The sequence below is a fragment of the Polypterus senegalus genome, chromosome 10 (genome assembly GCF_016835505.1).
Source record: "Polypterus senegalus isolate Bchr_013 chromosome 10, ASM1683550v1, whole genome shotgun sequence".
NCBI classification, from domain to species: Eukaryota; Metazoa; Chordata; class Cladistia; order Polypteriformes; family Polypteridae; genus Polypterus; species Polypterus senegalus.
In genome coordinates, this window is record NC_053163.1 from 170,809,550 (window position 1) to 170,872,064 (window position 62,515).

The window sequence follows — 62,515 nt, forward strand, 5'->3', positions numbered from 1 at the left end:
AATTGGCAAACCCTTCTGAAAATATGTTGTCATTTTTATCATTATGGGTTGTTGAGTGTAGATTGAGAATTAAAAATGGCAAATGTATCCATTTAAATTTACAATGGTGTCTGTCATTTTTTTTTGTTTGGTCCAGCAGTGGAGCCAAATTCATGTTAAAATGCACAGGTGGAGTTTTGGGACATGTGACATTGCACACATTTGATTGGTTGTCTTGTCCTGAAGACGCATTACTCAAAGAGTTTGATCCTTTTAAGTATCTCCGCACACTTCTTCCTTCCCCAGGCTGTGAACTAATTCTGTAATCCCTAGTCCTAAAGCAGCCATCCGTTGTCAGGTTATAAATTAATTCAAACAGTTTCTGCGGTATGTGCTTATTTCCCATTCCAGGTCATAAACTTAATTAAAGAAGAAACCCACTGGAACAAAGTCATAAATTACTGATACACTACAAAAGAATGCTTGCAATAAATTCAGCCCATTGTGGATCATTTGAGCAAAACAATTCAAATTTAATATAATGATGAGTCTGCAGTTCTGCTCCGGGACGATCATCAACTTAACAATTGATTTATTGTTATTTCTTTTGCTATTTGCCTCCCAGGTAACAGTGTCAAAATCGCGGTAGGAGTGTTGAGTGCCATCATCATCATCGTCTGCATCATTGGAGTCACCATATGGTATTTCCGCAAGAAAGCTAAGGGTGAGCCAAGCATTCATTTTTAATAGTATTTTCAAAAATTTGAATGAATTTTTTTACTGAATATTTACATGAAGTCTTCCTCCTCACACAATATCAAATGTGGCCGTAGGTAATTATTTAATAAACATTGCAGCATCAGGTGCTTAAATATACAACAGTCTGTGCTATCTAGAGCATAATTTGTGAAACGTTCAACAACATGTCAGACACATATAGGTGTCGATGTTCTCATCTCCATGCTCCACAGAGTCTTTTCCTACTTGGATAGGATCAGGGTCTTTGACGTTTCCAGTGCCTTTATCAACATTCTGCCTCATCGACTGGGGAAAAAGCTCAAGGCCATGAATCTTGATGCCCCCATGACCTTCTGGATGATAGACTACCTGACCAACCGACAGCAGTTTGCGAGGCTGAGGGACTGTGTGTCAGAAATGGTGGTGTGCAATACTGGAAACACCTCAGGGAGCTGTCCTGTCCGCCTTCCTGTTGACCCCTCCACATAACAGGCTTGCAGCACAATACCAGCACTTACCATCTACAGAAATTTTCAGATGACTCCTCCATCATAGGCTGCAATAATAATGGAGACGAGTCAGAGTACAGGAAGGCTGTTTGTCATGTGGTGAAGGGACAACGACCTGCGACTCAACATCAGGAAGACAAAAGAGCGGGTGGTGGACTTCCAATATGCCAAGAAGACTCTGAGACCACCAGTCACCGTTCAGGGGGAGGACGTGGAAGTAGAGCAGGGCTAAAAGTACCAGCAAAGTGAACTGGTCTGATAACAAAAGAAGGGCTGGAGCAGACTGCACTTCCTAAGGAGACTTTCAAGTATTTTGATTCATTCAGTAAGCTGCTGGAAATGTTCTACCAGTCCAGAGTAGCCTGTGTGGTGCTCTATGCTGTGGTCTCCTGGGGAAGGAACCTGAGCTCAAAAGAAAACCAGTGCCTGAACAGACATATCTGGAGACCAGTGAACCCTGGAAACACTGGAGGCTGTTGTGGAAAAGAGGACGGTGGCAAAATTAGACTCCATAATGAAAATTTCCCTCCATCTCCTCCAGGAGGCGCTCTCTCTCTTGAAGCACTTTTAGCCACAGGCTCATTCCACCACCGTGTACTAAGAAGCTCCTCTGGGGGTCTTTTTAGTCAAGCAGGCAATTCAATGCTTCCCCCGGGGTACTCATTAAATTAGTTTTGAAATATCTATCTATCTATCTATCTATCTATCTATCTATCTATCTATCTATCTATCTATCTATCTATCTATCTATCTATCTATCTATCTATCAATTTTCTGCCTGGTGTTATCAGGTAATTCAGTGCTTCCACCTGATGTTCTGTTCAATTTAATTTATTTATTTACTTATCGATTAATTAATTGATTGATCGGCTGTATCATTTGTTTTGTGAGTCTGTATCCTTGAATTTCCCCATTGAAGTCTCTGATCTAATAACAATATTTCATTGCTTGACTTTACGGTGAAGACATCTGAACTTTTGTCTACACCAGACGAATGTGGTTCTCCAAGTGACTGCCACCTTCCTGTTTGCATTTTGCGGTGTTCTCGTATCACAAAGAATTCACATTGCATTGGCTCTGCGGTTCTGAATCGGGATGTAAAAACATGGATGAAGGAGTAAATGCCCTTTGATCATTGATTAGACAGAACAAGTAACCCAAGGAAGAGGCCTATCATATTGCGACACAAACAATCATCAAAGAAGGTGGTGTAGCTACAGAAGTGTGGGGACAACCCACAAATTGTTGGCTTCAGGTGTTTTGTTGTTGTCAAACCAAGCACATAGCCATGCAATCTCCATTGACCAGCATTGGGTCATGCTGAAAAGCTTAGAGACTTTAAATGTGACACCGTCATAAGATGCCACCTTTTGTTACACGTCCGTTTGTGAAATTTCTTCTTTTCTAGATCTGCCAACCATGAAGTGAAAGTGTCGAGGAGCATTAGCAGCTCAACCATGAAGTGGTAGACCGTACAAACTCACAGAAGTTTGTTAAAAACGCCCGTCTTCTGTGGCATCATGCACAGTGGAGTTCCCAGCTGCCTGTGGAAGCAACATCCACACAAGAACTGTGCGTTGAGAACTTCATGAATGGGTTTCCATGGCTTGAGGAGCTGCATGCAAGCCTAAGAACAGAATGCACACAATGCCAAGGGTTTATCTGGAGTGGTGTAAAGCGCACCAACTTGGGACTCTGGAGCAGGTGGAGAGTGTTCTCTGGTGTGACGAATCACGCTTCATTATCCGACCTGGATTTGGCAGATGTCAGAATAAACGCTACCTTTTGGACTGCGAGTGCCTAAAAAGTTTTGATAGAGGAGGGATTATGGCAGGGTCCTGTAGTGGTTACTGTGAGGGGTCCTGTCAGTTCTACAGCATACAAAGATATACAAGTGGCCCCTTTCTGTTCCAGCTTGACTGTGGTCCTCTGGTCCAATAAAGATATGTAGGATGTCAGGGGAGCCCTGGTCATCAACCCTACTGAACACTTTTGGGATGAATTGGAACATTCACTGGGAGACGGGTCTTCTCCTCCAACATCAATGCCTGATGTCATCAATGCTGGTCCGGTTGAAGACGTCTCTCAAAACCTAGTGGAAAGAAGAGTGGAGGGTGTTACGGATGAAAAGTGGGGCCCAACTTCATGCCTATAGTTTTGGAATGGGATGTCCGACAAGCTCATATAGATGCGATGGTCAGAAGTCCACAAACCTTTGGCCTTTTAGTGTAGGAGGAAAGAGTTAGCAAATAGAAGTTAAGAGGAGACCTGATAGAATTCTTCAAAATTATGAGGGGAATTATTTTAAAGCAGGGGTGTGCAACTCCAGTCCTGGTGGGCCGCAGTGGCTGCAGGTTTTCATTCTAACCCTTTTCCTTTCATTTTAATAGTCCTGTTTTTAAGGATTTAGGACTCTGAATTGACTCATTTCTTCATTAAATGGCAGCCAAACAGAAATGAGATGTGAAACGAGCCGACAGATGACCAGCTAAACTGGAACGTCAAACTCCAGCCAATTTCACTGAATTTCTTAATGAGAAGCCAGTTCTAGCTGTTAATTAAAGCTGTTATTGAATATCATGACTAGTTGCTGCTCTCATTCTGCCACAGCAGACTGTTGATTTTCTGTTTTTTCTAAGACCACCGTTGAGATGTTTTGGTGACCTGAGCAGACCTTCACCTTTCTTTATTTTCAGATGGTCTTGTGGCGACTTGTTTTGTTGTCTCATTATTGTTTGGCTGCTCATTAAGGAAAAAGAAACAACTAAGGGGTCCGAGTCACGTCAATTAAAACTAAGGCAAAACAAGTTAATCCTAGTTAAACCTGCAGCCACTGCGGACCACCAGGACCAGAGTTGGACACCCCGCCTTTAAAATGAGTTCACTAGTAAGAACATGGGGACACGCTGGTTTGGGGGGAAAAGACTGAGTTCGAGACCCACCACCATAAAGGTGGAGATTTGGTGTTTGTTTTCTGTAATTCTCTAAGTCTCCTCTAGAGGAGCAAGAAAAGATTTCCACTAAATTTTTTCCACTTTTCTTTTTTTAGGAAAAGGCACCCTCTCCAAAAGCAGGTAAATGTTGACTTTGATTTGTTTTCCAAACTTGTCACTTCACCATGTCTGTGGAGTTTATATATTGGATTGTCCATGCAGCTTCCAATTTATACCCTCATGTTATGATTTTTTTCCCTTTTCTATGGAGTAAATTTGTTGATTATACATGTTGAGTGACATATTTCCATTTTTGTGCATCTCCGTTTGTAATTTCCCTGGATGCTTGCTATTCTGTCGATCAAGGGATTGCAATTTATTTGGTCTTTCTTAAGCATGAGTCTTGTGAGTAGTTGTGTGAAAACGTAAGTACAACCCATGGAAAGTGTTGACTTTCTCAACATATTTGAACAGGCAAACGGTAGATCTTCATGGAGACAGTGCCTACATATATCTGAACAAATGATACATCAAACTGACATGGTGTATCCATTCTCCTAATCTTAATTAACAACAATTTAGATTTGTGGCATGGAAAAGTAAGCCCATTCCTACATTTATGACCATTTCAGATCCATCATATTAGAAGCAGATGATCCAGATGAGGTTCTCAATAATGAGATACTCTTTATGGAGTATGCTGGTCTTACTTAAACTGTAGATATTGAGGGGCTGGTGTTCTCTTTGCTATTGACTTGTGTGGTGTCATCATGCCAAGATCAAAAGAGCTCTCTTAAGGGCTTCAGATAAAAGGTTGTGGATGCCAAGGTATCTATCAAGGGGTTATCAAAGATCCCCAATCATTCCACTGTAAAGAAAATCATCTTCAAGTGGTGGAGATTTCAAAATACTGGTAATTTTTCCAGGACTGGCCAGTCCAGCAAATTCAGCCCAAGAGCTGAAGTGCAGGCATCTCCAATCAGAAGGAGATTCCAAAAATTTGGCCAGTATGTGAGTTGTACCAGGAGAAAGCCTCTGCTGTCCAAAAAGAGCAAGACTAAATTATGCCTTTGAATGTCTAGGCAAAGACCAGACCTTCTGAACCAATGTGTTCTGGACAGAGGAATCAAAGATAGAGTTGTTTGGCCACAGCAACAGTAGAAATGTTCGGTGCAAACTGAAGACAGCATTTCAAGAGAAGGACCTCATACCAGCTATGAAGCACAGTGGTGGACTGTGGTCTGGTTTGGGTTTGCTTTGCCGCCCTGAGGGCCTGGGCTTAAGAAGAATGAAAGGCCAACTCTCTGAATCTTGAATTTGAACCAGATTGAACACACACCAGCAAATCCACCAAGGAATGGCTCAAAAAGAAGAAATGGAGGGTTACGGACCAGCCTAGTCAATGCCGTAATTTAAATCCACCCCACTGAACTGTGGTAGGAGGACTTGAAACAGGCAGGACGTGCAAGAAAACCCACAAACATCTTGCAACTGAAGAAATTTTGAATGGAGAAGTGGTCAAGAATGTCAGTGTCAAGAGTCTGGTGGGCATTTATGCAAAACACCTACAAGAAGTTATTTCAGCTAAAGGCAGAAGCACCAGATTTTGAGGCCAAGGGTGGACTTGCTGCTTCCCCTGGCAGATCTTTATATCAATAGATATTTTTGTTGCATAAACTTTCCTTCTGCTTTTATTCAAGTATACCACCTTTATCTGTAGGCAATGTTTACTGTTTGAATTTTGAAATATGTTGATAAAGTCAACAAGTTACATAGGGTATACTTACTTTTTTCCCATGACTGGGCGTGTTGTCTTATGTTGGGATGCCGCTGGTGTAAATTATGGCAGCTGGCATCCAAGTGTTTGGACAGTTTACATTCTTTCCCTTGTGATTTAAGTGCTTTCTGCCTGTTTGCGATGGACTATTGCGATTACTCACAAGAATTGGCCAAAGTGTTGTGAGGCCTCCAGAACTAAGCTAGAAAACAGTCTGGAATGTCTACTAGCCTGGCCAGAAAAGGTGCACACAGAGGCAGCCAAAGCTACAACTATAGTGGCTGGTCTCGGCCTACAGCAGTATAAAATGTGCTTCAGCTTCAAAAACTCAGAATTATGCTTCAAAATCTCAATAGTGTAAACTTTCTCAAGCGGGAAAAGGGTAAAAAAAAAACATAAAAAAAACTTGTAGCTTGCACTCAAAACAGTCCACAGGAATCTTTATAAATAAAAATACTTTTATAACAAGAAAAAAAGAATTCCAAAGCTCAAAAAGGGGAGGCAAAAAGAGTTACTAAGAAGTCCAAAATCACAATCCTGAAATGAGTATGGAAAATAGACAGAATCTCAACAAAAATACAAACAACTCACATGGAGCGAGCACATTCAAATGAAATGCCAAGGGACTTCACTTCCCAGCCTGCCTTTATAGAGCTAGGGGGTGGTGCCTTAACAATGACGAAAGCATGGCCCCGCCCTTTGGGGGATCCACCCACAAATATATGTGGAACATCAGAGAACAGGATAGAAACTACACAATAACTACTGTGTATACTCACATTTAAGTTCTCCCACGAATAAGTCGGGGCTTAATTTCACTGTATAATGTTCGGTATTTTATAATGTCGAATGCGGAAAACTGATGTTATTGGTCCAAGAGATTATGATATGCTAACACCCACTAACTACGGAGCACACGTATTGTGCCCACGTGACTACACGGTAATACCCAAATTATTCCGAAGTGACGTTTGCACTGTTTTGTGTTTTTTGTATCTCACACCCTCATACACTTTTATCGTAAGAGCATCCCTTCAATGGAGTGCTCGATCAAAAGAAAATATGAAGCTGGTTTTAAATTAAAAGTCGTTGATGTAGCGAAAGAAATCGGTAACTGCACTGCTGCAACAAAATTTGATGCGTCTGAGAAACTGGTGAGAGATTAGAGGAGGCAAGAAGATGAAAAATAAAAAAAAAAATTAAGTGTCACATGTTTGAACGGGTGTATAAGTCGGGGTCTGATTTTATGATCAATTTTTCAAGTTTCAAGACCCGACTTATACGCGAGTATAGACGGTAAATGAAATGAAATTAGCACATATTACGAAATTAGACAAATAATATAAGAAAAGAGAAATAATACCAGAAACAATAGAAAACAGAAAGTTTGAATTTGCGTAAGATGTCCTAGTTTATAAGAAGTATAATGATTTACTTCATGAGGTACAAGTGCATAATAAATGAGAACAGTTGCAAATATTTGAACTATTAAAATGTGTGCTTTAATTTAATTATGTAACGTCCGCTTGTAATAGAAATGTGTCGTGTTACACCTTCTCGTTGATGTGCACAGAGGGCGACGTCCCCAGTATGGGATCAAAAATCAAAAATAACAACATATTTGTATCACTGATCTTTAAATAATCTAAATCGGTGCCCCACATGCTTACGTTTGGAATTTGTCACTTTTTAACCTTCTGGCTCTTAGAGGGTCTAGGACCAGCAGGAAGGACTCAAATATCAGAAATATGATTGTATTTGTGATCAGCAACCTCAAAATAGCAAAAACAACACTCCACATTCCTATATTTCTGATCCCCATGTTTTTAGAAGTTTTATGACAAGGAGTAACGTTAACTCCTCGTGTCCCATTAGGAGTTGAACTTCAGAGGTCGGTTGATGTGGCCTACACGACTTCAAATCCTTCCGATCATATTTGCTAAAGACACCTATTGGTTTACTCTTAGTCATAAGGGAATAATTTCCTGCAGAAGATATGGTCCAAAAAGTGTCTAAAAAATTGCATCTAAATGGGCAAAAAGAGGGAGGAAAAGGTGCACTGATGGGCACAATTCATATTGAGGCACAGGTTTTTTTGTTGGGGATGGAGGTTCCCCTTGGAAGTGAAAATGGACTTATTGGTGTTATGAATAGAAGTCCTCAAATGTAATCCAAATGGTCCATATGCAAACATAAGCCACCTGTACTCATATGGCAAGAATGGGGAAATAGTGGTATAGAGTCCTGGCCCGCTTCAAGTACTAACTTTACCCCAAATGTTATAGTAAAACTAATCCTGTCCAAATAGGGCTTACAAATTACTGAGGTCATTTGGTAATAATTACTTTACCTCACCTCCTGGTGTAAACTAATCCTGTTCAAAAATTGTGAACACATGCAATAGTCCATGTTGTTCTTGGTCACTTCTCATTACAAGGTCCTTCTGCCAGTTTGCTTAGTTTGGCTGGTCAGCCACCTCCAAGTAATAAATTATTATAGAGGCACCTGGGCTTTTGAGACCCTTCAATGCTGTAGGATGTTTGTGCAGCCCACCCCAGATCTGCGTCTTGACATCTTCCTGCCTCTAAGTTCTGCGGGCAGGTCCTTCAACTTCATGGCTTGGTTTTTGGTCAGCTATGGGGCCTTCTATAGACCGGGGAGCTGCCTTTTTCAACTGAATTGACCACAGGTGGTCTCTAAACAAGGTGTAGAAACATCTCAGTGATGATCAGTAGAATAGGATGCACCTGAGCCAAGTGTTTTAGCAAAGGGTCTGAATACTTTTATCAATGGGGTGTTTCAGTTTTTCATTTTTAATAAAATGACATATGGCTGCAGCATAAAAAAGTGAAGGGGTCGGGATACTTTCTAAAAGTATCGTCTTTTAGTTAACAGTCTTTGTGACGTATTCTGTCTCTAAAATTGTCCCATTTCATGTGGCAACACAACAGATAAAAATGCTGTGTTATGTAAGAGATGCTCACTTTGATGTCTGCGGTGACTTGTTTTCCTTCTTTCTTACAGCTCTTCTAGTGATGGATCAGCATCTCCTCCTGTTGTAAGTCAACTCCCTCTTATGGTACCATTGCCAGTTTGCCATTCTTTTTTCTTGGCACTTGGTAACATTTCCATGAATTCATTTTTAGAATTCCAAAGATGTGGAGGTCACTTATGCAGAACTGGATTCTAAGAATTTTCAAAGCAGACAGAAAAGACCCAAAGAAAATGAAGAAGAACAATTATCAACTCCTGAAATGTCAGAGTCAGTCATCTACGCCAGCCTGCAACCAAATAAAGACACATCAAAATCAGCACGGAAAACCAAAAGAGCACAGGAGGCGACGCTATATTATTGAGCAGCGTGGCCCCCTAGTGGACTGAACACCTCAAGGTACCCAGAACTGCCCCCTCAAGAGATTACCAAAGTGTCCCCAAGTGAGCCATTCACTTCATGACATTCCAGATTTAATCATTAGGGAGCACATGTAGACTTGGATGATTATGAGAGGCGTTAGATCAAAGCATAAAATAAACTTAAAAATGTAAATGAAGAGAGCTGCTGGCAGTGATTCACCCTGCAAAGTATCTATTATATAGTGCCTTTTCTCTATCTATCTATCTATCTATCTATCTATCTATCTATCTATCTATCTATCTATCTATCTATCTATCTATCTATTATATAGTGCCTTTCATCTATCTGTCTATCATATAGTGCCTTTCATCCATCTATCTATCCATTATATAGTGCCTTTCATCTATCTATCTATCTATCTATCTATCTATCTATTATATAGTGCCTTTCATCTATCTGTCTATCATATAGTGCCTTTCATCCATCTATCTATCCATTATATAGTGCCTTTCATCTATCTATCTATCTATCTATCTATCTATCTATTTAATTTACCCATCTATTTAACATTACCCAGTTTCAGTGTAGTCTTTTTCATTTTCCTCTATGGCTTATATTGGTCACTTTGAAAAACATTACATATAATACAAATAAATAATGAATATTATGTTAACATGATGTCATTCCGGATTTTTCTCTATCAGCTTTTTCTCTGAATCACTGCCGTTTATTTTACCTAAACTCGCACCTTGAGCTCTGTTCTGAAGCCTGAGTACCACTAAGCATTGCCAGTATGTGTATATTGTAGTAAACGTTACATGTGTAGTTAATGCAATACACAAAGTTAAATAATACTTTTGTGATCAGTTAATGTTATGTATAGAATGTTTATAAAGTTTTTGAACTATTTTTCTGATTTTGATTGTAATATACGGTTACACTTAATTACTGCATATTAAAGCGGCTCTGCCTGTTTGTCTGCTGTGATTACTTCATGGCCCTCACCAAATGAAATGTGAGGCTTCCTCCCTGCCATCTGCGATGAGGTGTGTGGAGTTTGCTTCTGGTGTCATGACAGGTCAGCGCTGTGGATGGCCTCTGAAGGTGAACTTCTCTGCTCCTTGGGTGCCGTTTTTGTAATAAAGAAGCACCACCGTGACCTCGGTGACAGATCCGTTACTCAGATGTGAGTATTCCGATTGAAAATTGCTTCCTTTTTTCAGTGTCTACACTCCTTCTTGAATTCCAGAAGAGGTTGCACAAAGTGTTTCTACTGCAAAGCTAAATGACATGACTCCAGTGAAAAGCAAAACGCAGATGGATTGCCAGTCAGTCACTTTCATCCAAGGTGACATGTAACATTGCTGATACAGTTGCTTTTGTTTTTCCTGTTGGAGCAGCGGCTGATGAAGATGACTTGATCACAGTCACGTGGCATCAGCAGTGGGATGTGAACACACACCCTATGGGTTTGAAGAGCCAAGCCTTAACCACTACACCACATTATGTACTGCACATCCCTAAAATGTATTACATCACAAGAATAGAAAAATGAAAGCGTTGGCTCCATATTTCCAAAAGTAATTTCACCTCATCTTGTAGTGCACAGAGTGGCAATACCTTCAAAACCCAAGTTCTGACACATAACAACTTTGATTATTCAAATCCTTTAACTTGACCACATTTGATTATAGATATGTGTCTACTGGAGTCCCCAAAGGAGCCATTTCTCACTTTCCTCTATGGCAAGTGGCAGAGGAGTTTAGACAACCTGGTGCTAACTCATTTCCTGGCTTCTTTGGGGGCTCCTACCATGGAGGAAAGTGAAAAAATGGCTCCTTTGGGGACTCCAGTAGACACGTTTCGAAATAAATGTTGTCAAGTAGTGCTTGGTATCCCAGGCCGCCACTTCCAGCTCATTTCCTGGCTTCATTTTTTTAAGTCTGAGTATTGGCCGAAGACCTTGTAAGCAAGCCAATGACCCAAAAAGTGTCCCAAAGGTTACTGTGAATGATGAGAAGTGACAATGTAAATGCCCGATCCTTGCCAGAGCATTATGAGCATTAAAGTCGAAAGTGAGGAGAGGGCATGCGGTAAAACAATCCAACAATGTCTGACTTTAGTTTGAAGGAAAGTGAAGGCCCTCGTTAACACTTACCGTACATCTTTGAAGTCATATTTGCACAGATATGACAGTTCATGACCCATGAACGTGAGATAACAAAGACATCGTTCTGTGTAAGGAGAGAAGAGAGGAGGTGCGTCCAAGCAAAAACAGAATGATGATAAGGTGTTAATAGGGGGTCAACCCTGAAATAAAGGCAACACACGTGTAAAAGCAGCACCTTACATTGAGGTGAGGAACTCACAGGGGACTGGAATGGGGACACGGCAGCCAAATACCAATTTGGGCACCAGAGAGCAGCACTGGTTATGTTGAATTACAGCTGAAGTTTACATACACCTTAGGATGAATTGTTTAAACTCACTTTATAACTCCTCCACAGATTTTTATACTAGCAAACTATCATTTTGGCATATTGTTTAAGACGTCTAATTTGTGCAGAGCAAAATCTTCTTCTAAAGCTTTTCCCATTTTAATATGGGGCCGTTATGCTGGACCAGCCTCTTCCATTTTTGTTTGCTGTACACATACTCATCTGATATTCCTTAGATCCTGTAGCTCCCTCTTCTCACAGTCCATCTACTTTCTCTTGGGGAAATGGAGGAGTCTTGCCCAGTGTAGTGGCCCCAAATTAAAATGGAAGAAGAAGAAGAAGAGGAGAAGAAGGAGGAGGAGGAGCAGGAGAAGAAAGAGGGGGAGGAAAGGAGAAGAAGAAAGAGAAGGAGGATAAAAGGAGAAGAAGGAGGAGGAGAAGAAGGCAGAGGAACAGGAGAAGAAGAAGGAGGAGGAGGAAGAGGAGGAGAAGAAGGAGAAAAGGAGAAGAAGGAGAAGGAGGAGGAGAAAAAGACGAAGAAGAAGTCATTGACCTGTACACATTAGTGTAGAGTGCTGTTCTCTGGTGCCTACATTGGTATTTGGTGCTCCATCCCCATTTCATGATCAGCCAATGAGGCACTGATGTAGGCTGCTAGTTTTACCTGCATGTTGTCCTTATTTCTGGCTTGACCCCTATTGACGTATTATCGTCATTCCATTTTTGTGTTTGGCACACCTCCGCTCTTCTCTCCATGTGGAAAATGATTTTATCATCATCTCACCTTCATGGTCACCTTCTTTGTGTTATGTCCTCTTCTCCACCGTCCCAACACCTCCATGATTCTTCTCATGACGTACCCGTACCCCATTAACCTTCTTTCCAGTATTTTCCGAGATATCTTCCCAACGTTCCCTCTTATCCGTCTTTATTACTCCACACCTCCAGCTCAATGTCCTCATTTCTGTAGCTTCCATTTTCCTTTCATGACCCTTTCTGAACTGTCCAGGTGTCTGATCCACACATCAATGCTGGTTTGACCACTTTTCAGCACACACACGTTTTTTGTTTTTCTTTCTTCTTCCTGTGGGGAAACGCCTTCCCCTGCACAGTCACAGCACTAAACACTCGTCTTTCTCATTCTTTCTCTCGCTTTCTTCCACCTCCACTCCTCCTGGCAATCTTTGTCTTCTCCCACCCAACTCTGGTTTCTTGAGCAGTGGCTGCTGGCTCCTTTTATAAGGCACCCGGAGGAGCTCCAAGTGCTCGTTGATCTACTTCCTTCTGCACTTTATAAGGTGTGGTAGAAGTGCTGCACTCCAGGACTTAGCAGCAGTCACGGCATCCCCTGGCGGTGCCCACACAACCCAACATGCTACACCAAACTCCAGCTCCCATAGAGCACTGCTAGAGTCATACGCACCGCTGCAACCCAGGGGGGCTGCCACCTAGCTCTCCGGTGGGGGTAATGCTCTGGATTTCCTCCTTCCACCAGACCTTCCAGCGTAGAGGCATCCCGGCCAGGCAAATGCCCCAGCCATACACCACAGCAGACACAGGGAGAAGAAGCAAACTCCACACAGGACAAGAACCCCAAGTATATTTAACATCACACAAAGCAAGCACATCTGGCCTTTCACTGCCATATTTTACATTATTAATAATGGACCAGCATTCTTGAAGCAACACTTTAAAAAGACCAGCTAATGAAATAACATCCATTAGAGGTAAAATCACTCACTTATTGAGATACTGGCTATGACAAAAACCTGCAGCCACAGGATGTCCCCAGGATAGGGACTGGAAACCACAGCTGTTGCCCTAAAGCCTTCTGAGGGCACGTGACAAGCACCAGTGAAGAATAACCTCACTGATTTAAGTAATACGTGGACCAGTAGATGGTGCTGTGGTTCCACCAACACATTTACTTAAGCAATGACAAACTCAGGAAGTTCATTTACTTTCCAAATGACTGAGCTGAAGTGATTGGTCTCAGAAATGAGTGCCTAATGACCCGTCTCCAGACTCGCACCGAGTTCCTTATTTTATTTGATGTTCAACGAATCAAAAAAGAACTGCTGGTCTCCAACAAACGGTGGTCCCTTCTATATAAATAATGGCAAAAGAACATCGAGTTTCCAATTTCTGTATCCATAGGGGAAACTCATCAATCACCAGTGGTTCAAACTGTCAGCCGCTGGGTCTAATAGGATGATAAGTCTAATGGGAAGATTCAAAAGACGACATGAAGCTATCAGATTAACCTTCCTCTTTCTCTCTAAGCATTAAGTCTAATGCAGACATTGGCAATCATGTTGTGCCACCCGTCTCTTTACTCTTGCTATATAAAACAATTGCACTGCAACTCCTGCTGTTCTGAAACCATCTCACAGCATTTCCACTGATGGTGTTTCTCTGCCTTCCTGTTGCTCTCCATCCATTGATTTTGCCCTGGAGTACAACACTTCCTGTGCCTTCAGCTCTGATGGTGTGTCCCAGATATTTTAATGGTCTGTTCTCTATCTCGGCAGCACGGTGGCACAGTGGTAGCCCGGGTCCTCCCTGTGTGGAGTCTGCATGTTCTCTCCGTGTCTGCGTGGGTTTCCTTCCACAGTCCAAAAACATGCAGGTTAGGTGCATTGGCAATCCTAAATTGACCCTAGTGTGTGTGTGTGTGTGTGTGTGTATGTGTGCCCTGTGGTGGGCTGGCGCACTGCCCGGGTTTGTTCCTGCCTTGCGCCCTGTGCTGGCTGGGATTGGCTACAGCAGACCCCTGTGTTAGGAAAAAGCAGGTTGGAAAATAACTGACTTTGTCTATCCAGAACATTTTTATCATTCTTCTCATAAACCACATTTCACAGCTTTCTAGTTTAACTTCCATTGTTTGGCTCACAGTCCATATTTCAAAACCACACTTTAAGAGCGACCAGATGTGACACCTTAAAATGTTCATCTTTGTTTTCAATGTTATGTGTTTGTTTATAGGTATCCACATGAATAGTAGGGTCAGTCTCTGTGTGTCTGTGTATGCCAAATGGCATATAACAAAGATGGGTGTATTGTATTTGTCCTTCCAACAGATGGCACATCATAGACGTTAACACCGCTTTTTACAAATCCTGTACCAAATGGAAAATGACAGAGATATATGCATTGCATTTGTCATTCCAGCAGATGGCATCCAAACATCCATCTATTTTCTAAATTCTGAGGAGGGTTGCAGGGAAGCTGGAGCCTATCCCAGTAAGCACTGGGCACAAGGCGGGAATACATCCAATACATACTCTAAAATAAATACTTCCAGAAAATTTAGAGAGGTGCGCACACGGGAAATGCATCCATACAGGAAGGCATCTTGAGCAGTTAACAAAGGAGAGAGGCGGCCCTTCATTTGAAAAGCTTGATCCCGTGTGGATGTGTTTACTGCACAGATTTATATTGTTAAAATATTTATTTAAGAGTATTTCAGCTAAATATGCATATGTATTTTGCACACAACAACGTGGCATATGGATAACACAACATGAGATGTTTAATATCATCAAATATCTATCTGTTAGATAGATAGATAGATAATGAAAGGTACTATACATCTATCTATCTATCTATCTATCTATCTATCTATCTATCTATCTATCTATCTATCTATCTATCTATCTATCTATCTATCTATCTATCTATCTATCTATTATATTGTACTTTTTTGTTATCTATCTATCTATCTATCTATCTATCTATCTATCTATCTATCTATCTATCTATCTATCTATCTATCATATAGTGCCATACATCTATCTGTCAATTATATAGTGCCTTTCATATCTATCTAGTTTTACATAAGACGTCAATTCAAATATTACAGCGTCAATTCAAATATTACAGGAACTTATAATCAATTAATAATTTAGAATAAAAGTAACCTTCACATATTAGTAATACATTAGAGTAAAGTTAAGAGATCTGCACCTTTATTCCATTGTTGGTTAAGAGAGTGTGACAACTGTACCTTAAAAGCTGGTGAAGCAAACAATTAAAGTAATAATCATTAACACATAATTAATTAAAGCATAAATAAATAGCCAGCTAAAACGTCCTACATGGCAATCCACTCACAAAATGCAAGCAGGAGAAGAGAACAGGAAGACACACATACAGTAGATACTAATCAATCAATCACCAAACAGAATAGAAATTGCAAATAATAAATGAACAAAATGTTATTAAAACAATTGAAAACAATGAACAATAATGACAAGTAAACAGAATATTAAATAGAAAGCCGAACATGTATAGAGTAGGCCAGGGGAGCAGCTCTGGCGTATCCAGTAGCCCACCGACTGCTGAAATGCCACCAGGGTGCAGACACCTAAGGTCTGCCATTTCAGTGCATCACAATGAAGGATTTCATTTTCAGATGGGGCTGTCATTGTCACACTTGTGTATGTGCAGCTTTAATACTCCAGTGATTTTTTGTTCTTTGGATGTGCTGCATCACATTGATTTATAAGATGTTTCATTTCTCAAACTGCAGAACATTATATAATGTAATACAAATCCCAGTCAAAATGGCTGGCTCGCCTACTGTAGGTCCATGTACATTTCACAGTGGAAACAGTAAGGAAGTGATTGAATTGTAACAACTGATGAATTAAACCTGGGAACACCTCCACGGTGTCAAATGGGCTTCCAGTTTTTTTATTACCTGGAAAAAACTGTGTATTTGAGAGAATCCATAGTGAGCTAAAGAGATGATTCATTGTTCAAATACATGACGAGGTCAGTGGGTCACCATTCTAAATACACCAATAAGCGTAGGAGTTACGGATGTGTCCATTACTGGAGGTCCAATGTTTCATTTGAAAGTACAGCCTTGCCTTGATATCCAGAGAATGACCGGCATGCTGGAGTGGACAGTTTTTTTCTCACTCTTCAGTTGTATTTGCATATATATTGTCTAAAGATGACAAAGAATCGGTTTCCTTTTTTAATGTACGAAATTCCAGACTGTCAAAAATGGGCTCTTCATATTCTTCATATTCTTCCTCACGTTCGTTTTGAACACCCCTGAGGTTATAGTGCACGTATTGCATTGAGGGGTGCGCAGTGTCATCTGCAGTTTTGGATTCCTGTGTTTCCGGAGTTGAAAAAGACAAGAGGAAAAAAGTTAAGAAATGGTTTATTAGTTTTGCAGATGCACCCACTTAGGTGGACGTAGCCATTGACTGCCAGATCACAGTTGCAAAACACCACACAAACACGTAGGACATGACGAAAAGATGGAGTCCTGATAGCTACCACAGAGAAGATAAGCAACACAAGAACACCAACATGTGCCTCACTCTTTAGCAAAAAAATAATAAGACTTGGGTGAAGAGGAACCACCAGATCACACAAACATCTCTGCTGCCATCCTGGGTACGCCTCTGATGTTATCTTAGGACTTAATCTATGGACGGGGTACATCTGGCCTGGTCTCATCAGAGTGATTTGCAATTAGAGTTCAGAGCTGAGTTGACATGAACAAAATGGGGCAAAGAGCAATGAAGTGTTCAGATGGGAAAGTAGACAATTTACTGCAGTAGTCGATTTAGTCGGACTGCCAATACTGATGCTCTGTGCAAGAGAGGACAGAGCCGACTATACTTCCTTAGAAGACTGGCATCCTTCAGCAACTTCAATAAGATGCTGCAGATGTTCTGATGGTTGTGGCGACCGCCTTCTTCTACGCGGAGGTGTGCTGGGGAGGCAGCATGAAGAAGAGGGACGCCTCACGCCTGGACAAACTGGTGAGGAAGGCAGGCTCTATTGTAGGCATGGAGCTGGACAGTTTGACATCTGTGGCAGAGTGACGGGCGCTGAGCAGACTCCTGTCAATCATGGAGAATCCACTGCATCCACTGAACAGGATCATCTCCAGACAGAGGAGCAGCTTCAGTGACAGACTGCTGTCACCATCCTGCTCCACTGACAGACTGAGGAGACCCCACACTATGCGACTCTTCAATTCCACCCGAGGGGGGAAAACGTTAACACTACACAAGATTATTATAGACTGTTACACCTGCCTCACACTCTCCACCTTGCATTTTTAACTTGCCCTGCATTATCACCACTCTTTAATTAATATTGTTTTCATTAGTATGCTACTGCTGGAGTATGTGAATTTCCCCTTGGGGATTAATAAAGTATCTATCTATCTATCTATCTATCTATCTATCTATCTATCTATCTATCTATCTATCTATCTATCTATCTATCTATCTATCTATCTATCTATCTATTTAGGAAGACATTTTGTAAATCTGCTTAATTTCATTTTATTGGCATGGGATAATGGGAAGGAATAACACCAGTCTACCACTGGGAACACTCACTTGCAGCATTTAAACTAACATTTGCATCTATTAATGTTTTACGCTGCTTTCCTTGTCCGTGTTCAGCTGTAAAGGTTGGCAATCTTAATTTAATCACTCTACCTAATAACTCAGTGTGACGTTATGGTGGGTCCCCAGGACTTCAGCATTAGTTTAGTGGATAATAATATGTGAGCACTAGGGGGATTTGTGCCCTGCTCGCTTTGCCCAACCACCCCCACTCCCACTCTCCCCCCCTTACACCCCAACCAGGACGCGCTTCTCGCCTGCCACTTCACATCTCTGCCACTAGCATTGTGAAGATGGGGGGTGGGGGGCTGAACACACGCTAAGGAGATACGGTCGGATCAGCTAATGGCTTGCTGTTGCTGCCGAGCTGCGTGTTCTGCTTGTCGCGCTGCGTTTCGATCTTTAAAAGCTTCTACTGCAGCTGTCCTTTTGTCTCACTGCCTTGTCTCGCGGGACGTTAAAAGTGTCTCCGAGAAAATCACGCATCGCCTCCTTCCAAGCCTTCCAAGATTTTTCTTTTATAATAGAGAGATGTAATGAAAGATATGGATACTCGCCATAAATAAATTAATAAATAGAGGGAGGTGTTGGGCTGCAGTGGCTTTGCAGCAGTTTCACAGATATGAACAATAAGGATTCAGATTGAGCTGGTTTCCAATTAATTTAAATCAAGTTGTTTATGCTTTTCAGTTACAAATCAGGCAAATTTGCTTTGATGTAAAGTACTTGCTACGTGTTGTCGAATGTCCTTGACAGCAGCCGTGCAGTAAGTAAGTCATGATGTCTTCACATGTGAGGAAGTGGATCACCTTTCAGCAGTAACAGTGACTACTAAGGAGGTACTGAGTGATCCGGAAATTGTAGAGAGAGAAGAGCTGCTCTGATTAAATAGGCTGAAATCAAACAAATCACCAGGACCAGATCTTATGGTAGTGAGTACATATATAATATTTTAAACAAGTCAAATTCTGAAGGGATAGAAAATGGCAAATATTGTATAATCCTGTTTTATGAAAAGGTTGACCGAGAAGATCCAAGCAACTATAGGCTAGTAAGCTTAATGTGCGTCACAGGGAAATTAATGGAAGGAATTATTCAGATTGAGCAACACCTTGCAAGGACAGGAGTTTAACTGAACAGTCAGCATGGGGTCAGCCATGCTAGAATTCTATGAGAAGGTAACAAAAGGATACTATCAGAGTGGAGCAGATGAGATTATTTATCTGGACTTTCAGAAAGTCTTTGATAAGGTGCCACATGAGATGTTGGACACCAAACATAAAGAAGTGGCAGTTTAGGGTGTTTCGTGTAGATGGATGAAGAATTGACTCAGACACAGGAAGCAGAGGGTGATGGTGTGAGGAACCTCATCAGAATTTGGTGATGTTAAGCGTGGTGACCAGCAGAGGTCATTGTGGGGCGCTGTTATTTTTAATACATATAAATTATTTAGATAGGAATATAAGTAACAAGCTGGTTCAGTTTGCAGATGAAACCAAGATAGGTGGAGTTGAAATTTACAGAGATGTGTTACAAAGACACGTGAGAAAAGTGTTAACATGATTAAAAACGCTACACTAGAATGAGAAAAGATGACAGCGAGAAGCAGTCTTGTGATTTTCAAGAAGGAAAGAGCTTTGTGAGATTAATCATACAACTTACATGTGTTGTGGTGTGTGCATAGCAGACATCCCTAAAAAAACAAAAGCACAGAACACAATATGTATTGAAACAAAGAAACCAAATTTCTCGTGAGAATCCTGCAGGGCTGTGAGACTAATTCTGCAGGTCTTAGAAACAAACGAACGATATACTTTAAGAAACACGTAAATAAATACATAGAAACCCACACACACACATACACGTGCAGTCACACCTCTGCTCTAACCGCTCCTGCTAAAGGCGGCTCGTGAATTGTCATTCATGCCTCTTTCTTGCACCAAGTCAGTAATTGTGGTTGTTTTGCTGCCTTATTTGTTGCATTTGATAATATATTATTGAGAGATAAAGTACGTGTGAAACGCTTCCTTTACAAACCCCTTGAAGAAAAATGGCTTCTGTGCTTTGAAAAGGCATATTCTCTACTTTCTCACAATTCTGTAATCTGCTCTAAGGTGCCTCTCTATTTCATTCTTTGGTTAAGTGATCCCTTAATAAAGTGATTTAGATAATGAGAGAGAGGATCAGCAGTAGAGATTAATGGGGATTGTGGATGAGAAGTGAAGAAGAGAGTGCAGGTAGGGTGGAGTGTGTGGAGAAGAGTGTCAGGAGTGATTTGTGACAGACGGGTATCAGCAAGAGTGAAAGGGAAGGTCTACAGGATGGTAGTGAGACCAGCTATGTTATATGGGCTGGAGACGGTGGCACAGGAGACAGAGCTGGTGGTGGCAGAGTTAAAGATGCTAAGATTTGCATTGGGTGTGACGAGGATGGACAGGATTAGAAATGAGGACATCAGGGGGTCAGCTCAGGTTGGAGTTTTGGGAAACAAAATGTCAGAGACAGCGTTGGTCTGGACACATGCAGAGGAGAGATGAGGGGTATACTGGGAGAAGGGTGCTAAGGATAGAGCTGCCAGGAAATAGGAGAAGGTTTACGGAGCTGATGAGGGAGGACGTGAAGGTGGTGGGTGTGACAGAGCAAGATGACGAGGACAGGAAGAGATGGAAACAGATGATCCACTGTGGTGACCCCTAACGGGAGCAGCTGAAAGAAGAAGAAGAAGATAATGAGAAGGGGGGCCCCCAGCGGCACACCACCCGCACCGTGTGTCTATGCCAGGTACCTTTTCATTGTCATCAGGTTCCTTCCTATTGAGAAACAGACAGAGAAAAGAGTTTTAATACAGCGTATCATCAGTAACAAAACTTAAAAACAATTTGAGTATCAGTGACACAAAAATAAATTTCAAACCCCGCCAACAACAACAGCGTTAATAAAAATAATGGTGTGAAGTTGCAGGAAATTTATTTTTGAACATCTTTTATCAGCAGTCAGAAATATGAGAAAAATTGAGCAGAGGGTGGCACGGTGGTGAGCGTTACCTCTCAAGTTCCAAGTCAGTCACTGCTTAGGGGCAGTTTGCATGTTCACCTGGTCACGGATTGGGTGCACCTGCTTTCATCCTCATGACTTTAGTCAAATCCATCCACAACCGAGTGTGCCACGTGATGGGTGGCCATCATGCCTGGTGCCCAGTGCTGCTGTGATAGACTAGATTGGGTTTTAACTCAAGACCTCATTGGAACTGAAAGAGATCAACTCTAAACACTGTGCCACCATGCTGCCCACAAGTTAAAGTGTCCTGCTTTAAACTAACGTGAGTGTGTGCACCCTGCGGTGGGCTGGTGCCCTGCCCGGGGTTTGTTTCCTGCCTTGCACCCTGTTTTGGCTGGGATTGGCTTCAACTGACCCCCGTGACCCTGTAGTTAGGATATAGCGGGTTGGATAATGGATGGATGGAATCAATGCTAGGGAAAGTCTACCTGCTTCACTCATATGCTTATATTGAAAATGACCATCAGTTCAATTTAATCACATTAAGGATTTAGGAGTCGTGGTGGACATGTCGCGATCAATTCCCAGACAGCGTTCAGAAGCCATTAAGAAGGCTAACAGAATGTCAGGTTATATAGCACCTTGATGTGTTGAGTACAAGTCACAGGAAGTTGAGACCTCATCTGAAGTTCTGGGTGGAGTTTTGGTCTACAGGCTACAAAAAGGACATAGCAGCCCTAGAAAAGGTCCAGAGAAGAGCAACAGGGCTGAGTCCAGGGCTGCAAAGGTTGAGTTATGAGGAAAGATTCAAAGAGCTGAGCCTTTACAGAGATTAAGAGGTGACACGATTGAAGTGTTTGAAATTATTAAGGGAATTAGTCCAGTGGATCAAGACTGTGACTTTAAAATGAGTTCATCAAGAACACGGGGACAGAGTTGGGAACTTGTGAAGGGTAAATTTCACACAAACATTAGGACATTTTTCTTCACATAGAGAACCACAGACACTTGAAATAAGTGACCAAGTAGTGTGGCGGACAGGAGGACTTTTGGGACTTTCAAAACTGGACTTGATGTTATTTTGGATGAATTCAGTGGAAAGGACAAGTGAGCTGTGTTGGTTCTTATCTAGATTGTTCTAAGGTTCTGAAGTCCTAAAGAAACAATTGAGAGGGTCTGCGTCATTCAGAGCAAGTCAGTAACATCCCTGCAGGCGTTTAGATAGTAAAAGTGTAAAGTAACCACTGACATTGCCTGCTGTTGAGCAGATCTCTCTACTAACTAGAACTCCAAATGACGATTTCCAAGTTTTTCAGCTGACCACATGGATGCCACTAAGTCATGAAATAGGGACATGTAGTTAACGAATACAAAAGAAAGAAAACAAACATAGAGGGCCTGCAGCAGATAGAGCATTTCTAAATGAAAAAGCACCTCACCCTTTGCTTTTCTGTAGAGAAAAAACCCAAGCCCGGAAAGTAAGATGACAAGTGCAAATCCACACGTTAAGCCCACCGCCAGAGAAGTGGAGCCTGTTGGGAGAGAGACATCAGGATCTGAAAATAAATAAAATAATTAGAAGGTGCATGTACAAAGCAGAGCAATGAAATATATGGAGAGTCGGCTGAGAAAAGAGTTTAAACAATCGTGAGTGGTCTCCCCTTGACTTTCTAGTATAATCAGATATGGGGATGGATATTTGAGGAGTAAACCGCAAGACAACGATTATATTCTGTACATCAAAAAATTAATAACAACAAAAATCAAATCAAATCAATAATATATTGAACATTTATTATAAAAGTAATTTGAATAAATCAGACTGTGCAGCTGCATGAATAAAAGGTAAAGTAGCACTTCTGGGTAACGGAAAACACCCAAAAGTTGATAGAAATCTACGTTTTGTACCTAATACTTGTGAAAGCGTACTTAGGTTATCATGTTTACATACACAAACACAGACATAATTCCAAAAATGGTATTTTTGGACTCATGGAGGTTTAAAACATTGAGATTTAACAAAATTTGATAAATCTCGAGGTCAAATTTTTGGATGATTACAATATTTTCCCTACGAGAAAGTAAATCGGTCTCAAGGACATCTAAAATATTGAAATTCATCAAAAATCTTGAGGTCGGTATTTTTGGACTATTACAATATTTTCCCTATACTTCGTATAGAAGAAAATAAAAAATATAACGTCTGGAGCAGTTGTGCAAACGAAATAGCACTTTGCTTCATGATGGCGCACTGACAAACACCATGTTATCCATCAAAGACGTTTTGAGCCAAAACAATGTGGCTGATGCTTTACCAGATCTCACTCCCTAGAACTTTTGTTCTTTGTTCCTGAAATTAAAATTGAGAGTGAGGGGAAGAAGATTTGCTGACATGGAAGAAATCCAGTAAATACACACACACACACAGACACACACACACAGACATAATTCCAAAAATGGCATTTTCGTATTCAGGGACATCTAAAACATCGAGATGCATCAAAATCTCAACATCAAACTTTTGGATGATTACAATACTTTCCCTATACCTTGTATACGAGGAAGTAAAAAGCCTTCAACTCGATAATCATTTTTTATTTTTAAGGTCCTCACAAACATGAAGCTATGCAAATACAAAGAGCGTCTAGAACGTGGATTTACCAAGGCTCCACTCTGCCAGGCCACTTGAACGTGACATGGACTCAAAAGCACGCAAGCGTTACTGCGCCATTTTGCCGCTCAGATCTTTCTTTTATCCGCTAAGCCTCTGCCTACTTTGATTTGATTATATTGTTTTATTTGATGTCTCTTTGTATGCATTTTTATCGCCTTCTGACTCTGTAGGCAGTTCTGCACTTGCCAGATATCCCATATTGTTCACACTCTCTAATACTTTCTTGTGTGGGTTTGTAATTTATCGTATATACTCACGTTTAAGTTCCCCCATGGATAAGTCGGGGCTTGATTTTACCATATCATTTCATCACGCTATTGGTCCAGGAGATTACAATATGCTAACGCCCACCTGAGAGAGTAACCACTGCCTTTGTTGTTTATGTATTGTGCCTATGTGACCACACGGCAATACCCAAGCTATTTCGAAGTGACATTTGCACTGTTTTGTGTTTTTTATATCTCACACTATTATACACCTTTATCGTAAGTACAATGGAGTGTTTGATCAGAAGAAAATATGAAGCTGGTTTTAAATTGAAGTGGTGAAAGATACTGGTAACAAAATTCAATGTGTCTGAGAAACTGGTGTGAGATTGGAGGAAGTAAGAAGATGTAAAAAAAAAAATTAAGTGTCTAATTTTTGAACGGGCGTATAAGTCGGGGTGATTTTATGATCGATTTTTCGGGTTACATGCGAGTATACAGCATATGGTAGTTGAATGGTTTGATTAGTGGTTTTGATTTTGTCGTAGAAGATTACGCGTCGTAATCCTTGGCTCTCGTGTCTATGACAGTTATTGGTCAATGAGATGCTCACAATGTCCAACAACGGTGAAGAACAATGGCGGCTGAAAGGAAAGAAGGAGTGATTTGGACTGTGCATATGGAGGAGACACACTTGTCAAACTCTGTTGCCATCAAGTGTGTCTCTTCAATGTTTCCTTTTTGTCTCACTTTGACTATTTGATTGGTGGCCAAAATGAGGTCCTCACGCAGCACAATATGGGATTCATAGCCGTGATAAGTTGGGTTTCGGCACACAGAGACAGAAATGCACAGTGATAATCGAATCGAGGAGATCATCAAATACTCAGAAGCTTTGCTTTCACATCCCTCCATCGCTAACAATTTACAAAACATAACAAGTATGAACCACTGTTTTTCTTTAACTTGATGAGTATCTGCTTCTTATTTTAGGACTGTAGGTCCGCGTATTTCACTACTTTCCTGTATTTTGCTTTAAATGTTTGGTACAGAAGCCGCCCTATTGTACTTGATTTCTTTTGATGTTCATATACGTCGTTGTTTGCTCTCACTTTGAATTACCACATTGCAGAGCTCTTCACTCCACTTTCTACTGTCTGCTTATTGCTACTAAAACACATTTTCAAAATGTACAATGAATTAGAGCTTCCTTTGATGCTCGTAGTTATTGAACTGAAACGTTTCTTGACAAAAACAGGTTTGATTTTCAGGGGTTTTAAGGAAGAAACTCACCATTAAGCATTTGCAAATTTTCTGTTGTGTCTTCTTCCATTTCGTTCTTGGCATGCTGTAATGCTAGAAGATATTCAGAGATAAAGAATACCGCCGTCGTGTACATATTATTGCATTCTATTAATTATAATTTAGATCATATGTAACTATTAGAATCTTCTTCTTTAGGAGAGCTTGGAGTATTCTACTATCAAGGAGAATACAGGAATTACTCAACTAAATTATCCAGAATTCTCCGGGGCTCCAATGTATAATTTATGTATACACTGAGATACGAGGGGGGACCCAAAAATTGACAGAATCGGTCAACAGTGCGGGAGTAGAGTGTAGGTATCGACTATGCCGTTACGAATTTAACGTGCATCATTGTGCTGCACTGAACGAGATGAATATTTTGTGACATTTATTCTATGATTGTGCATGTGACTTCGGCGATTTTTTTCCCTGCAAGCAGAAAAAAGCATGTCAGGTCATGTTGAACATCTTGACAACGAGGATCAGGTTTTTTGATGGGCTTGATGATAAAGTATTAATTTCCCCATGAAGAGACTGTGGATATGAAACATTGCACTGAACTGCTGAAGCATCTGTGGGAAAGCAATAGAAAAAAAAATTGTGAGTGGTCTCCCCTCGACTCTCTCGTATACTCAGATGTGCGGATGATGATTTGAGGAGTAAACCGCAAAATAATGATTATATTTTTATATTATGTGCATTAAAGAACCATCAACAACAAATCAAACCAAATCAATAATATATTGAATAATTATTATAAAAGTAAAGTGGATTAAATCGGACTCTGTAGCTGCATGAATAAAAAAGTACCACTTCCGGCTAGTGGAAATAGTCCAAAAGTTGAAATCTACCTTTTGTACCTAAAACCTGTGTGCAGACTTTGGTTGACCTAAGTGAAAGTATACTCAGGTTATCATGTTTACATACACACATATAGACATAAATCCAAAATGGTATTTTCAGACTCAGGGAGGTCTAAAATATCGAGATTATTCAAAATCCCGAGGTCAAATTGTTTAGACGATTGCAATATTTACTCTACGAGAAAGTAAATTGGACTCAGGGAGGTCTAAAATGTTGAGATTGATCAAAAGTCTCAGGTTGGTATTTTTGGACATTTACAATACTTTCAGGAGACGGAACTGGAGGTGGCAGAGTTAAAGATGTTAAGATTTGCTTTGGGTGTGAAGAGGTTGGACAGGATTGGAAATGAGGACATTAGAGGGTCAGCTCAGGTTGGGTGGTTGGGAGACAAAGTCAAAAGGGCAAGATTGCATTGGTTTGGATGTGTACAGAGTAGAGATGCTGGGTATACTGGGAGAAGGGTACTAAGGATAGAGCTGCCAGGCAAGAGGAGAAGAGGAAGTGGATGTGGTGGGAGAGGACATGCAGGTGATGGGTGTGACAGAACAAGATGATTAGGTCAGGAAGATATGGAAGGAGATGATCCGCTGTGGCAACCTCTAACGGGACCCACCAAAAGAAGAAGAAGAAGACAATACTTTCCCTATACTTTGTATACGAGAAAGTAAAAATATAACGTCCAGAGTAGTTGTGTATACGAAACTGCATTTTATACCCCAATGGCGCACTGACACACGCCACGTTATCCATCAAAGACGTTTTAAACAAAAACAATGTGGCTGTTACTTTACCAGATCTTACTCCCTGGGACTTTTGTTTTTTGTTCCTGAAATAAAAATTGAGACTGAGGGGAAAAAGATTTGCTGTTGTGGAAGAAATCCAGCAAAAAAGTAATTGCAGGACACGGTAACAAAAGGTGAGTGCAGGAAACGTTAACGGGAATGGAAGACACACTGGGACAAGTGTATTGCATCTATTGTTATTATTTTGACTCTGACTAAAAGGGAATTGCTGTATTTGTATAATAAAGATTTTATTTTAACAATTCCAGGAATTTTTGGGTCCTCCTTCATATTGATATTGTTTGTAGAACCATGAACAGCTTAAGTTAACTTCACTGTCTTGTGATCATAAAAGGAAACTGTCAAACAAATAAATATTACGTGTTGAAATTTCAGTTATAATAAAATTTCTCTGAATTAGGCTAACGGTGTACTGTGTTTCTCATGTGTGTCGGAGGATCTTCTCACGGGCTTGATCGACGTATGTAATAACCTACCGGGGCCACAGGGGATGCCATCGCTAACATTGTCTTCTCCTTCTCTCCCCACAGTATCGAGAAACCGCCCAATGAGGGCATGTAGCCCCGCCCCTTCTCGTTCCCCAACCATAAGAATCCCAGCTGCCCAGAAGGAGGCGTCTTTTCGGCCAGAGTGACCTGCTAGATGGACAGACCCTAAACCTTACAGCTAAAGCCAAAGCTTTTCTTTTGTTTTTACTCAGCCTCAAAAATTAAGAACACCTCAAAGTGTTATTTTGTTGCCGAATTAAAACAGGATGACCCAGTTGGCCTCCCAAATTTTTATTTTTTACCATCCTGTCATTCCTGCTGTCAGACACACCTGAAACTCCCTTTCTATTCTGTTCACTGAGGCACCTATTCTGCTACTATGTTCACATGAGGAACCACCTAGGCCAGCATCACACTACAGAACTCAACAGGACTTGACGTCGGTCAGCATCTAAAGTTTAGTTACTGCAGTTGCTTAACCTCACACCACCACCATTTGACCAAGAAAAGCGAAGGGTAGCAGTTTGCACAGTCCACTTGCAACTTTCAATTGTGAATCCAAATCTTTTGTTGAACCTCGAACCTACCACAATGTCATCTAATTTTAACAGCAATTCAAAGCATCAGAATGCATGATCTCTTGGCCCATAATTTATCTAATTCCACCCTATAGTGGTACGACAAACACAAAAATTCAAACAGATACCTGCATTGGTCCTAAATTTCAAGGAGCCTGTACTCTGTTTGCACAGTCAAAAATACTCACTTTCCTTCTTTCCTTGTCAATGTTCCATACTAAACGTGGGCACGGCTGGACTACTGGCTAGAGGTTGCTGCAAAATGAATCAATACGTATAAAAATATTTGGTCTTTATTTCTCAAATGAATATTCATGCCACCTGACCGGCCGATCCAATCCTCTTTAACGCCCTTCCCATAATACTTGAGAAACCTCGTCGGCTGCTAGCTGCCTGAGGAGTGTGGCTGTTGGAATCGTTATAACCACGGCCTGTCAGAACGTAAACTGTGAGATGTTCTTCAGCAGAGACTAGCGAGAGCATTGTGGATTCAAGGTCTAGTGAGAGTGAAACTAAAGGAGGGGATGATTTTGCACAAACGCTACACTATGATATCACTTCTGAATATGCGTGCTGCAACAAGAGTTTTGGGCAACTTTCAAAGCTGCTGTTCACTGAACATGTGAATTAGTAAAGAAACACAACATGGAAGAAAAAGCAGCAACAGAAACTGAAAAAGAAGAAGAAGAAGCAGATGAAGAAGAAGAAGAAGGAGCAGCAAAGGAAGAAGAAGAAGAGAAGAAAGCGGTCTAAGAAGAAGAAGTAGAAGCTGGAGCAGATAAAGAAGAGAAGATGAAAGGCAGAGGAAGAAGATGAAGAAAGAAGTCTAAAATGAAGATTTCTAAGATGAAGTCAAAGAAGAAGAACAAGAAGCAGCAGAGGAAGAAAAAGAAGCAGCAACAGCAACTGAAGAAGAACAAGAAGACGAAGATAAAGAAAAAGAAGAAGAAAAGGAGCAGCAAAGGAAGAAGAAGAAGAAAGCAGTCTAAGAAAAAGAAAAAGTCGCAGTAAATAAAGAAGAGAAGAAGAAGGAGGAGCAGAGGAAGAAGAAGAAGCAGAAGCAGCAGAAGAAGAAGAAGGAGAAAGAAGTCGAAGAAGAAGCAGCAGATGAAGAAAAAAGAAGATGAAGCAGCAGCATAAGAAAAAGAAAAAGAAGAAGAAGAAAATGAAGTAGCAGCAGCAGAAGAAGAACAAAAACAAGAACAAGAAGATCTAATAGAAATCTGGAAATGAAATGCAATGCAGTTAAGTCAACATCTTCCAGCCCACACACCTGCCACCGTTAGAGAGACTCCTGGTCCTGATGCTATAGGGTGATCCTCGAGTCCTTTTTTGTATTTCACGCAGTAATATGTGCCGGTATCACTGACTCTGACATCTCTTATCAGGATGCTGAAGTTGACAGTCGTTGACTCGTACATCCAGATCACTCTTGGGTCATTCGTCTCACCTATCATGGGGGCTGCGGAGTAGAGGTGAGTCCGTGTGCTGCCAGCCTCCTTGTACCATCTCACCGGCCCCAGTGGCTGGTCACTAGACAGGACACAGACTAACGTGACTGTCTTGAACTCTTCTGTTTTCAATGACATCTGAGGCTGAAGGATCTGTAAACCTGCAAAATGTTATCATGTCATCAATAAAAGATAATAGGAATGAAAATTTGGTCTAATAAAGCTAAGAATATTTTCAATAGCCCGTTAATTTGATGGTGCATTTAAAGAAATGTGTAATTGTCAGTTTAAATCACTGGAACACAGGAGGCACAAATCAGCCTCTTTCATGATGAATTTAAAATGAAAAGATCATCCAAAGAACAAAACCCAATCTGCTGTAGGTGTGTGATGCCCGGGATGCCCTTTATTCGGGACATTAATAGTCAGGAAGTGAGGATGGAGTAGGTCAAATGAGAAGACAAGCCATACTTACTTTACAAAAGCAAAAGCAGAATTTATTAAACAAATTAGAATTGTCAAATAAATATAAATAAAGGGTGGGAACCACTGATGTAGCCACAACCAGTACTCATGGTAGAGCTGATTAAAAACAGTAACCTAAATTATTATTTGTGCCATTGTGAAAATAATTATGAAACAATGCTACACAAAATTCACTTTAACAAACTTCCACCTCTGCATGTTCTTATTAGATAGATAGATAGATAGATAGATAGATAGATAGATAGATAGATAGATAGATAGATAGATAGATAATTATAAAAGACACTATATAATAGATAGATAGTGTGGTCCCCGGCCAGGACGCCCAGGAGGACCGGAGGAGGGCTTGTGCCTCCTCCAGACCGCGAGGGGGCATCCGTCCTGGTTATGTTGGGGGCCTCGGGTACAGGGCTTGGAAGCCCAGCCCTGTAGGGACCTGTGGCCACCGCCAGGCGGCGCCCCGGTGCCTGGATATCCCTGGGGAAGACGACAGGGGACACCCAGATGGCTTCCGGGTGCGCAGCCGGCACTCGGGCGTGGCTACGGAGGAATGCCGGGAAGCAGCTGGAGCCCCCCTTCACTCGATGGTGGATGTTGGGTGGAAGTGGACAGAGCTGGAGAGAGGACTGGAGGCGGCCAGGAGAAAGGCATTGGAACTGTGAGGCCTGGACTTTGGGGAATCGGTGCAAGAGGCACTGGGGTTTGTGGTGCACGTAATTGGACTGTGTAAATAGTGTAAATAAACAGTGTGAGGTGAACTGAAGATGTCCGTCTGTGTGTGTCCGGGCCAGCGTCCACAATAGATAGATAGATAGATAGATAGATAGATAGATAGATAGATAGATAGATAGATAGATAGATAGATAGATAGATAGATAGATAGATAGATTGCAGCTCTGAGGTTTAAGCTGAATTAATCTGCAGATTTTCCCCAAGTCCTCTGCTATTAGTAAAGTGTTTGTTACTCGAAGCTCAGCAGTTTCTGATCAATAGTAAGCACCTTCTACTTTTTTTTCTCACTTGTTAATGTGTAAATTCACGTAGATATCTAATCTCCATCACTCACTTGAAGCCTGTCGTCTGATTGTGATCGTCTGAACACTTCTTGAGGTTGCAGTAGGCGTTCAAGATAAGTTTGCTTTGTAAATAATTGTTGTGGTTGTTCTTATTATAAGGGCTGTAGTAACGCCTCATGTAACTTTTCGTCCACCTTTTGTGATTTTTTTTTCCCATAATCCTCTGTCCTTTTCTTTAGAGCAATGCCCTGCTCTCTTTTTCACATTTTCTTATATACTTTTTAAGCTTTAATTCTGGCATCAGGACTCGCTAATTGGTAAATTATTTTAGGCTTTGTAGTTCCTCTATTTGCGTAATAGTTTATTGTCAAAGATAAAAGCAAAAGAAGAAAATTTGGCATATCTAAGATTTTATTTTTCTCATTAGAATTCAGAAAGTCGGAGAGAGAAGAACAGAAACCCAGTCAGGGTTACCTGTGTCTTTATTTTTATTTATTTCTTTTATCAAGACCACACACTTTTTTCAAGACAGTTTTAACTTCAGTTTCATTTTCTTAGTCAAATTTGTGCTCATCAGATTTTCAGTTAGTTCGAGGTCAGTTGCTAAAAACAAAACCATAAACTGTGCTGATAAAAAAGGAACAAATGCTTGCTGATGACAAATAAACTGATCTTCAGATATGCGTCGCCATCATCAGGGCCGTCTGTGGTCGGTGCACTTGAAATGACCAGCATTTCCATAATAGGAGCTAATGTTTCAAAGAACTCCGGTACTTTTTGTGATGCACGGTTCAAAACCAGACAATCTATACCCCTACCCAAATCCTAAATATAATGTCACCCTAATATTATAATTAGTCTCCAGAATTCTAAGGCTGCAGGCACATGGTGCCTTCATTCGTGTCACGATAATAAAAATGTACCAGAACTCCTTTTCCATTGTGCCTAACAGGAGCCCCACAAATGAAGTTTTGAGTTAAGATAATTAAACTCACTAATCTTGGCAGTGGATAGTGGAGGTGTGTGCCAGTTGCTTGGCATATACAAGGGAGAACTTCTCTGTCCTCTATATGTGTGTGTTATGAGACAGCGTCTCCGGGAATCATTGCAAGAGACAAGAAAAAAAAAACCAGGAGTTAATAACACAAGGTGAAAGTCGTCGTTAGGGTTAAGGTGGGCTGAAATTGAGAGATCAAAAAGAAACACACAGCAATGAGCACAGCAATGGGGCAAACCGAAAATCAAAGTTAAATCTATAAGGGAATGAAAAACACAAAATGAAGCCCAACACTTGGCCTGATTAAGCTGCAGCCTAACTAACTACAGCGGTACCTTGAGACACGAGTGCCCCAATGTACGAGTTTTTTGAGATACGAGCCGTCACTAGATCGATTTTTTTGCCTTGAGTTACGAGCCAATATTCGAAATATGAGCCATCAAAGAGCTTGTCGCCGCACATTCCGAGGAACTGACGACGGAGGAGTTGATGGAACTACAGACGCAGCAACATACGGAGGTTCTGCAGGAGATCGGTATCGCGGAGGAGGTTATCTCTTAAAGTGAGATAAAGGAAGTGTTTGAAATGTGAGAAAAAGTTTCGAACTTTAAAGAAAAGAAACACCCTGAAAAAGTTACAGCTGATCGTGCAGCGGCGCTATTTAATGACACTTGTCTAACCCATTTCAGAAACATTCTAAAGGGGAGGACTAAACAAACCTCCTCGGACATGTTTCTATTGACATGCCCTGCGAATGAAAGTGACGAAAGCGTGGCAAAAAAGAAAAAAACTAATGAAGAAGAAAATGAAGTTAAGCAAAAATGAAGTGAAAGAAAAAAACATTACAATACGCTAATCAGCTTCACCAACATCTGTTTATTCCATTAGATTCTCTTTTATGTGCTGTATTAGGTTTTATTTTGTTTGTATACGATATTTGTTCATTATAAATAATTTTTTTTACTTATGTTGAAAACATTTAACAAAAATTGGGGTGGTTTTTTGGGGACTGGCACGAATTAATCTCATTTCAATTCATTTCAATGGGGAAAATTGATTCAAGATACGAGCATTTTGACTTCCGAGCTCGGTCACAGAACTAATTCAACTCGTATCTCAAGGTACTACTGTACCTCTTTTGTCAGAAATGCGGCCAAATGACGCGTGTGATGAGTCGCATGAAGTAAACATTTGAACGATCAGGACGAGAACAGGCCACTCAGCCCGCAAAGCTCGTCGGTCGTATCCTCCTAATTCTTCTCGAACGAAACAAAATGCAAAAAATAAACTTTGTGAAAACAAACAAAAATGGTTAGCAGCTCCCACAAAATGAATAAAACCCCACATATAGAAATATGCAATTACTACAGCAGCGATCCTATAAACTTGTAAATCAGAGGTTTTCACGGTCAGACTTGGTGCACCCCTTACACCTGCAGATTTTCACTCCAAACAGTTTCAAAAATCAGCGCGGCACCACTTGTTTCTAACTGATCTCTCTGTTTAATTTGCAACCTTTTTTCAGATGTGTGAGGAACGACCAAATAAAATCTACAAAATTCTTCAAAAACTTTATTATACAACTTTCCATTTTAGAATTCCATTTTAGTCACCATCAAAATATTTTCCTTGAGATGCAATACGCCCGTCACAACCCTTCTCCCATTCCTGAAAACACTTCCGATACTTGTTTTTGTTTCCATCTCTAGAACCACCATACAAATTGTGTGCTTATTTTCTACCACGATAGCAAACCGTCGTCCCATCAGCCTCAGTTTTCATTTTGGAAACAAAAAACAAGTCACAGGTAGTGAGGTCTGGTGAATCCAGGGAGTGCAATGCAATAACGTCATTGTTTTTAGTTGTTCGACTGACAACATGGTTTATGGCGGCGAGCTGTCAAAGTGCGAATCACAGCATTACGTGCGCCACTGCTCCGGAGATTTTTTTCCCCTACAAATGCTTCAGCAGTTCAGTGCAATGCCACAGATTAACAATCTGCTCATGGGAAAAAAAAAAAAAACTTTATTAACAATTTCAAGGCAGGAGTCGACAACAGTCAACACATAAAGAACTGAAGGTTAACCGCCAAAAATATTTTATAGTTGTATCCACTAGATGGCAGCAAAGACTGAGCTAAAGATGAATCTGCATTCGTTTTCATTAAAGCATGGCATCCAATGCCGGCAGTCGTTCTCATCAAAAGAAATCCAGACGTGTGTTGTGTATTGTCGATGACTCGGATTCTGTATTGTCAGATGAGGATTTTGAGCTGTCAGAGTAGAGCGCTGCTATATTTTGTTAGTTTTTCAAAATCTGGGTAATAAAATGGAGTTCGAAGAAACAAAAAATACGATACCTCCAAAGAGTTAAACGTCAAAAAATACAACCCTGTTGTCGTGTCCAGATGTTCGATTTGACAGGACGTGTTGCTGTTTGGCTTGGAAAAAAAGTCACTCACGATTGTAGAATAAATGTCAGAAATACACCCTCGATCAACTCAGCACTACGTTGCTCGGAGGATTGACTAACAAGACTGTACGCGTACGACACCTACTGTAGTGGCATAGTCGACAAATACCTGCTACTCCTGGGCTACACTTCGATTTGGGGAATTTCGTACCCCATTGTCAGTCAGTCAGTCAGCAATCCATACAGAAACAAACCCCGGGCAGGGCACCATGCCCACCTCAGGTACCCCATTATATTTGTATGAAATGAGAACCATCAACTATCACCGTGTCTGCTTGTCTGTTTGAAACAACTCGGTTTCCAATGGACTACTGACTTCATTGATATTTGGTGTCAGGAATGTTTGATTCTTATTTCGGTGTCTCAAATACAGTGTTGTACAAAGATTTAAATTACTTTAAAACTTGCCTTTAAAATGCAGCAGTGTTTTTTTAATCTCAAAATATAGAAATATTCTGTGCAATCTCAATAATACAAAAATGTCTTTTATGATATGTGGACATGGGCACTGATTTGTCATAAATATTAGGAAGGGCAAAAATGCATGGTCTTCAACATACATAATCCAACAACAACAACAACAATAATAATAATAATAATAATAATAATAATAATAATAATAATAATAATAATAAAGGGTGGCACGCAGTTAGGAGACCCAGCTTCACTTTCCGGGTCCTCCCTGCGTGGAGTTTGCATGTTCTCCCCGTGTCTGCGTGGGTTTCCTCCGGGCGCTCCGGTTTCCTCCCACAGTCCAAAGACATGCAGGTTAGGTGAATTGGAGATTCTAAATTGTCCCTAGTGTGTTCTTTGTGTGTGTGTTCTTGTGTGTGTGTGTGTGTGTGTGTGCCCTGCAGTGGACTGGCGCCCTGGCTGGGGTTTGTTTCCTGCCTTGTGCCCTGTGTTGGCTGGGATTGGCGCCAGCATACCCCCGTGACCCTGTAGTTAGGATATAGCAGGTTAGATAATGGATGGGTGGATGGATAATAATAATAATAATCTCTCTATTATATTAAGAAAGTTTTCTGCCGGTTATTCAACCTTGACCACGCCCCATCCACATCGCTCGACCAATCATGACTCCTGCTGCGCACATCCTCTCTTCGTCCCACCCCGTGACACTCTCAGTACTAACTCGCCCTTCAACGCAGTCGATAAAAATATAAAGGCAGAAAAGCAAATCATCTATTCAAGAACGTTGAATTTTATTTATTTATGTATTTATTTATTTAGTCAGTAAGTCAGTCAGTCAGTCATTCTCCAACCCTCTATATCCTAACACAGGGTCACGGGGGTCTGCTGGAGCCAATCCCAGCCCACACAAGGCGCAAGGCAGGAAATAAACCCCGGGCAGGGCGCTAGCCCACCGCAGATTTATTTATTTATCTGCAGTTTATTGATTTTATTAAAATCAAGTAACATTCCATACAAGCAAGTCAAGTTTACTAAAACTAGGTTTGAAATTTAGATTGCGATAGAAAAACAGCGGCAAGAGCTGATAATGAACGTCAAAAAAAAAAAGAAAATGAGCAAAAAAGAGCTCCGTGTAATAAAAATCAAGAATAAAGAGAATCGTATAATAAACGAGAAAGGGATAAATATCCCAAAAATTATGCGAGCAGAAATGCAAAAAAGCAACTTTTATAGAATGTAGGTTAGAGGATAAAGTAATCTGAAATATTGTTTTTGATGAGGCATTAATGTCATTTCATTTGTATTTACTTTTTATTATATTTTACTTTTTCTTTTAACTATGTTTTATTATCCATCCATCCATTTTCCAACCCGCTGAATCCGAGTACAGGGTCACGGGGGTCTGCTGGAGCCAATCCCAGCCAACACAGGGCACAAGGCAGGAGCCAATCCCAGGCAGGATGCCAACCCACCGCAGGACACACACAAACACACCCACACACCAAGCACACACTAGGGCCAATTTAGAATCGCCAATCCACCTGACCACCATGTCTTTGGACTGTGGGAGGAAACCCACGCAGACATGGGGAGAACATGCAAACTGCACGCAGAGTGGACCCGGGGAAAGAACCCAGGTCTCCTAATTGCGAGGCAGCAGTGCTACCACTGCGCCACCGGGCCGCCCTTTTTATTATTCATTTTATTTAAAACAGACAGTTCGTGAAATACTCAAATAAGTTCATTTTGAAATATCTTCACAGTTTATGTATTTATTGGTCGATTGCCTGATTGGCTGTATTGTCAGTCCTGTGAGTTTGTATTCTTGTTTTTTTATATTTCCGCTGCTATATTTATCTGACTTTTTCCATGGGATTAATTAAGATGATCTAATCTAATCGTGACTCTTGCTTGGGGATTTTGTGGAGGCATCGTCTGGTCCAGCTTTAGCATTTGGAGGGGACGCTGCCTCTTTGCCCTCTTGCAGATGGCCCCTATCTACATAGTTATATCTGTCTCTTTGATGAAACAAACAAACAAGGGTTAAAAATAATTCAAGTGTAAAAACAGCTAACCAAGTCAACAAATGCCCCCAAATGGTATGCTGATAGGTTTCCTGTTTCCAAAAAGTGCATTAGCTCAGTTTATTTTCGCCTCGCGCTCTCCACCGAGTGCAGACTCAGAGCAGTTTAGCACGTTTATAAGTACTGATCTCTTCACAAATTACTAACTGTATTGTGACTACGAGCAAAGAAACAGATTAGTTTACAAAGCACTTCCGAACTGACATACGTGAAGCATCACACTGTCTGTCCATCAACATGACTGTTGAACTGAACATTCAGTTCAGTTCATTTGCATTCAGAAGTTTTCATTTCTTTATTATTATTATTTTTTTTGCAATAGCTTGTAAAGATTCAACATTCCTGTTACCCTTTTCATTTTAATTAATTTATTTTTGTCCTATTGCGGTTGCTCTCTTCATTGTATCCAACGAGCGGTGCAATCACCAATGTCAAATGCACAAAATCAGCAGCTGCTTCAGTGCCGCATTCATGTGAGTGTTAATAAGTAAGAACATTAGAAAAAAGGAAAAGAAAAACTTTTAAAGCAAGAAAACACACACACACACACACACAATTCATCCTTTGAAGCACACAGAAATGTGTCGGGCCCTTATCAGATAAAACTGGCAGAGCTCAGGTCCTTGAAAGAGTGACCGAGGCCAGTGGGACAGTAAGAGAGGCAGACACAATTTGACAAAAAGATGCAATTTATTGTGCAATAAATAGCTAAAATAGTTACAAAAAAATCCAAGTAATAGAAAGGTAAAAACAATTCCAGTAGGTTTTAAAACAAAATATAATGTACAATAAATATCCCAGGCAACAAAACAAAATTATATGAAAATTATTATTATTATTGTTCCATCTGGGTACTTCAGTCCCAGCGCATTCGACCTTTAAGAGGCTCATGGCCCCAAACAACCCTGGACGTCCTACCCTTCACCCAGCTTGTCCTTTCTTGCACCCCCCCCCAGGTCACGTCCTATCTTGTCCCATCCTGTCCTCGTCTTTTACTTTACCGAGAGGTTTTAGCAATCAGCTGACAAGGGACCAAGGGGAATTATGTATACATGGTGCGTACGCACAAAAATGTTGCATATGAATGTTTCCACGTTCAAATCACGATGTATAAAACCTAAACTTGATGTAAAGCCACGCACATTTCCACGGTATCTCATACCCCGTTGTACGCAATTTCTCCGCTCGTTTTTGCAGACTGGTGGCACCCAGCGTCAAAGCAGTGCTACTGTTCCTGTGTGGTTTCCTTTTATTTTTTAGATCCACATCCCTGACGCGGCTTTATAAATATACTGAAATTAACCGCATATTGTTTATTAGTTTAATGCATCTGATTGTAATTAACCAGTAATGATATAATGGTCCACAGAATGGTCAAACTATTCTAAATATCATAGCTGCTTTAGCGTCGTTACTCTCACTACACCTTCTGCTTCTTCTTTCAGCTGCTCCCGTTAGGGGTTGCCACATCGGATCATCTTTTTCCATATTACTCTCACCGCACCACTCAGAGTATTTATATCACTGTATCTGAGTGGGGAATCACAGCTCTACAGCAGCTGACTGGAAAGAGAATTATCAGTATACAGCATCAAGCCCACGCTGCTTCAGCCATGCGCGCAGTCTATTTGAACTGCTCTCACACGGCAAACACTTCAGGGCCTTTCCTGTATGGACCTCGCGGTTCAGAAACAGTTTCATCCCAAGAACTCAAAATGGACTCAATCAGACCATCAAGTGCTCCTTGTAGAACTGTTTGTAATTATAAGTACAATCACCTCACTGTAAACCTGCACTACAGTTATAATATTGCACAACCTGAGCCACTTTATCAAGTGCATATTTACATATGATAACGATATCATTTTTAAGATGAAATGCAGCAGAATATGCTTATTATATTATATAGATAAAACTTTAACTTTAACTACTTTTGATTGGCAAAAACGGATTCAGTGAGGTTATCAGAAATAAACTTGACGCATTAGGGTTAGAAGTTAAGACGGAAGTAAAAAACTTAGGGGTAACCGTTGACTGTAACCTGAATTTTAAATCACATATTCATCAGACCACTAGGACAGCATTTTTTCACTTAAGAAATATAGCAAAAGTTAGACCTCTTATATCATTGAAAGATGCTGAGAAATTAATTCACGCTTTTGTTTTTAGTCGATTAGATTACTGTAACGCACTGCTCTCAGGACTACCCAAAAAAGACATAAATCATTTGCAACGAGTGCAGAATGCAGCTGCTAGAATCCTAACTAGGAAAGAAAATCCGAACACATTTCTCCTGTTTTGATGTCGCTACACTGGTTACCTGTGTCTTTCAGAATTGACTTTAAAATTCTGCTTATAGTTTACAAAGCCTTAAATAATCTCGCTCCATCTTATATATCGGAATGTCTGACACCCTATATTCCAAATCGTAATCTGAGATCATCAAATGAGTGTCTCCTTAGAATTCCAAAAGCTAAACTTAAAAGAAGTGGTGAGGCGGCCTTCTGCTGCTATGCACCTAAAATCTGGAATAGCCTGCCGATAGGAATTCGCCAGGCTGATACAGTAGAGCACTTTAAAACACTGCTGAAAACACATTACTTTAACATGGCCTTTTTATAACTTCACTTTATCTTAATCCTGATACTCTGTATGTTCAATTCTTCATAATAACTATTCATGGTGGCTCTAAAATCCGTACTGACCCCTACTCTCTCTTCTGTTTCTTTTCCGGTTTCTCTGTGGTGGCGGCCTGCGCCACCACCAACCTACTCAAAGCACCATGATGCCCCAGCATTGATGGACTAAAAGCCAGAAGTCCACATGATCATCATCATCATCATCAAATCCTTCCGTGAAAACCATAAATCCAAAGAGGACTATTTCATTTCTGTTAGGTAGAATGCCCAGAGGGGACTGGACGGTCTCATGGCCTGGAATCTCTGCAGATTTTATTTTATTTTTCTCCAGCCGTCTGGAGTTTTTTTGTTTTTCTGTCCACCCTGGCCATTGGACCTTACTCTTATTCTATGTTAATTAATGTTGACTTATTTTATTTTCTTACTGTGTCTCTTATTTTTCTATTCTTCATTATGTAAAGCACTTTGAGCTACATTTTTTTGTATGAAAATGTGCTATATAAATAAATGTTGTTGTTGTTGTTGTTGTACACGGTGCCGCAGCGCTAGCGAGCCGCTGGTGCTCCGTTCACGGATTGTTCCTGCCTCGCGCTGTATTCCTGCTGATGCTGACACGACACTGGAAGGATAGATAGATAGAATAATTAAACACGTACTACAAAGATATTTCAATGTTTCTTAAAAGTTTTGAAGAATCGACGTTCTAAGCTTACAGATGGCTTAACGTCTGTTACAGAGCTGATTGTGTGGCGATTGGGTATTTGGAGAAAGAAAAGGAAGGACAGGAATTGGAGGTTAGTACGTTTGAAAAAGAGAGTACTGCTGCAATAAAGTATTTAATCGAAGGTTATGCATGGAGTAGCAAGCATCTTGCGTAAGACATGAACAATCACTGCGCCACCGTGTTCCAATGGTTAATAACATGCTTTAACTCCTATCATCATGAAAATGATATCACGTATACATCTCCGTATTTTAACTATTCAGAGAGCTGTAATATTACGAATGTAACGGATTCTGTGTCCTGTCGGAGGAAGAGAAAGCCTGTTTAAGAAGCACGTACTATTCACACACATAGAACACATAGAAGATCTAATTCAAAACAAAGCATTTAACGTGCTACTTTAGCTACGATGGGATTTGAGAAGCTAGTAAATTAATCGATTTAAGATTAAGTTTATGATGTTCTGCTTTAATGACAAAATAAACTATGTGATTAAAGTGGAAATTTAGAAACTAAAGTTGACATTTCGAGCTTTTTCTCCACTGTGTGCCTTTTTTTTCTCCGTACCCTAACATGGGAGTTGGCGTATGCACAGTTTTATGCATCTGGATTTTTTTGTGCGTAAGCACGTTTCTGCTTTTGTCCGTACGCCATGTTACAATGTGAATTCTATGCACGGCGTTATATATGTGGCCCCTGGACTCTCATTCTCCAGTCACACGCCCTGTGCCCCTTTAAACCAGGGAGTTAACTATGCCTGCGCACTCTCACCTGTTCACCAGACCGCGCTAGTTCAAGCTCGCTCACGTACACCTGCCGACATCTACACATGGCTTCTTATGTCTGATCAACTGCGCTTTCTCAGCCGGCAAGAAAAGCAGCAAAAAGATTAAAAAATTCACTTTTTAAAACTTTTATTGCACTTTCCTACCTTGCTGACTCAAAACCCGTGGCAGCATGCAAGCACTTGCAGAAGAAACGGACGAGCGGTGGCCGATACAACTCCCTGAGGGCCGTTCGAGGAGAGACGCCAGCGGCGCCCTCTGAAATCTTCCCAAGACGCACCACCCGGTGGCCGCTGACCTTGTCCTACGCCCCTTCATGTGCACCTGAAAGCATGCAGGCTCATGTCATTTCTCAAACTTGTATGTAGTACTGGGGTGTTGTACCATGTCAGCCGTGCAGTGCCAACACCAAGGAGCTGCTGAAGAAGGTGCAGCAGAGACTGTATTTTCTGAGAATCCCCAGAAAGAACCACCTCCCCAAAAATCTGCTCCTTGCCTTTTATCACTGGTCCATTGAGAGTGTGCTCACGTACGGACTGTGTGTGTGGTACGACAGCTAAACATCCTCACAAAGGAAAGCGCTCCACAGGGTCGTCAGGACAGCGGAGAGAACAACTGGCTGTACCCTCCCCACTCTGGAACAAATCTTAACCTCCCGACGCCACAAAAAAGCAATAGACATTTTACAGGATTCATCACATCCCGGTCATTGCCTCTTCCAGCTTTTGCCATCGGGCAAGACATACAAAGCAATGAAAACCAAGAGAAACTGCCATAAAAACAGCTTTTATCCAAAAGCAATCATGGCCCTGAACTCAGAATAAAACTGCTCCATATTCTCTAAATGTGCAATATAGACCTTAAGTCAACCAGTGCAATTTGTATATATGATAAGTGCAATTTGTAAATTTTGTAAAGCACTTTTATTACTATTTGGTTTGTTATCCTGCTTTGAGCTGGCACCCTGCACAGGGTTTGTTTCCTGCCTTGTGCCCTGTGTTGGCTGGGGTTGGCTCCAGCAGACCCCCGTGACCCTGTGTTTGGATATAGTGGGTTGGATAATATTTGCTATTATCTTCTGTCTTCTTGTCTTTTTAACTATTCTGCCTCACACTGAGTCGACTGCATCTTCAATTTTGTTATTTCTTTGTAAAAGTGACAATGACAATAAAGATTGATCTATCTATCTATCTATCTATCTATTGTGGACGCTGGCCTGGACACACACAGACGGACATCTTCAGTTCACCTCACACTGTTTATTTACACTATTTACACAGTCCAATTACGTGCACCACAAACCCCGGTGCCTCTTGCACCGATTCCCCAAAGTCCAGGCCTCACAGTTCCAATGCCTTTCTCCTGGCCGCCTCCAGTCCTCTCTCCAGCTCTGTCCACTTCCACCCGACATCCACCATCGAGTGAAGGGAGGCGGCCCCTTAAATAGGAACCCGGATGGGCTCCAGCTGCTTCCCGGCATTCCTCCGTAGCCACGCCCGAGTGTGGCGGAAGTGCCGGCTGCACACCCAGAAGCCGTCCGGATGTCCCCTGTTGTCTTCCCCCCAGCACTTCCTGGTGTGGCGGAAGTGCTGGGCTCCAGGGATACTTAGGCACCGGGGCGCCGCCTGGCGGTGGCCACAGGTCCCTACAGGGCTGGGCTTCCAAGCCCTGTACCCAAAGCCCCCAACATAACCAGGACAAGCCCTCCTCCAGTCCTCCTGGACGTCTGGCCGGGGACCACACTATCTATCTATTATATAGTGTCTTTTATAATTATCTATCTATCTATCTATCTATCTATCTATCTATCTATCTATCTATCTATCTATCTATCTATCTATCTATCTATCTATCTATCTATCTATCTATTATGAATGTAGTGAGAAGTCAAGCAGAATGACACCCCCAATACAACAGACACTCAAATAAGAAGAGCTACTGCCATACCTAGAGACCACCTTCTGGAATTTAAAAACAAAGATAACAAGAACCGCATCCCCCTTGTTGTCACCTATAACCCATATCTTGAAGCACTTCGAAAAATTATAAAAGCACTTCAGCCAGTGCTAAACAATGACAAAATGCTGAAAGATGGATTTCCGGAACCTCCCCTCCTGGCTTACAGACAACCGCCAAACCTGCAGCAACTAATTGTCTGAAACTCCCTAAGTGGACCAACAGAAAATGGCACAGCACCCTGCCAATAGAAAAGACATAAAACATGTGCTCGCATTTATAATACAGACTGTGTAGTTATATACCACATTGCCAATTAGAACGTCGCATAAAGGGATCATTTTCCTGCAGATCGTCTAATGTGGTCTACCTTATTCTCTGTATGAAATGTCCTGACACTGCACTCCATGTGGGAGAATCTGGACATACACTCTGCCAGAGAATGAATTTCCACTGGTGCCTAGGGTTGCCAGACATCCCTTATATACGGAACATGTCCCATATTTGATCATTTTGTCCCCTTGTCCCGTACTGACCTTTCAGGGACACCCAAATGTCCTGTATTTAGTTCATTTTCAAATTTCATAATACAAATATATTTTTATGACCTTCTTACGGTACTTAGTTGTAACTTTATAAGTAATTATATTTTCTTTTCTCAGATATTCTTGATGAAAATAATCCAAATGTAACGAGGAAATGAGTGTTTGCTGCCTTTTTGCAGCTTGTTCAGTTGCTCTGGTTGGCTGAGGACAGCGACACTCCCACCATTTTTCTTTCCAGCCGCGTGGCTGTGCAGTTCTCTATCAGCATTGCAACATACAGTGACTGTCAGAAAAGTGTGTTGTTACTACTGGCCACAGCCCACTTTTTTTCTAACTTAAAAAACTAGTCCATCCATCCATCCCAAAATGCCAATGTAAATTTCGTGATGAATATTTCAGGGAAAGGACATTTATCAAACAAGGCAGAAGCTGTGGTGTATGTAATTGCACTTTCAAAAAAAGTAAAATAATTTTCAAATGATTTTACTTTTGTTTTCCTCATAACCCATTAAAATCCTAACACGTATGATGTACTGACAAGAGACAAGAGTGCCTAACAGTACAAGCAGGCTTGCTATTGAGACTGAATGTGAGCATCGACGGGCGGTTTATCACCAGAACACCACACAGTCACCTTCACTACAGTATGCTGCCTGCAGTGTCTGCCCACCGAGAACGAACACAGTGCGGCCAAAGGTGGGTAGTGAATCGCCCCCATTCAATAGGCAGCCATCCGATGCACACTACAATGCTACCCCCCGTTCACCCTCAATGGCTTCTGTTCAGCCACAACCGGGTCACGGTTTGCAGCATTACCAGCCACCCACCGAGAATGAATGAGGCAGCCGTGTGTGGTGGGCAGGCAGTGAAACCGCTTGCCACCGCGAGCCGCCCGAGGGACACTACACTGCGTGAGCAGCGAAATCGCCCCCCTCCAGCCCCTGTCCAGCCACCGCTTGCAGCATCCCCAGGCCGAAGATGATGGGGTGGCAGTTACTGAGGTGCATGTGTCGCAGTTGCGGTCCCGTTCGTAACTCGTTGGTCAGATGTCCGTAACCTGGGGACTACCTGTATAGTAATATAGAGAGAGATTTTAAGAGTGTCTCATATTCTAATTTTCTAATCTGGCAACCCTACTGGTGCCACATCAAGCCTGGCAACACAGATGTTCCTGTAGCGGCCCACTTCAACAGCCATGGACACTGGGAGAGGGACTTTAAAGTCACAGGGCTTATGGGCAACTTCAGAACACAGCAAGAGAGAAAAGACAAGGAAGTCAAACTGATGCTAAAACTGACCACATTACAACACGGTGTGAACAGAGACAAGAGTTTTATGGTCAGATATGAGGATTGTTAGCACAGACCTCCTGTCTACAGACCCACATTGTATTGAAAAACTCATCAAAAAACTTCAAAAGACGTTTTGGACAGTTATGTTATCCAAAGATCTTGACTTGACATTGTTCTCCTCTCTTGCTAAATGAATCTTAGTTTGAAGAGGTCTATTAATTTTTTACATCTAAGATGTCTCACTTCTGACACAGTTTCTGTGCCACATCTCGCCTGCAGAATGGGCCTGAGTTGCCTTGAAAGCTTGCATATTGTAATCTTTTTAGTTAGCCAATAAAAGGGGTCATTCTGCTTGACTTCAGACTTGTATTAATATTACCGAGGACGGACAGGACACAGTTAATTCTAATCATCCGGACATGCAGGGCCGGATTAAGATGAAATTGGGCCTGATGCTCCAGCACAAAAAAGGCCTATACTTTTCTCAGCATTGGTGCAGTGCATTCGCTACTCACCGTACATGCGCACTCAGACTGACCAAGGAGCCTTAATTGCTTGCAACGCAACCAGCCAGCCTTTATTGAACATGAATAATAATAACGCCGTAGTATCGTAACAACTAGAGATTAACATAAAACAATAGCAATTGACTGAAAAGTGCACTTAATGCAGAAAACCTAACAATGAAATCACAAAATTTCGCAATTCTCTTACGAAACAGAGTAAGAAAAATTGAATTTGCAGAGACATTGGGTCAAAGTGACTCAGTTCAGGTTCTTGAGGGTAAAAATTTGTCCACGATTTAAATTTCATAATAGACCAGAATCCTGTCGATGATTTTAAAAATTCTAAACATCCATGGCAGGCCCGCGTGCCGGCTTTTAGTTGTACCTTTACAGATAACCATTTGAATAGCCATCATTTTTACAGTACAACTAACTTTCAAGGTGAAAAATTTACTACGTGGCAGTAACCGAACAATAATAAAGTGGCAAGAATCCCCAAGATATTGCAAAAAATGCAGCTAAATTACTAAATAAACTGTTTAACGTAAAATTGATAGCATTTGTAGTGATCTCTTAGGTTCGTAGTTTAATCAATACACAGGATTGAAAGATATAATAACTTTTTAATAGACAGACTTTATAGACATTTATTGTACATGTTCTACTCGTTCTTTTGCCCACGCCCACTCTTCTTCTAGCATCCGCATACAAAGGTATTACTAATCATTCTGTAAGTATCCCTTAATAGACCTTACTAATCAACTATCATTACATCTTCCTCTCTTAAAGAGAAGTAAGGCAGTACTTTTAAGCTTAGTAATGTTATACATTTCAAATACTACTTTGATAATTTTTATCACTTCAAACAACTGAACTCTCCAGAACATTTCAGGCATACACCCAACATTCAAACTATGTATAAAAAGCACAACTGTTAAAGGAATTCAGCATTTCTTAATTGATAATGTTCCTTTCATCCTCAACATGTCTCAATGAGTCATTCTGGTGGTTTTACTTGACGTGTTGATCTTCTGGTTAATTGTGTTTGCAGTTGAGATGTTCTTTCCTAATTTATACTTGTTTTCTCGTTAATATTTGTTTCTCTGGTGTTAGTGTTCTGATTAGAGGTTATTGATCCTTTGATGTCTCTACGGTTTCTTCTTAGAACAGTTCCTTCATCTGTCTGTATACTGTATGATCTTGGCTGTGTCTGTTCTAATACAGTTCCTGCTTGTGTCCGTGTGCTGGATTTATCCTTGCATTTTACAATATCACCAGGTTGGAGTTCAGGTAATTCACGAGTACCTCTGTCAAAATAGAACTTTTGTTTTTCTTTCTGTTGTTCCTTGTACTTCGTCACTTTCTCCCCTTCTTTTGTTCTTAGCAGGTTCTCATCAATGGTTAAAATTTGTTCTTAATCTCCTGCCCGTGAGTAGCTGTGCTGGAGAATAACCAGAATCTAGGGGTGTTGAACGATATGCAAGAAATCACACCCGCTATCTTTGGCCTTCTGCTTCAGCCGCTTCACTATTTGCACTGACTTCTCAACCAGTCCATTTGACTGAGGGGAATGTGGGCTTGAAGTATTATGAGCAATGTCCCAATCTTTACAGAATGTTTAAAACTTCTCATTAGCAAACTGTGGTCCATTATCACTAAACACCTCATTTGGTATGCCATGTCTTGCGAATATGGACTTCATGCATGTTATCACAGTATCTGCAATGGTACAGCTCAGTTTGCATACTTCAGGGTAAAGAGAATAATAGTCTGTCACAACTAGATAATCTGCTCCATTACATGCAAAAAGATCAACTCCCACCTTCTGATATGGTCTAGCTGGTGTATCATGTGGTTTCAGTGGTTCTGCTGGGTTACGTACTTGATACTTCTGACACGTGTCACAAGTGGATACCTCTTCCGTCACATCATGATTAATTCTGGGCCAATACATCACTTGCGTGCTCTCTTTTACATTTCTCAATACCCAGATGTCCTTCGTGAATCTTTTTCAACATTCCTTTTCTCAAGCTCTTTGGTATAACTATTTTACTTCCTTTAAAGATTATATCATCAACAACTGTTAATTCAGCTCTGTAGCTCCAACACTCTGTTATATCTGATGAACAGTTCTGTTTCTCATATGGCCATCCGTTCAGTATTATCTGTTTCAATTTGTTTAAAGTTACATCTTTATTAGTCTCAGTTCGTATGATGTCCATCTTTGCATCTGAAACCGGTACTGATTCTGTGATCATATCAATATATGCTTTAATATCTACTTCTGTTTTAGAGCTCAAAGATACCTTTGGGTCAACTGCTCTGGAAAGAGTGTCGGCTGTGTACATCATTTTTCCAGGTGTTCACCTTCAGAGTATAGCGTTGCAGCTTAATCATCATTCTTTGAATTCTCAGAGGACGGTCTTGGAGTGGCTTTTGGAATAATGAAAGTAATGGTTCATGATCTGTCTCTACAACAATTTCCTGTCCTGACACAAACTGATGAAATCTTTCACAAGCGTAGGATATGCTGAGCAATTCTTTTTCAATTTGTGCATAACGTGTTTCAGGATCTGTCATGGATCTAGATGTATATGCCACCGGTTGCCAATTATCACCATGTTTTTGTAAAAGAACTGCCCCAAGTCCACTCTGTGATGCATCTGATGAGATCTTTATTTGCCTTAAGGGATCATAAAACTTAAGTACTGGTTCTTCTGTTAGTTGCTTTTTTAGTTGATTCCACGCATTCTCTTGTTCGTGATTCCATTCCCATTCTGTATTCTTTTCTATTAATCTTCGGAGTGGCGCTATCTTCTCTGACAGGTTAGGTATGAACTTGCCCACATAATTTACCATTCCATTAAACTTCTGAACATCTTTCTCACACTGTGGCCTGGGCATATTTACTATAGCTGAAATCTTTTTTGGGTCAGGCTTAATGCCTTCACTGCTAATGATGTCACCAACAAATGTTAATTCACTTACTCCAATCTGGCACTTCTCTTTGTTCAATTTCAAATTTGCTTTTCTTGTTGCTTCTAAAACCTTTCTCAGTCTGCGATCATGTTCGTTCTTTGAGTTTCCCCATATAATTATGTCGTCCATAGATGTGTCTACCCCATCCAGGTGCTCATAAATCATGTGTACTGTTTTATGGTACACCTCAGGTGCTGAGGCAATGCCAAATGGCAATCTGAGGAATCTGTATCTGCCATAGCGGGTGTTAAATGTGCACAATTTTGAACTTGGTTCATCCAATTTCAACTGCCAGAATCCTGAGGATGCATCCAGCTTACTGAAGTATCTGGCATTTGCGAACTGTGACATTATTTCTTCTCGTGTTGGTAATTTGAAGTGCTCCCTTTTGATTGCTCGATTCAAGTTTCTTGGGTCTAGGCCAGGGGTCCTCAATCACGGTCCTGGAGAGCCGCAGTGGCTGCAGGTTTTTGCTCCAACCCAGTTGCTTAATAAAAAGCACTTATTGCTAAAGTAACACTTCTGCTTCACTTTAGTGATTTTGAGCCCTTATTGCTTAATTTTGTCTTAAACAGCTATTTTAATTGCTCCTTATTATCAATAACATGCAAATGACAAGAGAGAGCAGCATTTCTCCATTTAGCTTCTTTACATTTACACCTGTGTCTATTTATCTGCACTATTGGGTTTAATTAAATACTTGGAAGAAAAATGAAGAGAAAAAAGTGAAGGACTGAGAATAACTCGTCCATTTTAGCCTTCAAATCATTTGCATGATAGAAAGGGAAAGAAAATCTAGGATATGAGAATGACCTGACATAGCAGAGTTAATTTAATTTCATAGCTTGTTAGTGCTTTATTGTCAAGAATTGCTTTCTAATTAAGCAACCAGGTCAGAACAAAAACCTGCAGCCATTGCGGCTCTTCAGGACTGGGATTGAGGACCCCTGGGATAGACATATCCTCAGGTTTCCATTCTTTTTGTCCACAATAGCTAAAGAATTCACCCACTCAGTTGGTTCATCTATCTTCTTTATTACATTCAGTTTTTCCATTCGATCCAACTCTGCTTTCAGTTGATTCTGCAGAGCAAATGGCACTTTCTACATGGATGAACAACTGGTGATTTGCTTTTATCAATCTGTATTGTGTGTTCTGCTGGCGAACAACCTAGTCCTTGGAACAAGTCACTATATTCTTCCATCAGCTCTTTATAGTCTGTTTCTTCTCGGTCTTCTATAGCCAGAACACGTTTTACTAGGTTCAGTCTTCCACATGCTGACAATCCCAAAATTGCCTTCAAATCTTTTTGCACCACCATAAAACATAGAGTGTACTCTCCATTTTTGTATGTCACTTTAGCACCGCACTTTCCTTTCACTGGTATGTCTGCACCTCCATATGCTGTCACTTTCACTTTTGTTAGAAACAGCTTTGGTTTGGGGTTTAAGCTTTTGAAATCCGACTCAGAAATAATACTTATTTGAGCAACCTGTATCTAGTTTAAATTTAATACATTTCCCATTCACTTTCAATGGGAGTGTCCATTCACTTTTCTGTTCTGTTTTCCCTGATAGTGCATCAACATAAAATTCTGCTGTCTTGTTTTCTTGCAGTGTATCAACCTTTCTGTGTGGATTGCTTTGACTCTTACAGCAGCGCGCAAAATGATCGTTTTTGTTGCATTTGTTGCAAGTCTTTCCATATGCTGGGCATTTTCTTGGCAGATGCTGCATACCACATCGTCTGCATGATTGCTTCTGATAACTTCCTGACTCATTTTTATTTTTAACTGCCTCTTTGTCTTTTTTCACATCTGCGCTCTTTTTCATTGATTCATGTGTGTCTTGCTTTTTTAAATGCATCCACAGAGCAGGTACCATCACTAACAAGTTCTTTAGCTTGTGTTTTCACCGTCTCTGCTGCTCTACACAACGCTATGGCTTTATCCAGGTCTACACTGAAAAAAAAAGTGATGATTCACACTTAATATTTTCAATCTGAACCTACACTGAAAAAAGTATAACATTGATGTTGATCATTCAACATAAATTTTCTCTTTCAAGTAACTTTAGATTAGTCATTTAGTGTTGTAGCTTGAAATATTTGGTTTCAGATCTCAATCGAAGTAAAAAACATTTGTTTGTACCAAAGTAAGTTATGGTGGAGGGAATAAACATAAAAATCCTATTTCAGTTAACCTAATATTTGAGGCTGTTCGTGTGCTGTGTTTGAGGGACTTTTTGTATATTCTTTCGGTCAAGCTTTCCAGAGTGATGGCTTTCCAACTGCCAAAAAAGAAGAACACTTTCCCGAGTGGAGTGGACGTTGCTATACAGGTCAGGTCATTTTCAGCAGCAGACTTTTATAATGGAGGATTTCTGATAATTAACCCTGTTTCTCAACTGTTAATTTTAAGTATAGGAACTCATAATAAAACATACTTTCAAGAAAGCTGTACAAACATTTAATAATTTTTGTTGCATATTTAAGATTTACACTACAAAATGCTTGTGTATTTGCACTAGATTTTTAAATAAATGTAAAAAGTACAGCATTGGAATGTGTTATGTTCATAATATTTCTAATAGCATGTAAGCAGGTTACGACCAATAAACCCTTTAAAATTGTAACAACTTAAAAAATAGATTTACTTCAGTATAAAACAAGTGAATTGCACCCAATGACTCTAAATGATTGGCCTCAACTTAAAAATTGTGGGTTCAATAAGGTAAAAAGAATTATATTGGTTCAGATTGATAATATTAAGTGTGAATCATGACCTTAATTATTTTAAGTTGAATGGAGGTTATAGTTTTTTCAGTGTAGATCTTGCTCTCGTAGCAGTCTCTTTCTGAGATCTCATTATCTGGGATCCCACACACAATCCGATCTTTTATCAGCGAGTCTGTTAGCCCTGCAAATTCACAAGTCTTGCTCCTATTACGCAGTTCCGTCACATACTGGTCTATTGTGACGCCACTTTTCTGGAAACATGTAAAAAACTTGTGCCGCTCAAACGTCGCATTGCACTTTGGGTTGCAATACGCTTCGAACTTTTTAACTATTTTGTTCAATTTCATATTGTCTCCATCTTCTTCTTACTGAAAATTGTTATACACCTCTAGCGCCTCTTCGCCAATTACATGTAGAAGCTTAGACGCTTTCATTTTTTCACTTTTCCTATCTGCTTCAATCGCAGCAAGATACAACTCGAATCTCTGTTTACATCTTTTCCAATTTTCAGCTACATTTCCCGTTAACTGGAGATTTGGTGGGGGCTGTAATCCTTCCATATTTTTTTTTCAATGCTCTTTTGCTAGAACGTCTTAGCGCTTTCTGAACACGTTTTCGGGTTACTCACAGACACAAGACTCGTTCAAAAGCTGAACCTCTTCTTCACAATCCTCTTCCAATCCACCACTTCTGACACCATGAAGTGATCTCTTAGGTTCGTAGTTTAATCAATACAGCATTACAGCATTAACTTGAAATCTTAGGTTAACAATAAACACAACGACGTTACAGTTACGTCACAATAGTAACTGTATAATAAGTGACGCTGTGTCTAATTCCATTCTAAGAATTATTTTGAGGTTAATATAGCAAAGGAAAACTGTTCAGCTTCCGGAAAATTCTCGTCTGTTTTCATCTGGGCCTATTTCAGGAATTGGCCTAATGCTGCAGCATCAATAGCACTCACCTTAATCCGGCCCTGGGGACTCCTCTGGGAGGAACCTGGCCTGCAGGAAGCTGGTGAGGGCAATGATACCCCTACATTATTGTGGAGGGAAATGCATCTTCAAAAATTGCTTTGCTATATTTTGCAGAATATTAAGACACCCAGTTTGCAATTTCTGGATTAATACAAAAAAAAAACCAAAAAAAAAAAACCTGGGGAATAATAATGATGGAGTCCAGCAAAAAGAAGTTGGTTGGGATGCACAGAAGTGCCCACTGATGGCCACAGGACTGAAGGTGAGATTTGAGGCTTTCAAGATTTTGTTTTTAATATTCTGATTTCTGTTCATCACATTTTTTGCCATGCAAACATACGTTTTAGTAAACGGAACTGTCCTCAGTTCAACCACAAAACACAAAAGGTCGCTTTGAAATCTGGAAAGGGCAAACGTAACGTGAATCAAAGCCAAAACTACGCATGGAAAACTGCACCGCAGATTGGTGAGTCTGATTGCAAACAAAAAGAAAAACGACTGCGTCCGTATGCAATCTAAGAAGCGCTTTATTTAATCAAACTACAATTGCAACAACAACCAAAGCCAAGAGCTCACTGAGACGATTTAACATTTGTGTTTTGTTTAGTATGTGACCGACTTCGTAGAATACGGAGCCTCAATGCGTCAAAATAAATATACCGTTAAAAATAAAAATGCACTTTGAACTTCAGAAAAGATGAACCAGGAAGTGCCCACTGAAAGAACAGCGCTGAGTAAAGATAAAGACAGTAAACCAAATACTGAGAAAGTAAACAAGACCCTCATAAAAAAAAAACAGAAAAACGTCCTCTTATCACTCACGTCAGCGACACCGTCGGCTTTACCTGCCGGGAGCAGCAGGGCGTCACTCTCTGCAAAGTGACGGCAAAAAGAGCGGCGATGATCGGCGTTATCTCACAAAGGAAAAAGAAGGATCAGTTGTGCAGAATTTGGCAAAAGTTCTGTCATGCAGCTGTAAAGTTAAGAAAGCAGGCCGGCGCTGGATGGGTTTAGTTTCACGTGCTGCGTTATTCTACATAAGCGCCTTGAGCACGGGAAAGGCGCTATATAAATCAAATGTACGATGATGATGATGATTATTATTATTAATGTTATGAAGAAAAAGAAGAAGAACAACCGCTGAAGATGCGGCTCTCTTGTCGTATAGCATTCAGAGTTGAGTGTTGAATTTCAGTTTCTAGGATTGTCTTTTTGCTGTTTTTATTAGGATTGTGTTTTTGTTGATATGTTTTGTAGTTTAAACTAAAACAAAATATACAGGAAAAATATATTTATGAGTTCTATATAGGTTTATTTTGTGCAGCACGGCTTATAGTAAGCAATGGAAAAGAAAAAAAAAGATGAGATTCTTCATATATTAATATTAGAAATTAGAATTTAAAATGAGATGATGGTTACTGCGGTGCCCTTTGTATCTGTGTAAACTCGAGAGTTTAAGTAAAAGTTCTTTATTTGAGTAAACACTGTAAGCACCGTTGATGGTAGGAAAACAATGTGCAGAAGATGAAAAGAAGAAAATAAACTAAATTATTTCCTCCAAAGAAAAATGTCTTTCATTAGTAAATCATTTAGAAACACCCAAAATTATATGTTTGTTTACTTTCAAAAATGTAATCGAATGATAAGGAGTACATTCAAATACATAATTTATACATTGCTAATTTTAGGCTTTTTTTTAATTATTGTTTTATTTAAGAAGACGGACTTAAAATCAAAAACACCACCCAACCAAGCTAATAAAAATAAAAAAATAAAAAATGTAATAGTATGCTTTGAAGATAATCTGGAAAACTCAATACTTAATAATAACTTTCATTAATAAGTTACTAAAAAGATTATATAATGTATAACAGGTTATTAGGATAATGTTTATTTAATAGGTTTATAGGGCTGTATCACACACAGAATCCAGCAAAATTATTATTATTTATATACGCTAAGTTACATGCAACATATCACCTGGTGCCGTGATTACTAATACTGTACACCTAAAAACATTACAATATGTGAGCTTTCGAGGCAACTCAGGCCCCTTCTTCAGGTGACATGTAAAGGGTTATACTAAAAACTTAAACTAACCAGTGCTCCTAGGATTGTAAAATTTAAAAATTAGGGTTTAAAAGGGCTATTTTAACATCAGGGACTCTAAAACTGTAAAAAAAAAAGGTGTGGCCAGTTTTAAGATTAGGCGCCTTTTACCTTTTAAGATCATCTTGCCTGAAGAAGGGCCTGAGTTGCCTCGAAAGCTTGCATATTGTAATCCTTTTAGTTTAGCCAATAAAAGGGGTCATTCTGCTTGGCTTTTCACTACAATCATAATGGATAACACAGTATAACACCCTAGTACTTATACTGTGTGTATATATATATATATATATATATATATATATATATATATATATATATATATATATATATATATATATATATATATATATATATATATATATATATATATAAAGAGAGAGAGAGAGGAATGTACATATGTACATATATATATAAATATATATATAATCCACAAGTGTTGTAAAACTTTAATTGGTTGTATGGAATATTATTTGATTGTAATAGAATTAATAAAATAAATAAATAATATTTATATATATATGTGTGTGTGTGTGTATAAATATTTATATATATATATATATATATATATATATATATATATATATATATACAGAGAGAGAGAGAAATGTACAGAAATGTATATATGTATGTATATGTACATAGTATATACATATAAAAAGAGAGATTTATATATGTATGTATATATATATATATATATATATATATATATATATATATATATATATATATAAAGAGAGATTTATATATGGATGTATATATTGTATAGAGAGAAAAATTAGATATACATGTCGTCAAATGATAATTAGTATATTTCTCAATATAACTCAATAACAAACATAAAATGTTTCTTTACTTATTTATACATTATGCATTTATTAGTTGAAGATCTTCCTGCAGTTCCATAACTGCAGTTGAAATTATTCTTTAATTAAGAAAGTTTTTAATAAAACCATTATCCAAAATAACAAGTGGAACATTAAGTTATAACAAGTAAATCTAAAAAGAGGTAACAAAATATGCAGGCGAACACAAAATGACATCTTTGAGCGTTAAGAGGATTTGTGTGAAGTGCAGTACCTCGACTGTAGCTGAGCAGCAGCACGACAGAAGCGCTGAAGAGGAGGTGAAGTCCCATTGCTCGTGAACTGGAGAAGTGCCGACTCATTCGACGGGACCACTGAGCCGAGGTGGACAGGAAGGACTTTCAATATGCGCTGTGTTAAAAAAGCCAAAGAGCTGAGAGGGAGAGGCTCTGTGGTTTGAGATGTGGTAGTCACTTTGCTTTCATAATGAGCAAAAAAAAAAAAAGTTTGTTTGGTGGGGAGCTGGAGCGTCACTCATGGAGCCTCCCTACTAAAACGTGTCTTTGAGGACATGGGAGGAAAACTGGAGTAACCAGAAGAAAACCTGGGTGACACAAGCAGAGGCTGCAATCACCGTACAGATTCAAATGAACAAAAATGGGATATTTGAACATCTGTGAGTAATGTCTTTGCCTCCATGCCCTCATATTTTGTTTTATTCGTCCACTCCTGTCACCAGTGTATATTTTGATCCATAATTTAAAAGAAGGCCAACAGCGTTTTCCACCACAACACCAGAATATTAAAAAAAACACTTTTGTAAACTGCCTCCAAGAAAAATGGACAATGAGCACAGTCCTACTTCCAGAGTCCAGAAAGTGAACGATCATCTGAGGTGAGCCTCTTCACAAAGGGCAACTACAGGCAGGATTGGGGAAAATCAAACAGTACCCGCCGCCTCCCCTACATCCAAAGGCAGTGCAAAATCAAAGTTCGTAAAGGGTTCTTTAGGTGCTGCCATTGATGAAGTAGGTTGTAAAATGCTAAGTCAGAAAGTCCCGCCACATCCTTCTCTTCCAGTTTTATATACACGGTGCCTACAACTCCACACTACAATTCCCACAGGCCCCTGCGGATCCATGCAAACCCAGTTAAAGACACAGACGGCATGTTTGCAAACCAGGTATCTGAGCTGCCAGTGGTGTTACTAACATTTAACAATCACCAAGCAGGACAGCCTATACATCAAGGAAGATCCCCTTTTGGGGACAGTGACCACCGGTGGCCTCAATTCTAATCCCAGTGTGAGGTGGAACAAGCAGTGTGAATGTGCGGACTGGCACATGAGAGCGCATGGGGCTTCATGGAAGAAGCCATTGAAGATCGGAGGGTGGCATTTGAGGGAGGACAAGGAGGGAGACCGCCGTTTCATTAGCAGAATGACCATTATGGAGCGATATTCCTTTATTTTCAGTCAACAAAATGTTTGAAACCCTTAAAGCCTCATTGTAATGAGTTTCACATGTCACAGTTATGCATGCAAAATTAATTTTAGGGGAATTTTTGTGAAATGGCAGGCATGGAACTCAAGCAGAACTCGACTTCAGAGATTTTCTGTTTCTTGTTTTCTGTAAGTGACTCTGGAGGGAGAGGTCAGACCTTTCTAACTCACCTTGACCCCAATTCTTGTGTTTCAAAGCCAGTCATTTTGCTAACACTTTATTTATTGTAGGGGCACATTAAAGTGAAACATTAGTAACATTTAAAGGCAAAGGTAGGTCAGGCTTTAAAGAGAATACTAAAGCTGTAAGTGAAAGAGAAAGTAAAAGACTGAGAGTTACTTAGAAATAGTGAAAGACAAAGAGGAGCCTAAAAACAGAGCTAGAGGTGCACTAGAAGTGAAAACCAATGAGGAACTGAAATCATGCGAGGAAGTTGTCCAGGGGCAGAGTGTTACAACAACGTGAGGCGTTCAAGTGACAATTTTTAATGTCATCTATTTTTAAAAATGATTCTGGTAGTCCTGTACATCATACCCTCTACTTAAACACAGTGCTGCTTTGTAAGTGTACCACGGGGTACCAGAGGACCTTAGATCAAAGGTCAATGATCGAGTTGTATGATTTGTTCTGAAGTTGTATGTTATGGTCACCCATGTAAGACTGGCACTGACCTATCAACAAACCAGTAAACCTGGATGGACTGAACTTGAGCTGGACAGAAATGGAAAATTCAGTTAAGACATTTGTAAGTACTGGGGGTGGTAGAAGAGACCTCTGTTGAGAAAACGTTCATCTCACACCTGAGATTGTAGCTTCTTCTTCAGCATATTGGGGCAGGTTAGTGACATGGAATCTGACTGAACCCAGTGCAAGGCCTCATAAATAGAGGCAGCTCCAATGAACTATGGGTAAAATGTGTTTGGTGCCAATCACTGCAGAAACACCTGTACTCATTGGTGGGCCCTAGAAGTGAATATTTAGTAATCGAGGCTGATCAAAGGAGCTATGGCTTAAAGGTGGCTGGTGCCTATCACTGTATTAAGACTCAGACTTGTTGGTGGACACCAGTAGCGAGTAGTCAATAATGGACGCATTTCCAAGGATCTATGGCTAAAAGTTGGCTGGGGCTTATCAATACAGGAACTCCTGTACTCATTGGTGGACCCTAGTAGTGAATATTTACTAATCGAGGTTGATCAAAGGATCTATGGCTTAAAGGTGGCTGGTGCCTATCACTATATCAAGACTCAGACTTGTTGGTGGACATCATTAGCGAGTAGTCAATAATGGAGGCATCTCGAAGGATCTATGGCTAAATGTTGGCTGGGGCTTAGCATAACAGGAACTCCTGTACTCATTGGTGGGCACCAGTAGTGAGATGTATCCATGTAGGGACTAGAAATGCTGGATATTCTCATGAGGATGTGATTAAGTTGCCTCCTCTTGGTAGCATCTCATGCAGAAAAATTCCTTTAAGACTGGTGGTGTTTCGTAGTGAGACAGACGCAAGACGTCAGGTCGTATTATGCTGAACTCAATAAACTTGGATAGAGAGAAATACGCTATTTGTGTGTCCTAGAAGGGGCCAACAGATATCTCTGTTGAGAACTTCACTCTCACCTGTGACGGTAGCTTCTGATATTGGGTCAGGTTAGTGACATGGCTTCTGAGTGGGCCCAATGCAAGGCCTCAGAAACTGAGGCATCTCCAAGGAGCTATGGGTAAAAGGAGGCTGGTGCCAATCATTGCAGAAACACCAGTACTCATTGATGGGCACCAGTAGTGAGATGTACTCATGTAGGGACTTACAATGCTGGATATATCATGAGGATGTGATTAAGTCACCTCCACTTGGTAGCATCTCATGCAGGAAAATTTCTTTAAGACTGGTGGTGTTTCATAGTGAGACCGACGCAAGACATCAGGTCCTGTTAAACTCAACTCAATAAACTTGGATAGACAGAAATGAGCTGTTTGTGTGTCCTGGGAGGGGAGAGTAGATATCTCTGTTGAGTACTGGTTCAGCTCTCACCTGTGACCGTAGCTTCTCCTATAGCATATTGGGTCAGGTTAGTGACATGGTGTCAGAGTGGGCCCTATGCACGACCTCGTTAATGGAGGCAGCATCAAGGAGCAATGGCTAAAAGTTGGCTGGGGCTTATCATTGCAGAAACACTTGTACACATTGGTGGGCACCAGTAGTAAATAGTAATGGAGGCTGATCAAACGATCTATGGCTTAAAGTTAACACTTGGACTCATTGGTGGACACCAGTATTGAGGAGTCTTAATGGATGCTGCCCCAGGGAGCTAAAAGCTGTTTGGTGCCTAACGAACATTTGTACTTGTTGTTGGATACCAGTAGTGAGGAGTTAGTAATGGGGACTGCTTCACCTATCATTGCAGGATCACTTGTACTCGTTGATGGACACCAGTCATGAGAAGTATCCATATAGGGACAAGAAATGCTAGATATTTTCATGGGGATGAGACTAAAGTGAGTGGCTTCTTGGTGGCATTTCATGCAGGAGAAATTCTTCAAGATTGGTTATGTTTTCCATTAGTGACACTGGCACAGGAAGTTGTGTCCCATTAAACTCAACTCAATAAACTGGGAGTGACAGAAATGGAAGACTCAAATACTGTAAACCTTTTGTGTGTACTGGTAGGGCATAGCAGATGTCTCTGTTGAGAAGAAGTTCAACCCACACCTGTGACGATAGCTTATTCTATATCATATTGGGTCAGGTTAGTGACATAGCGTCTGAGTGGGGCCAATGCAAGGCCTCAGAAATGGAGGCTGCTCCTAGGAGCTATGGCTAAAAGATGGTTGTTGCCAATCATTGCAGAAACACCTGTACTCTGCGGTGGACACCAGTAGTGAATAGTTAGCAATGGAAGCAAGTCGAAGGAGCAATGGATTAAAGGTGGTTGGTGCCTATTATTGCAAGAACACTTAGAATCATCGGTGGACACCAGTAGTAAGGAGTCAGTAGGTTTAAAGAAAGAAACCATCTGTCCAATTTTACCAGCATGGTTTCCTGGTTGGATTGAAAGATTCCATCAGACCAGAAAGGTGGCAGGAACAGCAGCGGCTGAAACAAAAACACAGATGTGTGAGGAGTTTGGTGACTCTAGGAGGTTGACTTTTGGTCAGCCATAAAAGAGAATCTGACAGCCTACTTTATTTGACAATAAAGCTGTCACCTGTAAGTGTGGTCTCAGAGCCCCAAAACACAGAGACAACTTCACAGACACTTCTCAGGTTGAAGTATACACATTTATTTCATAAAATACCTTCAAAGTGGCATTTAACTTGATTTCTAATATTTCAAATATTTGATGCAACTATTCTTGTTTATTACATTTTCCTACCACATGAATGAAATCATCATGAATACCCCAAATTAGGGCAGGTTATGCTAATTTAGATTTTATTGTTTTTTGTGAAAGCATGTGGGGTGGAGTAGCACATGGCTAGTGACATCACTCACGTGTGAAGCAGACAGTGACAAAGAGTATGCAAGTGTGAAAGTTCTGCACACAATCCTCTGATGTCAGATTGACCTTCGAAAAACATCATGGAGCCGCAGAAAAAAAAAAAAAAAAACGTTTAAGATGGCAACACAGTGAATTTCCAGGAAAATATTACATGAACTAGGTCACCAGCAAACACAAAATATTCGCTGTGAAAAATGCTTTGGTAAATTTTGACAAGCTACACTAGTTTTCACCTTATTTCTATTGGTATGTGAAACCCAGCATCTGTGCCATTGCCAGGGCGTAATGTCATCCAGCATCCACAAGAGGGCGGGAATATCCGATGAATAAGAGTGGCCAGCATAACGTGTGACGTGCTTCTGGGTGTCACATTAGCTGGCGTTGGAACAGGGATGAAATGACTAATGAAGAAAAGCAACAAGAAGCACGAAGAATTAGGGATGTAAGGCATACCCGTTGATCAGAGGCTGGTGAATGCAAGACAGCAACAACAACATTTATAGAGTACATTTTCAACTCAAAGTGCTTTAAAAGATGATCCAGAAAAGTTTATAAAAAAAACAAAAATAAGATTAGACAATACTAGGTAACAAAGAATAAAATAAGGTCCGACGGCCAATAGGGCAGAAAAAACTCCAGAGGGCTGGAGAAAAAAAAAACAAAATCTACAGGGGTTCCAAGGCCACGAGATCACCCAGCACCCACTGGGCATTCTACTTAAAATCAATGATCTCAATCAGTCCTTGTGATTTTCAGGCTTCATGTGAAAGAAAAAATGGCATCAGTGAAACAGACATTCTTATCATTGTACCAATAAATGGGTGTTTTGCTATGCTATTTAAATGCGGTTAACTTGTCAGTGTGTTCCGCCTGTGAACAGTTGTACTTTGTCCTAATCTTGTAAGTTGCCGTGGGTGCGGGCGTCAGTCAAACGTAACCTGAATATAATTTGAAATAATTTAAAACATTCTGTTCTTCACAAGTTTACATTGATTTCAACTCTTAACACTGAATGTGTCATAACACCCTATGAGACGTTCAAAAAAGGTACTTGTTTTTATTTTCAGTATGAATTAACCAAATTTATGGAAGTTTTGCTGTTAAATGCATCCGTATTTCACTTCTGCTTTCAACGCAAGGAGGACCTTAATGACTTTGTCAATTGAAATCAAATTTTATGCTCAGATATTTACTACATGGTATTGTATCTCAGGCAGGTTCTGGGTTCACACAAGAAGTGACCCTACAAAGTGATGTTAGAACAGATTACCACAGTCCACAGTAATGGACTATGGAGGTATGAGAGTGGAGGAAGCCATCTTGCACTGAAACTAACTGGCCACCTGGTTAAAAGGAAACTGGGTGACACCGGGGGGTTCCCCCACACTATGCGACTCTTCAATTCCACCTGTGGGGGTAAACGTTAACATTATACAAAGTTATTGTCTGTTATACTTTCATTGTTATCACTCTTTAATTTAATATTGTTTTTTTATCAGTATGCTGCTGCTGGAGTATGTGAATTTCTCCTTGGGATTAATAAAGTATCTATCTATCTATCTATCTATCTATCTATCTATCTATCTATCTATCTATCTATCTATCTATCTATCTATCTGAGTATCGGAGTAGCATGGGGGAATTCTCAGGGCATGATCATTTAAAAGAACAAGATGATACAGAATGAGACAGAAGGCAACCTGAACAATAAACAAAACTTTCATGTTTAATGTTCTCATTTCAGGTCAGCTGGCTTGTGTGTAGCTTCTTTTGTGCTTATGCATCTTCCCCGTCCAAGAATGGATATGTGACACTGGGGCACCTAAAGCAACCAACCTGTCGTCCTTCCAGCTTACCTTCTACCCAACAGACTTCCGCTATATTACCAGCTCTTGCCATCTACAGACATTTCCAGACTATGTCAAAGGTTTCCTCCGTCAAAGGTTGTAATGATAATAGAACTGAGTGGGAGAACAGGTGGCTGATAGAGGACTTGGTCATGTGTTGCAGGCAGTAACCACCTGAAGATCAGCAGCAACGAGAAAAAAGATTTGGTCGGGATGGTGTGTCAAAGAGCCCTTTAAGACCAGTCACCATCCGGGGGTGGAAGTGGAGGTGATGCAGAGCTACAAGCACCATCATCTAGCCAAAATGGATGCATGGTGCTCCTCTCTCCAGGTCGCTCCCTGTAGCAGCACACATTAAGTTCACCTCCGTGATGCTAGCCTTCAGAGTTGTCTAGGGGTCGGTTCCTGTGTACAGTGGAACTTCGGTTCATGACCATAATTCGTTCCAAAACTCCGTGGTCAATTTTTACTCTGGTAAAAATTTGGTCGTGAACCGAAGCAATTTCCACCATAGGATTGTATGTAAATACAATTAATCCATTCCAGACCATACAAATTGTATGTACATATATATTTTTTTAGTTTTTAAGCACAAATATAGTTAATTATACCACTGAATGCACAGTGTAATAGTAAACTAAATGTAAAAACATTGAATAACT

General features: G+C 40.4%; 1 protein-coding gene across 3 annotated transcripts; it reads right to left on the reverse strand.

Moving 5' to 3' along the window:
• Positions 1-15,628: 15,628 nt before the first annotated feature.
• Positions 15,629-55,382, reverse strand: LOC120538061 (tyrosine-protein phosphatase non-receptor type substrate 1-like). Of its 3 annotated transcripts, XM_039767469.1 has the most exons (7): positions 55,279-55,382; positions 29,304-29,642; positions 25,283-25,345; positions 22,549-22,665; positions 20,898-20,922; positions 19,775-19,805; positions 15,629-16,855 (listed from the first exon to the last, which is right to left on the reverse strand). In XM_039767469.1, exons 1-7 carry the CDS (start codon positions 55,364-55,366, stop codon positions 16,652-16,654), a joined length of 867 nt encoding a protein of 288 aa, XP_039623403.1. In that variant the 5' UTR covers positions 55,367-55,382; the 3' UTR covers positions 15,629-16,651. The 3 variants fall into 3 exon arrangements, with proteins under 3 accessions (XP_039623403.1, XP_039623405.1, XP_039623404.1); XM_039767471.1 differs by lacking the exon at positions 25,283-25,345 and having other exon boundaries at positions 22,549-22,641; XM_039767470.1 differs by lacking the exon at positions 25,283-25,345.
• Positions 55,383-62,515: the final 7,133 nt, after the last annotated feature.

Coding starts and splice junctions, on each gene's coding strand:
- LOC120538061 (XM_039767469.1), bottom strand. CDS start 55,366: ATGAGTCGGCACTTCTCCAGTTCACGAGCAATGGGACTTCACCTCCTC. Junction 29,643..55,278: donor GCTGCTCAGCTACAGTCGAG/GTACTGCACTTC, acceptor AACATTTTGCAG/GTTTACAGATCCTTCAGCCT. Junction 20,923..22,548: donor TCTCTACAGAAAAGCAAAGG/GTGAGGTGCTTT, acceptor GTTTCTCAATAG/GAAGGAACCTGATGACAATG.